The 72,089-nt window shown below is 38.6% G+C and overlaps 1 long non-coding RNA gene across 1 annotated transcript; it reads left to right on the forward strand.

The window, feature by feature from the left end:
* The first annotated feature begins 14,620 nt into the window (after positions 1-14,620).
* On the forward strand, positions 14,621-34,817 carry LOC122429529. Its single transcript, XR_006266053.1, has 3 exons — positions 14,621-14,702; positions 17,479-17,480; positions 34,807-34,817. It is a non-coding gene; the product is annotated as an uncharacterized LOC122429529 (long non-coding RNA).
* Positions 34,818-72,089: the final 37,272 nt, after the last annotated feature.

A 72,089-nucleotide genomic window follows, 5' to 3' on the forward strand; every position in this document is an offset into this window, starting at 1 on the left:
GCTGATAAATTTGAAAAACAGCCTATACTAGTGGTTAATAAGTGTTTTGAATTGATTAAAACTTGCTAATAATTTTAAAGTGTATGTTTAAGTAACACAATTTTCTTTTTCATAAAATAAATTAGCAATTAAAATGCTAATATTGAATGCTCTTGGATATCTTTGAAGGAACAATTTTTCATTATGAATCATGAAACAAAAATAGTATTCATACTTTTTAACTGGGCATTTTCCACTTCTCTAAATACTTCTTTTATGGAAATAGGGAGACATGATGTACACAATGTTACTTAAAAGATCAAATCACTTTACAATATTGTAATGGTTTTTGATATAATTGACATGAATCAGCCATGGATTTACATATTAGGTAAAGTAATTAGCCTCCAACTAATAAAAATAAATGGAAAAAAAAAGATCAAATCACTCAAAAACTTGAATTTCCAAAAATAGGGAGAAATTCAAAGAAATTAAAGTCCCTTTATAAGAGATGTTAATTTATGAAAGTTGAAAATAATATTAAACAAAGCTTTTAATATTACTGGGGAAACATTATTTAATTTTTAAAAAAGAAAGAAAAACTCACTCATGATTATGTGTGAATTCACCATTATAAACTTGGCTATAATATTTTACTTTAACAAAATAGGCAAAGGTCATTTTTAAATGTGGAAAGTAGCTCTCGAGGTAGAGAGGACTTTTTTTTTTTTTTTTTTTAACAGATAAGGAAGCCCTATAGGCTTGCCTGTTTAATGTATATCAATGGAAGAAAAAGAATCAAAATGGGAGGTATTAGTTGACATAACAAATTATGATAAATCAGAGGTTTAAAACAAGAGAGATTAATTTTCTCACTGTTCCGGAGGTCAGAAGTCCAAAATCAAGGTTTTGGCAGAACCGTGCTCCCTTTGAAGGGTCCAGAGGAAGGTCATCCCTGCTCTGGCACCATCTGTGGTTCTGGCTTTGTTGGCTTGGATCGGCCCCTTCCCACCATGCTCCGTCTTCATGTGGCCTTCTCCCCTGGTCTCTGTACCTTCATCTCTTCTTGAAAGGAAGCTGCTTTTTGGATGTAGGCTACGCTATGCTTGGTTACTCAGTCATGCCCAGCTCTTTGCAACCCCGTGGACTGTAGCCTGCCAGGCTTCTCTGTTCATGGGATTTTGCCAGGCAGGAACACCAGAGTGGGTAGCCATTCGCTTCTCCAGGGGATCTTCCCAACCCAGCAATAGAACCTGGTCTTGTGCATTGCAGGTGGATTCTTTACCATCTGAGCCACCAGGGAAGCCCCTTTGGATGTATGGCCCACTCAAAATCCAAGATAATTTTATCTCAGGGTCTTTAACTAATTACAACTATGAAGATTGTCTCTCCAAGCAAGGTCTCATTCTGAGGTTCTAGGTAGATGCAAATTTTGGTGGTACACTTTTCAATACATTACATAACAGAGAAGAAGAGAAAAGAAATCTTTTTTTAAAAAAGTGGCTGTGTTTGAGTTGAGACGATGCATGATACATTTTACTGAGCATCTTTTTATCAGCTCAAAGGTTGCAATATTTTTTGTACACTCAGAGAATAATTTTAGATAGGTAAGATCTTGAGTCTCATGTAATTACAATTCCATATGTTTTATGTAATTCATTTGAAAAGTTCTTTTTTTTTGAAGTATAGTTGATTCACAATGCTGTGTTAGTTTCCTGTGTATAGCAAAGTAATTTACTTATACATACATATCTAGCTTTTCCCCCAGATTCTTTACCTTTATAGGTATTAAAAATATTGAGAATAGTTCCCTGTGCTATAATACAGTAGACCCTTGTTGGTTATTTTATATATAATAGTGTGTATATGTTAATCCAAATCTCCTAGCTTATCCCTCTCCCCCCACCACTTTTCCCCTTTGGTAATCATAAATTTGTTTTCTATGTCTGTGGGTCAATTTCTGTTTTATATATAGATTCATTTGTATCAATTTTTAGATTCCATGTATAAATGATGTCATATATTTGTCTTTCTTTGTCTAACTTACTTTACTTAGTATATAATCTTTAAGTCCACAAATGGCATTATTCACTCTTTTCTATGACTGAGTAATATTCCATTGTGTGTGTGTGTGTATATATATATATATATATATATATATATATATCATATCTTCTTTCTCCATTCATCTGCTAGTGGACTCATTTGATGAAAAATCAGCAAGATGTTGAAACTGGTTCAAAGATACTTCCAAGCTTGAGGGCAAGCGACACTGCCTTCAGTACAGCTAAAGTGGGGAGAGCAGAGTCAAAAACACTGAAGCCAGCACCAGGATGCTCTGATGATTTAGTGTTTAAGCATCGGGGTCCAGAGCCACCCTGTGTCCTTCCCCTAAAGAAGGCACTCTGGGCTCCTGAATCTAAGAGGCCAAATTATCCCACCTACCTACCAACAGGGGAGAAAATTTGTGTGGGGTGAGGGCAGGTTGGTTGAATAGTTTCACATGGTTGCTAACAACTTTGCACTACAATGAAATACTGTATAGCCCGGTTGGCAAGCTACAGCCCAAGGGCCAAATTCAGCCCACTGCCTGCCTTCATAAATAAGGTTTTACTAGAACACACATGCACACACACATACACCTAGTTGGACGGGCATTTGAGAAGCTCAATATTAGTAAGTAATATAAAAATTAGATTGCTGATTTAAATAGAAAACTAGCTGAATTTCAAAGGACGATAAACTATAGCCTTTGGAATTCTCTATTTTACCAGACAGAATTGATGTGTACCTCCATAAATAACAATCTTGAGTCAAACAGATAACTTCACTGTCTCAAGACGTTAACCAGTGGTAAATGATAAATTAAATATAGTTCTGTCATGCAGGGGTGAAAGAAGAGGAACAGAGTAAGTTCCATAATGAAGAGAAATGCATTTTTTAAATGGAAAAAAATCACACACTGAAAATTTCAAAAGTTGAGCTTTCATTATATTCTCAGAATAAAATAGCTCATAAAATAGTGAAGAAATATGATTGGAAGTATTTATTATTCATTCATTTTAAATATAACTAATGGTCCCGTATGTAATTTTAATACTAATGGTCTTATGTGATTGTTATATTAGGCTACAACTCTTGGGGTAATTTTAAGTAACAAACATATGTTAGGATGAATCATTAATTTCATTTCAAAAGGACTAAATTAAGACTTATTTACACAGAAGGTTTTTTGGCTATAATTAAAATTGAAATGTTATCTGCATAATTTCTAAAGTAATTTACAGTTATAAAAATAAAATCATTAACTCTTATATGTACAATATTCATTTACTGTTTCAAAATATACATATTCTATATAATTTATATGTACATATGTAATCATGCATATATAACTATAATGTAGCTTTAAAAACTATATATGTAGCTTTAAAACTATAGTTTTATGAAAAATGGGACAGAAGTTTTAAATTATTAAAACATTTTCTATATGCAATAACACAAAAAGTAAAAAATGCATTAAAAAATGTATACGCAATAACACCAAAAGTAGAAAATACATTAAAATATATAGATATATACACAATAATGAGTTTCTCAGGTGGCATGAGAGGCAAAGAACCTGCCTGCCAGTGCAGTAGATGTAAGAGATGTGGGTTTGAACCCTGAGTCAGGAAGATCCCTAGAGGAGGGTGTGGCAACCCAGTTCAGAATCCCATAAAGAAGCTTGGCAGGCTACAGTCCATAGGGTCACAAAGAGTTGGACATGATTAAAATGAGTTAGCATGCATACACACATACACAGTAACATCAAAACTATAAAATATATTAAAAATTAAAGTAGCCAGGGAAAGCTTTCAAAATAAATAATCTTAGGTGTAGACACGTGTTTCACTAAAGGCTGTTAAGAACTTTCTTAGATGAAAATTGTTAGAATCTTTTGCTCTCAGGAGAATATGTGTGTTTTTTTTTTATAAATATGTTCTCTGGATTTTTACAATCATATCCACCAATTATGCCAACTTGGCAACATACGCACCAGGTTCTCCTTAAGCACTTAAATACCAAGGATGAGTCACAGGAAGGGATTCAGAAAGAAGACCAAAAAATTAACTTCAAAGAAACTCACCGGAATATATACCAGAAGAATTCTAAACCTTGTAAGCATTCACTACTTCATTTCAATACAACCAAATAATAATTGAGACTCTTCCCTGAGTCTGTACTTGCTAGATGCTTTAGGAGAAACAAAAGTCATACCTTTAGAGCTTTCACGTTTCCCTTGGAAAATTCCTTTAGCCTGAAAATGCTGATAATTACAATATCTTCTCTGTATCGCAGCTGGAAGTTTCTTTCTTTGTTGATCAGTAGTCTGAGAGCCCTGCTGATATGGCAGGACTCTTGCATCATCAAGGCTGAAATTAAAAAAAAGTATATAACCAGGGACTTCTCTGGTGGCCCAGTGGTTAAGACTTTGCCTTCTAAAGCAAGAGGTGTGGGTTCAATCCCTGGTCAGGGAGCTAAGATCTCAGATATCTCTTGCCCCAAAAGCCAAAACAGAAAACAGAAGCAACATTGTAACAAATTTAATGAAGACTTCAGTGCTAGCCTATTCTCAACACTGCTGTGAGAAAATCTGCTTAAAATTTAAACAGGTCATAAACCACCACCACACTCCCACCCCCACCCTCCTCCCATCCCCTTTAAAACCTGCCCACAACCTCTCATTTCATTCACAACAAAAGGCATCATCCCTACAATGGCCTGCAAAGCCCTACCTGATCTGGCCCCAGCTACTCTCTGAGTCATCTTTCTTGGTTCCCACTCCCTCTGCTGGGCAAGTCAGTCAGGACACTTCATTCTTTGAAGCAAAACAAGCCTGTTCTCACTCAACATTGGGTAGTTGTTTCGCCCTCTGCCATGAATTCTATTCAGTGAGGGTGCTTCTCTCTCTAACTTTCTCCCATGTCTACGTATAAACATCAGTCCTTCACTGAGTTCTGTTCATAAAATAATAAGAGACCTCTTCCTACCTCATCCTGATTGTTGTTCCTCGTAGAAGTCAATCACCATGGTTTGCAAGAGTATTGACTCTTATTTTTTCCTTCTTTGTAGTTTGCAAAAGGACAATGAGCATTCTGGACAGAAAAAAAAAAAAAAGAATTTTGAAGACTTTGGGTCAGCCAGAACTAGCTGTGTCCTGGGTCAGTGGAGCTGGGAGGGAGAGAGAGAGAGAAATTGGCTGGGGGGAGGGGTCTAAATGAAAAGATTAGCAGGAGGAGGCACGGTGAGAAGCTTGACTTTCTTTCTAGCTGTGATGAGTATTTTACTTTCAGATTTACAAGGTATAAATATATTATTGAAAGATCTGCTTACTGTGTAAAAAATGGATGGAGAGGAGCATATTGGATATTTTGTGTCTCTCCTTACCCACTTTCTTCCTTGTCTATCCTAGAAGGCTGATCTTTATAGAGAATATCAATCAGGCCCTCTGGCCTTCTGGATTCCTATTAGATTCAGCCGATGGGAGGATTAAGAAGAGATCAACTGGGGAAACTTTACTTCTGACGACATGCCTGCTGAGCTGAGGCTTGACAGCCCCAAGTTCTTCTACCCGAATCCTTGGCCGATGTCAGGAGGAAGCCTGCTACAGTCACTGCTCATGCTGGGCTGCAGTGACCACCGCCTTGCCTTGCCCACCAGGACACGGGACTGGCCTTGACACGTTTCATCATTCCTTGCTGGTTCCTTCGCCACAGTCACATCTTGTCACGTGCCATCTGTTTCCTGCCAGGGTCCTGACCGTGAGTAAATGGAGGATGAGTTAAACAAGTGCCAGGGCCTCCCTGGTGGTGCAGTGTTTAAGAATTTACCTTGTAACGTAGGGGGTGTGGGCTGGATCCCTAGTCAGGAATCTAAGAGCCCGCAGGCTGCCGTGTGCTGCAACTACTGAGCCCTTTGCTTTGAAACCCACACAACTAGAGACTCTGTGCATTGTAACAAAAGCATATACTTGTTGCAAATAAGAACAAATGCAGCCAAAAGAAAAAAAAAAAAAAAACAGTCTGGAAGTAATTGCAGTTTTGCATCTTTGAACTTTGCCACTTGATATTGGAATACTTTCTTAAATAAATGTGACTATGTTGTACATCATTTTAATGCTCATTTTGCTTTTTTTGTTAATAACTTATTACTTGCTATTTATTTTATATTTATTTTACACTATAGAAATGATGTTAGACAAAAAACAAATCTGAATGATTTTTCATTCGAGTTCAAAATGAGTCATAAAGCAGTGGAGACAACTCACAACATCAGCAACACATTTAACCCAGGAACTGCTAATGAATGTAGAGTGCAGTGGAGGTTCAAGAAGTTTTGCAAGTTGGAAAGATCAACAAACTTGGTATGTGAGTGCCTCACGAGCTGATTGAAAATCGAAAAAATCATTGTTTTGAAGTGTTGTCTTCTCCTTTTCTACTCAACAACAATGAACCATTTCTTGATCAGTTTATGACGTGGTGCAATGAAAAGTGAATTTTAAACAATGACCAGCAAAGACCAGTTCAGTGGTTGGACTGAGAAGAAGCTCCAGAAATGCTTCACAGAGTCAAACTTTCACTAAAAATCAAAGTCATGGTCACTGTTTGGTGATCTGCTATCAGTCTGATCCACTACAGCTTTCTGAATCCTAGCAAAACCATTATATCTGAGAAGTATACTCAGCAAATTGATGAGATGTACCAAGAACTGTGATGCCTACAGCTGACATTGGTCAACAGAATGGGCCCAATTCTTCTCCACGACAGTGCCCAACCGCATGTCGTACAACCAACGCTTCAAAAGTTGATGAAATTGGGCTAAAAAATTTTGTTTCATCCACCATATTCACCATATTCTCTTTCTTGCCAACTGGCTAACACTTCTTTAAGCATCTCAACAACTTTTTGCAGGGAAAGTGCTTCCACAACCAGCAGGAGGCAGAAAATACTTTCCAAGAGTAACTTGAATCCCCAAACACAAATTTTTATGCTACAGGAATAAACAAGCTTATTTCTCATTGGCAAAAATGTGTTGATTATAATGGTTTCTATTTTGATTAATAAAGATGTATTTGAGCCTAGTAATAATGATTTAAAATTTACTGTACTAAACTACATTTACTTTTGCCCCAACCTAATAGCATGGTGTCAGCAGAGATAAAGATGGGTCTGAGGTATATTTTGGAGGTAGAATTGGAGGGCTTTATAGTTGGGAATGGCAACCCACTCCAGTATTCTTGCCTGAAAAATCCCGTGGACAGAGAAACCTGGTGGTCTACAGTCCATGGGGTCCCAAATGAGTCAGACACAACTTAGCCACTAAACAACAACATCAGTCACTAGAGGACAAGAGAAAGAAAGAAGAACTCCGAGGTTTGTGCTTGAGCTTCTGGCTGGACTGTGGAGTCATAGAGAGAGAGAAACCAAGATGGTGGAAGCAGTAGGGAGGAGGAAAAGACGGATAGTCCCTTTTGACATGCAGAGCTGAAACTGCCTCTTCAGCAGAGAACTTGATTAAGGGTCTTGAGTGCCAGAGGGACTCTAGAGCTGGATAAAAGTGTGGATGTCATCAGCATAGGTGGGATGTTTAACATGAGACAACCAGAAAGGGGTAACTTTAGGAGAAAGCAAGGGTTTAAATGAAAAAGTATCCAGACACAGTCGCTTTCAAAAGTGGGAAACTCAAACCTTTCAAACCTTTAGAAATGGGGTAGAGAAGGAGAATTCAGCAAAGATAATTGAGAAATATCTCAATTCAAAATATTTCAAAAACAAAGATCAAGGCATCCAGTCCCATCACTTCATGGCAAATAGGTGGGAAAACGATGGAAACAGTGACAGACTTTATTTTTGGGGCTCCAAAATCACTGCAGATGGTGACTACAGCCATGAAATTAAAAGACAATTACTCCTTGGAAGGAAAGTTATGACCGACCTAGACAGCATATTAGAAAGCAGAGACACTACTTTGCCAACAAATGTCTGTCTAGTAAAAGCTATGGTTTTTCCAGTAGTCATGTATGGATGTGAGAGTTGAACTATAAAGAAAGCTGAGCACCAAAGAATTGATGCTTTTGAACTGTGGCGTTGGAGAAGACTCTTGAGAGTCCCTTGGACTGTAAGGAGATCCAACCAGTGCATCCTAAAGGAGATCAGTCCTGGGTGTTCATTGGAAGGACTGATGCTGAAGCTGAAACTCTAATACTTTGGCCACCTCATGTGAAGAGTTGACTCATTGGGAAAGACCCTGATGCTGGGAAAGATTGAAGGCAGGAGGAGAAGGGGATGACAGAGGATGAGATGGCTGGATGGCATCACCAACTCGATGGACATGAGTTTGAGCAGACTCCTGGAGTTGGTGATGGACAGGGAGGCCTGGCGAGCTGCAGTCCATGGAATCGCAAAGAGTCGGACACGACTGAGTGACTGAACTGACTGAACTGAGAAATATGATGTATTGGGGGGGGGGGTGGATTATGCAGGACAGAAGCAGAGTGTGCAGGTCCAAAGGCATGGAGGCATGAGGGTGAGTTTATTGAAAATAATTTTACGTTAGGTGTAGAGTGAAGGTTAAATGAAAAAACTTTCATTAGCATCCCATCTAGCTCATTAGAGACCTTTCCTGAGGAGAGAGGATAGAATACCATCTAGTAAAAAGAAAAAAATAATGCTCTTTTGTGTTCATTTATGCATTATTTTTCATAGTTAAGGGTATATTTTTCTTGACACCATCTAGGCAGTCTCACTGGTAGGATTCAGGAGGTCAATTCCTTGCCCCAAACACTACATATTTATTTATAAGTATCTATTACCACCACATCTTAATTGAATTATAGGGCAAATTATACTTTACGAAACAGAATGAAAATAGCCACAAAATAAATTACAGATGTTCAAGATGGCATAACAATGAATGTGCTGTCAAAAATCCCATTCCAAAAGTTTCAAGTCTATCCAGAGACCTTATTAATTTTTTTCCACTGCCTCACTTTAATAGTCACTATTCCAAATTGGCATTTATAATTTTTTTTAAAGTTTTAGCTATAAAAGTTATATGGTCTCTTTCACTGATGAGTTCTACAAAGTGTTTCTATTAAAAAAAAAATTTCCTTGCTATCAAGTGAATATACAGATCATTTTTTGGGGAAAAAAATGGCACATTGATTTTTCAAGAACTCTACTTCTTTCTCTTTGCAATTAAATTATTCCATTTTTTTTCAATATTAATGTTTACATCATCTTTTCTTTTGCAGATAATAACTAATCAATAACAGGATCCTGCCTCAGTATTAAGATAAAATTTAACTATATAGTCAAGAAAATCTTGGTAAAAACAAAATAAATTTGATTTGTAGAAGTCATTTTCAAGCTGCATTTTATTATAAACATCATACCAGACCTTACTAGTTACCCTATTTTTCAGGTGAGATTTTTTTTTAAGTGACATTTCTCAAAGTAGTATAAGTAACATAATTTATGTAAAATCATCCATGGGCTAGCTCTAATTTTCCCATTCTATGTCTTAAGTGTTTGTTTTTTTTTTTTTGATGTGTCAATTTCCTTAGTCCTTAAGAGAATCAAACAAAATTAAAATGCAAACTAACTGATTAAGATTTTTTTTATCTATATGAAAATGAATGCTTTGAGTCAAGACATGGACAGATGGCTATTGTAGTAATTAATTAAACCATGGATCTGTTTTTTACATTTAGATAAACAACATCCCAAAGTACTCCTTTTTTACTTAAAGACACAGCTCTCAAACATCCTTCCCAGCTTCAAAATTATATTTAAATAAACCAGAATGTAAACAGATTAAAAATGAATGATTCCAGCTGGGACAATGCAATGAAAAAAGACCAACTCTCACAATAAGAACAAAGAAGAGATTTGATTTAATATCAAGCTTTACCCATTCACTCTTAGAAAAGTCAAATTTTGCTTGCATTACTTTTTTTACAAGTAAGATAAATGAGAATCTGCTTCTTTCTATTTCAGGAAGAGTTTTTTGTTGTTGTTGTTGTTGTTGTTATTGTAAGGGAGACTTTTTTGTTTGTTTTGTTTTGTTTGTTTTGTTGTTTTGGTTCATATTTCTAAACTGAAGAAATATGAAGTACAGCTTAAATTAGTGAGATATGTGATGACAGGTATTTGACTGAATACATCCTGAAAATTTCCAGGCATGATAGACTGTACACTTTAATTTTAATAAGGTGTCAAATTTCTAGTTTGGATTTGGTTTTTCTCTAGGGGAAAAATAACTGATTATTCCCTGATATCAATAAAAACTCTGTGGATCACTGGTATAGGAGTAACTTATGTTTGAATAGTTCATCAGCTCGTACAGAAACTGGGAGAAAACACCCAATCTGATCACTCTCATGACAAAACTTGGAAATTACAGGTAACTTATATAAATATTTTATTTATTTATGCATTTTTGCAACCTAAGCCCAACTTTATTTTGCCTTCTACCACCTATTTAAAATTTATTCAGTGGAAAAAGTTTTCTCTGCTGGAAGAAAGAATTCTGGCAGGATCACTTTTATGGTAACTTGGAGGTAATAGAAAATCCTACAGTCACAGTAAATTATAACCAATCTTGGCTTAGATTGTATTGCCAAGACTGTTGTATTAAACAATATATCCACCTGTACTCAAAGAATAGACTGTTCCCACATCGCAGCTAGCGTATGCTTCCCTTCAGGGAAGAGTGTGCTTTCTCTTCTTTTCCTAACTTTTTTTTAGACATATATAAGATTTACAGAAAAGTTGCAAGAATAAAAAAAAAAAAATCCCTTATGCTCTTCATTCAGATTTCACAAAGGCTAAAATGAATATTTTACCATATATGATATTCTATTTTCTCTATCTGTATATAATTTCTTCCTGACTGTGTCAGTCACTCAGTCATGTCTGAGTCTTTGTGACCCCATGGACTGTAGCCCACCAGGCTCTTCTGTCCATGGGATTCTCCAGACAAGAATACTGAAGTGGGTTGCTATTTCTTTCTCCAGGGGATCTTCCTGACCAAGGGATCAAACACAGGTCTCCTGCATTGCAGGCAGATTCTTTACCTTCTGAGCTACAGAGAAGTCCCAATATTTTCCTGAACTGGATGAGAATAACTTGTAGCCACCATGCTTCTCTAGCCTTAGATATGTTAGCATATATTTTCTAAAAACATGAACTCTACTCAATACTTTGTAATGACCTATCTGAGAAAAGAATCTGAAAGAGTGGATGGATATGTGTATATGTATAACAGAGGCACTTTGCTGTAGAGCAGAAACTAACACATTGTAAATCAACTATCCACCAATAAAAATTAATTAAAACCAAACAAGGCTGTTTTCAGCTCACGGACCTAGACAGCAGACTTCTGTCTGCGAGGGGAAGGGGAATGGCGGTGGGATAGTTTGGGAGTTTGAAATTAGCAGATGAAAACGATTATATATAGAATGAATAAATAACAAAATCCTTCTGTACAGCACAGGGGACTATATTTAATATCTTGTGATAGTGGAAAATAATTTGAAAAGGAATGTGTATATATACATATACAAGACAATAAAATATGTATCATGCATGTGTAACATATATGTATATGTGAATATATATGTATCACTTTGTTGTACAGTGGAAATGAGCACAACATTGTAAGCCAACTATGCTTCAATAAAACAAATTTTTTTAACAAGGCTGTTCTCCTATAACTTTAGTATTATTCTCAAAATCGGGGTAATATTGATGCAACACTATGATCTGCTCTGCAAACCTTATTCAAATGTTGCTAACTGTCCCCATAACATCCTTTATAGTAAAAGAAAATCCCAGGTCTATTCAGTTGTCTTGTTTCTTTAGTCTTCTGAGGCTCTGCTCAATACTCCAACAATTTAGGACTAGGACTACTCTCCTCCTAGAGAAACGACTACTTTATATCCTAACAAAATTCTACAACCTTCAAAAGAACCAAGTGTATCTATTAATAAAGTAAATGGTTACACTTCTGACTACAAAGTGTCCAGGCCTCTCTTCTTCAAATTTAGAGAATGTCCCCCCTAGGAAGAAAAAACACAATTCCACTCAGTCCCTTCTCCAGTTCATTCTGAATGTTTGGATGAAGTGATTCCAGTCCCTGGGATTCAGACCTGGTGATATGTGAACTAAAAGCAAAGAAAAGTGTCATTTTCCCTGCTTTTCCACAGATACCAGTTCTCTATTTGTTCACAAGAACAAAATATTTCCAATGAGAGTTCCCGCCAGAATAGAAACAAATCAATCTAATCAACTGAAAGTGATTTATCTAAGGTTCTAATTAGAAATCTGTTCTGTGTCTCTTGGATTCACCTTCTGGAAGATTCTTTCTTGTCCATTTTCTTCCTTGACCACAACTGCAGTGATTGTTGAAGGTACATTATTTTGGGTCACTATATTTTGAGATTTCTAGAACTTTCACAGTCTGACTTGCTCATGCAAAAGTGGGTCCCTTGGAGCTCTTTTGATGCTAGAATAGTACAGTCTTTGTTGCTATTGTTTTGCTTAGATTTTTTATTTCTTTAGCAAACTAATCTCTAAAAAATGTAGTAGGCTTTTACTCTATTTGCTTCTAGGTGCCAGTAGGCACATTAAAAGTATTTTTCTCACACATGATTCCTGAATGTGATTTATTTGTTTGCTTTGCCCCATATCTTTTTCTCTCAACATAATTACGTCTGCCTTGGGCCTACTGCTATGAAACATGTCACTTTTCCCCTGTTGGATTCAAGCAAGTCAAAAACTCCACATTTTCTTTCTATATTTCCACTAACAAATTCTCTCTCTTTATATATCAACATTCTATGGGCCCACTTCCATCTTTTTTTATTTCATTAATGAAGTCCTTGGAGTATTAATTAAATGTCAACTCATAGAAGCATTTTTCCTAACAAACAACGTAAAACAGTTTTCCACTGAGTTTGCTCTATAACCCAATTTCTCTTTCTTAACATTTTCACACTCTGAAATTTTAGTTATTCATTTTTTTATAATTCATTTATTTTTTTATTGAAGGATGATTGCTTTGTGGAATTCTGTTGTTTTCTGTCAAACCTCAACATGAATCAGCCATAGGCATACATATTCATTTTCAACCTCACAAGTTTTCTGCCTCCCCAGGGGATACACAGAGTATGAGAGAAGTAGCAGGCACTGCGTCCAGCACACAGAGGCACTCAGCATTTACATCCTGGATGAGCCCGTGGATATATGAGCGAGAAAAATGTGCTTCAGGTAGAACCTGTGGCACTGTGTTCCAGAATTATAATTTTTAATGCCTCTTGAGCCATTACTTTTTAAATGGTTAACAAGAACAGTACATGCAAAAAAGAAAAATTGTCTTAGAAGACAATTCTAGCCAATCTCAAAGTTGTGCATTTATTTTCTGAGTCATGCTGGAACACTTGACATGGGGCAGAACACCCTCTCAGGAAGAGTAAGGCATTAAGGCGATGAGTACCTTGCCCATACAATCTGCCTGGGAAACTCATTTCAAATGGAACGCAAGAGTCTCGTTAACTTGTTCCTTCTAGTTTACCAGCATAGTGCCTTACTGTTAACACTATAAGAAAGCCAAAAGCGGCCTTCCTTTGTATGGAAATTTGGCAGAAACATATGAACTTCTTAACCTCACAGCTGTTTTTTCTTTTTTTTTTTAATTTTTATTTTCAGTACATTAAATTTACTCATAAAATCATTCTAAAAATGTACAATTTTTAAACAAAGTAGAGTCAGCACAAGAATAAAACGTGTGTGTGTGTGTATGTGTCTCATTCAGCCATGTCCGACTCTTCATGACCCCATGGACTTGTAGCCCACCACACTCCTCTGTCCATGGAATTCTCCAGCAAGAATATTGGAGTGGGTTGCCATTCCCTTCTCCAGGGGATCTTCCTGATCCAGGGATCAAACCCAGGTCTCCCATATCACAGGCAGATTCTTTACCAGCTGAGCCACCAGAGAAACCCAGAAGAAAACATAACTCCCCCCAAAACAGAATAATTGACATTTGCAGTTCAAAATCAAATTAGCAGAATATTAAATATTTACAAAACTATTTCTTTTAAAATATGTTACATTAATTCTGTAGAATTTACATAAAAGAATGGCTCAAAATGGGAAAATTTTACTTCATTCCTAAAAGAAAATACGTCCAATAGAACCTGCGAAGATTCTTGAGTACACAAGGTCTGTCAAAGCCTGTCTTGGTGCCTCTAAGAACTTTACATGTGTGGGGGGCTTCTTTCAACAATGGGCTAGAGTGGCTGATTGGTCCATGGGTTCAGAAGAGGCTCAGTTACTGAAGAGTCCCAAGGTTCTTGGAAATATCTTTAAACTCAAGGTTTTTAGGATATTGTCAGAATCAGTAATAAAGCAAACATCCTAACCATCCAAAGAAGATACCAAATTGAAAAATATTAGAGTACTTCTATGAGGATACAAATGCATACTGAAGTATACTACATTTTAGCAAATTATGTAGAGCAGAAAGGTTAGTGTAATATTAACATACTCTACTATTCTTTTCTTTTTTTCCCCAAAGAAGACATACACGGGGCTGATAGGTACATGAAAAGATGCTCCACATCACTATTCATCAGGGAAATATAAGTCACAATGACAATGAGATATCACCTCATACCTGTTAGGGTGATTATCATCGAAGACAAGAGGCAGCAAATGTCGGTGAGAATGTGGAGAACAGGGAACACTTGTGTACTGCCTAGGGTGGGAATGTAAATTGGTACAGTTCAGTTCAGTTCAGTCGCTCAGTCGTGTCCGATTCTTTGTGACCCCATGAATCGCAGCACTCCAGGCCTCCCTGTCCATCGCAAACTCCCGGAGTTTACTCAAACTCACGCCCATCGAGTCGGTGATGCCATCCAGCCATCTCATCCTCTGTTGTCCCCTTCTCCTCCTGCCCCCCAATCCCTCCCAGCATCAGGGTCTTTTCCAACAAGTCAACTCTTCGCATGAGGTGGCCAGAGTATTGGCGTTTCAGCTTCAGCATCAGTCCTTCCAATGAACACCCAGGACTGATTTCCTTTAGGATGGACTGGTTGGATCCCCTTGCAGTCCAAGGGACTCTCAAGAGTCATCTCCAACACCACAGTTCAAAAGCATCAATTTTTCGGCGCTCAGCTTTCTTCACAGTCCAACTCTCACACCCATACATGACCACCGGAAAAACCATAGCCTTGACCAGATGGACCTTTGTTGGCAAAGTAATGTCTCTGCTTTTTAATATGCTGTCTAAGTTGGTCATAACTTTCCTTCCAAGGAGTAAGCGTCTTTTAATTTCATGGCTGCAATCACCATCTGCAGTGATTTTGGAGCCCAAAAAAATAAAGTCTGACACTGTTTCCACTGTCTCCCCATCTATTTCCCACAAGGTGATGGGATCAGATGCCGTGATCTTAGTTTTCTCAATGTTAAGCTTAGATCAACATATTCACTCTTCTCTTTCACTTTCATCAAGAGTCTTTTTAGTTCCTCTTCACTTTCTGCCATAAGGGTCGTGTCATCTGCATATCTGAGGTTATTGATATTTCTCCTGGCAATCTTGATTCCAGCTTGTGCTTCTTCCAGCCCAGTGTTTCTCATGATGTACTCTGCATACAAATTAAATAAGCAGGGTGACAATATACAGCCTTGACGTACTCTTTTTCCGATTTGGAACCAGTCTGTTGTTCCATGTCCAGTTCTAACTGTTGCTTCCTGACCTGCATACAGGTTTCTCAAGAGGCAGATCAGGTGGTCTGGTATTCCGATCTCTTTCAGATTTTCCACAGTTTATTGTGATCCAGACAGTCAAAGGCTTTGGCATAGTCAGTAAAGCAGAAGTACATATTTTTCTGGAACTCTCTTGCTTTTTCGATGATCCAGCGGATGTTGGCAATTTGATTTCTGGTTCCTCTGGCTTTTCTAAAACCAGTTTGAACATCTGGAAGTTCACACTTCATATATTGTTGAAGTCTGGCTTGGAGAATTTTGAGCATTACTTTACTAGTGTGTGAGATGAGTGCAATTGTGTGGTAGTTTGAGCATTCTTTGGGATTGCCTTTCTTAGGGATTGGAATGAAAACGGATCTTTTCCAGTCCTGTGGCCACTGCTGACTTTTCCAAATTTGCTGGCATATTGAGTGTCACACTTTCACAGAATCATTTTTCAGGATTTGAAATAGCTCAACTGGAATTCCATCATATCCACTAGCTTTGTTCGTAGTGATGCTTCCTAAGGCCCATTTGACTTCACATTCCAGGATGTCTGGCTGTAGGTGAGTGATCACACCATTGTGATTATCTGGGTCATGAAGATCTTTTTTGTATAGTTCTTCTGTGTATTCTTGCCACCTCTTCATATCTTCTGCTTCTGTTAGGTTCATACCATTTCTGTCCTTTATTGAGCCCATCTTTGCATGAAGTGTTCCCTTGGTATCTCTAAATTTCTTGAAGAGATCTCTAGTCTTTCCCATTCCGTTGTTTTCCTCTATTTCTTTGCATTGATCACTGAGGAAGGCTTTCTTATCTCTCCTGGCTATTCTTTGGAACTTTGCATTCAAATGGGAATATCTTTCCTTTTCTCCTTTGCTTTTCGCTTTTCTTCTTTTCACAGCTATTTGTAAGGCCTCCTCAGAGAACCATTTTGCCTTTTTGCATTTCTTTTCCGTGGGGATGGTCTTGATCCCTGTCTCCTGTACCATGTCACGAACCTCCATCCATAGTTCATCAGGCTCTCTGTCTATCAGATCTAGTCCCTTAAATCTATTTCTCACTTCGACTGTATAGTCATAAAGGATTTGATTTAGGTCATACCTGAATGGTCTAGTGGTTATCCCTATTTTCTTCAGTTTAAGTCTGAATTTGGCAATAAGGGGTTCATGATCTGAGCCCACAGTCAGCTCCCGGTCTTGTTTTTGCTGACTGTATAGAGCTTCTCCATCTTTGGCTACAAAGAATATAATCAATCTGATTTCGGTGTTGACCATCTGGTGATGACCATGTGTAGAGTCTTCTCTTGTGTTGTTGGAAGAGGGTGTTTGCTATGACCAGTGCATTCTCTTGGTAAAACTCTATTAGCTTTGCCCTGCTTCATTCTGTACTCCAAGGCCAAATTCGCCTGTTACTCCAGGTGTTTCTTGACTTCCTACTTTTGCATTCCAGTCCCCTATAATGAAAATGACATCTTTTTTGGGTGTTAGGTCTAAAAGGTCTTATAGGTCTTCATAGAACCATTCAACTTCAGCTTCTTCAGCGTTACTAGTTGGGGCATAGGCTTGGATTACCATGATATTGAATGGTTTGCCTTGGAAATGAACAGAGATCATTCTGTCGTTTTTGAGATTGCATCCAAGTACTGCCTTTCAGACTCTTTTGTTGATTATGATGGCTCCATTTCTTCTAAGGATTCCTGCCCAAGTAGTAGATATAATGGTCATCTGAGTTAAATTCACCCATTCCAGTCCATTTTAGTTTGCTGATTCCTAGTAGGTCGACATTCACTCTTGTCATCTCCTGTTTGACCACTTCCAATTTGATTCATGGACCTAACATTCCAGGTTCCTATGCAATATTGCTCTTTACAGCATCGGACCTTGCTTCTATCACCAGTCCCATCCACAACTAGGTATTGTTTTTGCTTTGGCTCCATCCCTTCATTCTTTCTGGAGTTATTTCTCCACTGATCTCCAGTAGCATATTGGGTACCTACCGACCTGGGGAGTTCCTCTTTCAGTATCCTATCATTTTGCCTTCTCATACTGCTCATGGGGTTCTCAAGGCAAGAATACTGAAGTGGTTTGCCATTCCCTTCTCTAGTGGACCACATTCTGTCAGACCTCTCCACCATGACCCGACCGTCTTGGGTGGCCTCACACGGCATGGCTTAGTTTCATTGAGTTAGACAAGACTGTGGTCTGTGTGATCAGATTTGCCTGTTTTCTGTGATTATGGTTTTAGTGTGTCTGCCCTCTGATGCCCTCTTGCAACACCTACCGTCTTACTTGGTTTTCTCTTACCTTGGACGTGGGGTGTCTCTTCACGGCTGCTCCAGCAAAGTGCAGCCGCTGCTCCTTACCTTGGACAAGGGGTATCTTCTCACGGCCGCCCCTCCTGACCTTGAACGTGGAGTAGCTCCTCTTGGCCCTCCTGTGCCCCACGCAGCAGCCACTCCCATAAATTGGTACAGCCACTATGGAAAGCAGAATGAAGTTTTCTCAAAAAATGAAAAAGAAAACTACTATATGGTCCAGCAACCTCCCTTCTGCGTACATATCCAGAAAATGAAAATAGGGTTGTCTGCACCGTATGTTTACTATACGGGGTTATTCAAAGTAGCAAAGGTGCAGAAATAATCTAACTGATGTGGTATGTATATATGTTATCCACAATGGAATATTATCCAACCATGTGAAAGAAGAAAATTCTGACATTTGCAATAACGTGGATGGACTTTGAGGGCATTGTACTAATTGAAATAAGTCAGAGGAAGATACATACAGCATGGTGTTACTTATCTATGAAAAACAAAAAAGAAAATCCAGTGTATAGAAACAGTTGAACAGTGGTTACTAGGGGTAGGGTGGGTGAGGGAAACAGGGAAAGACTGGGAAAAAATATATATAGTTTCAGGTAAAAGATGAAGAAGAAAGACACAAGATCTGAGGCTATAATATATTACATGGTGACTCCAGTTGCTAACATGTATAATTAAATTTTAAATGTTCTCACCAAAACCAAAAGCAAATGCAAGCAAACAAAATACTTTATAACTTGCAAAAACTGTAAATACCATCCAGAGAGAAATCAATAAAATGTGATATATTCATACACTTGAAAACTACAGAATCACTGGAAGTTTAAGGAGGAATGAACTGCTGTAAATGTCTCACAGACATTAAGCAGAATGAAAGAATCTGGACATAGGAGTACTTATGTGACGTTCAAAGAGAGCAAAGCTAATCTATGGTGACAGGAGGTGGGGTATTTGGGGTTACCAAATGTGAAGTGTTCTGTAGTCATGTTCTAAAATATTAGGCTGAGTGTAAAATTTACTGAGCTGAACACTTAACATTTACGCACGTTACCATAGATATGACTGGAGAAGGAAGTGGCAACCCACTCCAGTGTTCTTGCCTGGAGAATCCCAGGGACGGGCGAGCCTGGTGGGCTGCCGTCTATAGGGTCGCACAGAGTTGGACAGGACTGAAGCGACTTAGCAGCAGCAGCATAGATATGACATAACTTAATGAAAAATATATTTAATCCATGGATGACGAGTATATATGTTAACCAAACATTTCTCATCAATGCTGTATTCAGATTAATTTTTACTGCCACAAACCATTTCCATCTGTTTCATACACACTTTCAGGGTCAGTTTCCCCTCTTTCTGCCCCAGTTAAGTGTAGGACATTTACTTGTTAACTGCCATTCTGCTGTTTTATGAACCAGCTCTGTTTTCTCCGGAAACTTCTTTCTAGTTCCAAGCAATAAGGAGCATGTGGAGTGTTGAAGAGTCTGAATTAATTTGCCTACACCAACGCATCACTTTCAAGGTCAAAATCCATTTGAATCATCAAACAATTCTGCACTAACCAAGGAGTATGATTTAAATTGCAGCAGAAACCTAGTTCCAGGGCAGGAATAGAGACACAGACGTAGAAAAATGACATGTGGACACAGTGGGGAAAGTGGAGGGTGGGATGAAATGGTATATTAGGCTTGACATGAATATACTACCATGTGCAAAATAGATAGCTAGTGGGAAGCTGCTAAATAAAACTGGGAGCTCAGCTTGGTGCTCTGTTATGACCTAGATGGGTGGGATGACCTAGATGGGACCTAGATGGGTGGGATGGAGCAGGGGAGGGTGAGAAGGAGGTCCAAGAGGGAGTGGATTCATGTATGCATATGCCGGAGACGCAGGAGACATGGGTTTGATCCTGGGTCAGGAGGAACCACCAGAGTAGAAAATGTCAACTCACTCCATTATTCTTAACTGAAAAATCCCATGAACAGCAGAGATTGGTGGGTTACAGTCCATGGGGGTCACAAAGAGTTGGACATGACTGAGCATGCATAGCTGATTCATTTCATCATTCAGCTGAAAATAACACAACACTATAAATCAGTTGCACTCTTTTTTTTTTAAGGAAAAATATTGCAGCAGAAATAGCAAGGAAATTCATAGTGAGGAGATATGCTAGAGAGAAAGCATATCTAATAATATCTTTCTTTCTCTTATTCCAGAAGTACCAGATTAAAATGATTACTAATGCCTTTGCTACTCAGATACTCACACTTCAAGGGACCAAAGAAACCACGGATATTAGCACAGGTTTTTCTTATGAATAAGAATACCGTGTGCTTTGCCTTTACTTACTTGAAGACAAATATATAGAGACTAGAAAGACTAATACCATTCAAGAAGATTACAGAAAATGCAATTTTGAAGCATAGATTAAATTTTGTAAATAAATTATATATTTTGGGGGCAAAATGGTTGTCTTGGATTGGGCTGCTGTAACAAGATACCGTAGATTGGATGGTTTAAAAAAATAGAAATTTTTTCCTCATAGGTCTGAAGACCAGAAGTCTGAGATCTGGATGCTGGCATGGTGCTTCTCTGCCTCGTGGCCTTGTGAAAAGTAAGAGAGACATCTTTTCCTCTTTTTATAAAGGCACCAGCCTGTCAGAGTAGGCTGCCACCAGTGCGACCTTGGGCTTCCCTTGTGGCTCAGCTGGTAAATAATCCACCTGCAGTGTGGGAGACCTGGGTTCCATCCCTGGGTTGGGAAGATCCCTTGGAGAAGGGAACAGCTACCCACTCCAGTTTTCTGGCCTGGAGAATTCCATGGACTGGAATGGGGTCACAATAAGTCAGACATGACTGAGTGACTTTCACTCTATGTGACCTTTCATGCCTGCTAAGTTGCTTCAGTTGTGTCCAACTCTGCACAACCCTATGGACTGTAGCCTGCCAGGTTCCTCTTTCAAAGAGATTCTCCAAGCAAGAATACTGGAGTGGGTTGCTGTGCCCTCCTCCAGGAGATCTCTCCAGACCAGGGATCAAACCCGAGTCTCTTCAATCTCCCGCATTGGTTCTTTACCACTAGCGCTACCTGGAAAGCCTCTGTGTGACATTATTTAGCCCTAATTAACTCTTAAGAATCCTACCTCTAAATAAAGCTCTTTGGGGGTTAGGATTTCAATATATGGATTTTGGGCTTCCCTGGTGGCTCAGAGGTTAAAGCGTCTGCCTGCAATGAGGGAGACCCGGGTTCAATCCCTGGGTCGGGAAGATCCCCTAAAGAAGGAAATGGCAACCGGCTCCAGTATTCTTGCCTGGAAAATCCCATGGAGGGAGGAGCCTGGTAGGCTACAGTCCAAGGGGGACATAAATCAGTCCATGGCAATAGTCTAGTAATTAAGGGTGGGCGCTCTGGAGTTATAATAACATATTATAATAATATATAACTATAATATATAATCGGAGAAGGCAAAGGCAACCCACTCCAGTACTCTTGCCAGGAAATTCCCATGGACGGAGGAGCCTGGTAGGCTGCAGTCCCGAAGAGTCGGACACGACTGAGCAACTTCACTTTCACTTTTCACTTTCATGGGTGGAGAAGGAAATGGCAACCCACTCCAGTGTTCTTGCCTGGAGAATCCCACGGACGGTGGAGCCTGGTGGGCTGCCGTCTGTGGGGTGGCACAGAGTCAGCCACAACTGAAGCGACTTAGCAGCAGCAGCAGCAGCATAATATATAATAAAAATAATAAAGTTCAAATCTGATATACCATCTCCTAACTGTAACCTTAAACTCTCTATGATATACTTTTCTCATCTGTAAATCAGATAATAGTAACAACCCTATAGCATTATTGTAATATTTAAATGAATACAGACATGCATAGCAGATAGCAATTTATTCAAGATACAGTTGATGCATAACATGGTATTTTTTAGCTGTGCAATATGATTTGCTATGACTGTCTATTGCAAACTGATTACCACAAGTTTTGTTAACATGTATCTTCCCACAGTTACACTTTCTCTTATGGTGAGAGCTTGTAAGATCTCGTAAGATCTACTCTCTTAGCAACTTTCAAATATATAATAAAATATTGTTAACTATAGTCACCATGCTGTGGATAGTATCATCAGGACTTACTTATCTTCTAACTGAAAGTTTTTATCTTTCAGTTATAGAGATAACTCCTTTATAACTCCTTTCAGCTATAAAGATGACTCCCTTTACCCGTTTTACCCACCTGCGACCTCCATGCCCTGCCATTGGCAACCGCCAATCTGTTTTATAATCTACGAATTTTTTAGATGCACATGTGAGTGAGATAATGCAATATTTGTCTTTCTCTGTCCGATATTTCATTCAACATAATTCCTTTAATGTGCATCTATGTTGTTGAAAACAGCAGGCTCCCCATCTTTTACGACTGAATAATATTCCATTTTGTATGCATGCAAGTGTAGTCCATGGGGTCACCAAGAATCAGACATGACTTGGCAACTGAACAACAGTGGATGTAGGCATGTATATATATATGCATGTGTAGGGGGTTTCCATGCTGCAATTGGCGGCTGTAAATAATGCTGCAATGAAGACAAGCTATAGCAATATCTTTCTAAGATAGATGATAATTTAAAAAACAAATATTAGTTATTATTACTATTAGGTGCCATTGCAAGAGTACTTCTCCTCCATGGGGGATAATCTTTTAAAAATAGATTGGATGAGTCAATGCGCTACTGAATATAATTTTTTTTTCCATAAAAAATAGCTTGTAGAAATGCAGCAAAACTAATGTAGTGGTAGTTCTCAACTTTATGTCAGACCAGAAGAATCTGGAAATTTGATATAAATGCAAATTCTCGAGCCTACACCAGATGAAATAAAGACAAGTTTTAGGGATGACATTCAGTAATCAGTGTTTTAGCATGTCCTCCAGGTAATTTTTTCACACACACATTAATGTTTGAGAATCACTGAAAAATAAGTAAGACAGCCCTGTGAAGGAGATAACCTTCACAGAGGGAAAGCCTTCATAAAGAGGCAATCTTTGATGAATCTTTGGCCTGGAACACTGAGCCTTCTGTTACTTTCACTGTTGAATCAATGAAATTAAAATCCATGTTTTACTGCAAATACAAAAACAGTAAACTATAAAATAATTGACATAATTTATGCCAGTAATGAATAGAAGAAATGTAGAAGGCTATAGGCAACAATCACACTACTAGTAAGGTGGTTTTACTTAGCATAAAGGCTTTTAAATTAAATCTACTTCAGAGACAGTTCTGTGAATTCTGCTATCTCTGCTGAAATCTCCAGGATTTGTCTTTTTCTAAAAAAAGGAAAGGTCACATGAGGAGCTCTACTGCTAGAATTTATGCAAGCTGTTTATGTTCTAGGCTAAGCCCTTAAGGTCAGCTTCATTTGATAACCCAATTGTGCAAATACCTGCTTGAGAATCAGAGACATTTTTGCATAATCTTACTTGATCTTTCCCTTTGGCTTTGCAAATGAGCATCACTGTATTTTAAAATGGCATTATGTCATTTTTCAGTTGGAGTTCATATTGACTGAAATTACTAAATGAAAGACACCAGGCTGAAGTCCAAGTTATCATCTGCAGTCATATTTTCAAGGCATTAAAAATGAATAAAATGGAGTCAAGGCCATAAGCCTATTTCACAGATGAGGAGACAGAATGGATCAAAAAATTCCTCTGACTTGTCACAGCTGAACATGAAAGTCAAGAAGTGGGTCAATGTACATGTGAGTCTTATCCAGAAAACTCTTCACCATTAATTCAACTTCAGCGTTTACTTCTCTATTCAATACTCATGCCTGGCCTATGGCCATGGTTATAAAAGAATCTTCTCCCAGTAATTAGGGGTGAGGAGCAGATGAGTGAGTAGGTCAGAGGGAGGAGGAAGAGTTAAGAGGGAAAAAAGCGAAGGTGAGTGAAAATCTTTAACATGAGACATCCTTAATATCCTAGAATTCATGAAATGCTTTATTTTGTATAGTTGTGATGGAATCTTCAGACCATAAACTAGTTGACAAGAAGTTTTTGCAGTTGCTACCCATCCAATGAGGCAGGGCAAAGAGAAGCCAAATATAAAGCTGTGCAGAGAGCGGATATTCAAGAAAGACTTGATTATTACTCTGACAAACAGAATATCATGGCGTACAATCATCAGATTGCCTCTCTCCACCAGCCTCTCAGGGGCATTTCATGGGGTTCTCACAATATTGCAAAAGCCCACCTTCATGCTTGAGTTAAATTCTTCCTGTTGTTAAAGCAAGTTCATGTGCCTGATGCACAGTGAGGCCAAACAAAGGGGAACTTAGGATTTTGGAGCAGAGAGAGGTTTATCGCAAGGCCAAGCAAGGGGATGAGGTGGCTCATGCCCTGAAAAGCCTCAAGCTCCCCAAGGATTTAGGCAGAGCATTTTTAAAGGACAGGGGGGAGAGCAGGAGTTGCAGGGTACATGGTCTGCTTGTGCAGTCCTCCAAATGGCAGATGATGAGGCAGCAGCTGGCATCACAGGGGTTAAGGGGGCCCTCTAGTAGTTATTCCATTTGGTGGGGGAGGTTTTTAGATCGGCAAAACAACTTGGGAAATTTGCATCAGATACTATTATCTTTACCATCTGAGCAAAGAGTCAGATATGACTGAGTGACTAACACTTTCACTTTCACTGTTATCTTGGTATTTCCGAGAAGAGCTAAAGCAGATATAGGGGAAGGCCCCATAGGGGTCTGCTGGGTTACAGCTGCTATTCATTCAGTAACTGGTTTACCGTGCCAACTTCATTTGTACAGGAAATGAGGTACTCCACGAGTGTTTAATTAGTATTTTATTGCAAGTGGAACTGAGGTTAATGGCTTATCAAAGCCTTTTTAAGTGAGAAGTTGGCTAAAAATAGAACATGGCATTAAACACACATGCATTAAACATTCAGACCAGAGTTTGAGGTATTTTGTCATGTTAGTGGGCTTATTATCCTGACTATCCTAGTGCTAAAGTCCTTGAAACATTCGAGTTTTCTTTAAGATTCACTAACCATCATTGTCACATATAAATCAGAATGGCATGCTTTAATTTAAAGCTTTACACAAAAATATTGTTCAGATATTAACTCACAAGAAAGCAATTTATAGTTAAAGCAAAACTGCTCACAGTCTATCAGTTTACAGTAGACCATTTAATTTTAATTAACTAAAGCTCTCAGTACCATGCCGAAGGGCTTAAAAATAGGTCTTTCAGTTTTTAAAGACAAAGGAATCTTAAATGTCAAGAAAAATCCCTTGTGAGACTCAAATGCCTTTTGAAAATTTTACTATTTAAAAATACTTCTTTGGTAGTTATCTCATTCTTAAAGAAGCCACTTTGCCCCTTAACACTGAATTGTGTGCTTGTGTGTTCAGTCACTCAGTCATGTCCGGCTCTTTGAGACCCCATAGACTGTAGCCCACCAGGCTCCTCTGTCCAGGGAATTCTTCAGGCAAGAGTACTGTAGTGGGTTGCCATTTCCTACTCCAGGGGATCTTCCCGACCCAGGGATGAAACCCATGTCTCCTGTCTCCTGCATTGGCAGGTGGATTTTTGATCACTGTGTCATCTGGAAAGCCCTAATGTTGCAGAAAATGAAAGTGAAAGTCACTCAGTTGTGTCCAACTCTTTTCGACCCCACGGACTCTACAGTCCATGGAATTCTCCAGGCAAGAACACTGGAGTAGGTAACCTTTCCCATCCCCAGGGGATCTTTCCAACCCAGGGATCAAATCCATGTCTCCCGAATTGCAGGTAGACTCTTTACCAGCTGAGCCCAAGGGTCTACCATAAATATTCCTATTTTTAAAGTTAGATTTCCATTTTATTAGGTACAATATAATTTTAAGCAGAAATTTTAACTTATTAGAATTGTCTAATGAGATTTTACATGTAGAAAGTAAAACAACTTTGAGGAAAAGAAGTTTTAATTATACAATTAGTGTCAACTAAAAAAAAATTATTCACAATGTAAATGTCAGGAATGTTTTAATGGTTCAAGTCTGGGAGGCAGAACCTCAAGTAAGCCTGAGAGAACTGCTCTGAGGATGTTTGGTGGGGAGCCAAGGTATATAGAAGTGTTGCAATAAAGGGCAGGTTATCTGAACATCAAAAGATTATTGTTAATTAAAGAAAATCAGATATCCCAAGTTAAGGAATTTAGTGCTTTTCTATGTATGGGAAGATGCAAGAGTCTGGGCTCCCTGCAATCATTTCTTTGATATGCACCTCAGCTCTCTGGGGCCAGCATCCTGTTTTCACATCCTGAGTCCCTTCAGGACTCATCAGCTCACCTTTAGCTGTGGCTGTAATAGCTGATGACCGTGACATTCTTTATTTACTATCATTAGCAATCAATAATTTACAGATATCCTATTTTAAATTTCAGTAGTCTGCAATCATTGAAAGTCTTAACTGCTCAAAACAATTTTTTCAGAAAATAAGTCCATTGCTGCTCAAAATAATTTTGTTTTATTGGAAAGCTTTACTATTTGATACACAGTTTTAACATGTGTTACACATTCAATGTCATGTATTTGCTATAGCTGCCTCTGTTGCCTATAAGTTTTAATCATTTTTTTTTTTTTTAAAGCAAAATGGTAACTCATGCAGCCCTGGATTCAGGCTGCCTGGAATTGATTCTTGGTTTTCCATTAAACTAGCTGCAAACGAGTTGCAGGTTATTTTTTGGTTTTCATGTCTGTAAAACAGGATGCATGTGCTATGGCGTGAGCTCAGTTGTGTCCAGCTCTTTGCGCCCCCATGGACTGTAACCCACCAGACTCCTTTGTCCAGGGGTTTCCCAGACAAGAATACTGGAGTGGGCTGCCATTTTCTACTCCAGGGAATCTTCCTGACCCAAGGATCGAACCTACGTCTCCTGTGTCTCCTGCATTGGTAGTCGGATTCTTTACCACTGAACCACCTGGGAAACCCAAAGTGGGAGGTATTAATGATCTACTGCTGTGAAACAAGTTGCCACAAACCCAGGGGTGTCAACCAGGCTCCATTCTCTTCAACAATTATTCAAGTGCTTGACAGAGTTCATTTCCTTGACGTTGAAAGACTGAAACCCTCAGATCTTAAGACTGCCTCTCCACAAACAGTACCTGAATGAGTGCTCCAAGGCCAGAAAAGAGAGTCCCTCCCACCTCCAGTCTCTTCTCTCAGGAAAAGGCTGAGCCCTCTTTTAAAGGGCTCACCTGATAAGGTCAGGCTCACCAAGGAGATGCTCCCTTTTCATCAACTCAACATCAGCTGATTAGGGACCTTTTAATTTCACCTGCAAAATGTCTTCACCTTTCCCTTATTCTGAGTTAGAAGCAAGCTGCAGGTCCCACCTGAACTCACTGAAAGGACTGAGGGGGCAGGAGAAAAGAATTTCACAGAACATCTGATAATTTTGCCTAACATACTGGAATAATAAAGGTACATACCGCTTTGGGTTGATTTTTTTAAACTTATTTGTATAAAGTATTTAGAATAATGAGTGATACACATACTATTATTTACTATATATATATTTTTTAGTTTGACAGTCATTTCTGCAGAAGCTTGAACAAGTAAAGTGGTGTCCTTACTGGGGAAGACTGCACGTTGACTTGGAGGTGGCAGGTCGGAAGGAGCCTCAAAAGCTCTCTGTACTCCGCTGAAACTTTGGCGGTAAGTGTATTCTGTTACTTTCCCATATAGCACTAATGGAACCAAGTGACAAATTTCCATGGGACCATCACATAGTTCCATAGAGCTCCGTGGTCTATTGTTTTTTTAAAGATGTTTTTGATGTAGACCATTTTTAAAGTCTGTGTTGAATTTGCTTCAACATGGCTTCTGTTTTATGTTTTGTTTTGTTTTGTTTTTCTTGGCCCCAAGTATATGAGATCTTAGCGCCAACCAGGGACTGAATCCATACCCCCTGCACTGGAAGACAAAGTCTTAACCATTGAACTATCAGGAAATCCAGGTCTATCATATTTCAAATGTTAAATATTTTTCCTACTGGATATTGGGAAACTTAAGTTAAAGTCGAGGAGAGGTAGGGAGGTTATTACACAGATTATTCTATAGGTCTCCACATTTATATTTTCCACATTGCTTTAATGTAGGATCAAGAATTTTTTTTCTAAGGGAATAATTTCTGCTCAAATGAATAGTAATGTACTATATTAACCAAAGAAAGTATCTTAAAAACCTATTTCTGATGATTTTGCCTTTTCCTCTACTCCCCACATTCCACAGAAAATCTGAATCATCCACAGAAATGCTCTGTTTAATTAGAATAGAGTAAGCCAGCTATGGTTGTGTTAACTTTTAACTTTGAAAAATGAGAAAGCTCTTTTTCTTCTTGAAGCCTCAGGCTATGGTGAGGTGGAGAGAGGTGGGGTAAGAAGGGGGGAAGAAAAATTGAAAGTAAAAGTCACTCAGTCCTGTCTGATTCTTTGCAACCCCATGGACTATACAGTCCGTGGAATTCTCTAGGTCAGAATACTGAAGTGGGTATCCTTCCCTTTCTCCAGGGGATCTCCCCAACCCAGGGATCAAACCCAGGTCTCCTGCATTTCAGGCAGATTCTTTACCAGCTGAGGCACCAGGGAAGAAGGGTGATATCCTGGTAAATAAAATTTTTATTTTCCCCAATAAGCTTGAAAACAAAGCCATCATCTATTTCCCTCCACAGTATTCAACTCTGCATTCAATCCCTAGAGAACTCAGAGGGAAATAGGGCTACACCAAAACACAGCCCTATTATTTTTTCAGTAACAGTCACGAGAAAAACTTCACAGCTTTTTCTCATTAATTCTCAGAAAATCCCAGTGGAAAAAGGAAAGTCTTAAAAACAAAATGTAAAGAGCTTAGTGATTCCAAAATGTAATTTAGATAGAAATACATCTTTCTTTGCTTTGATAAATCATCAACATTTTAGCTTAATTTACTAAATGTTTTAAGGGAACTTCAAGAGTATTCTCACTCAAATATGCAACATTAAAGCAACTCATTATGTTCTTCTTCTGACATCTGATTGTTGCCCCCTTCTACATTCCTCACAAAGTTTCCTTTACTAAGATTTCTTGAAAAATAATTGGTTTGCATATACTGCCAAAGCAGTTGATTAGTTTCATATTCTGGTCAAAATGTTATTAATAAGTTCACTATTTAAATTTCAAAGCAGGCACACATGTTGAAGTGACAAAGAGAAATTGTTTTGTCAGTTGTCATTTTCTTCTCTTCCACTGAGTTTTGAGGTATTTCTTAATCCTTATAGCAGTTTTTAAAATCATTTTAGGTTTTTCATTATTTGATATCTACTAACAGTTGGAGTTTATGTCTTGATTTCATAATTTTAGTGATTATTTTCTTGGTGATTTGTTTCTGTATATAGGGAAATATTTTAAAAGAAAGAACTGGTTTATGCAAACATGTATATCCTCAGATATCCATAGCATCATAATATTCTGTTTATGTTGGAAGAGGAGATTTATCTCCCCATGTGGCATGATTTCAGGTCTTTTTGAGACCACACTATCACATATTCATAATGTTCAATTTATTCTCTTATGTGTAAGATTGCATATTCAGAATCTTAGTTTTTTAGCTTAAAATGTTGATGCTATTGAAAGTCAGGTCCAGGTATAAAATCCAACTTGACCATTGTTTGACAGGCAGTTACTCTGTCTCCCTCAAATCCTTAGGAAGTTACACACACACAACTTGAAAGCAGATCCCTTCTTAAAGTGGGGCTGACCACCCACTATTTCCATTAGGTTCAAAGTCCATGGAACTAGACTGCAAGCCCAATTAGTAGCAGAGCCTGTGATATGTCAGTAACTCTATTGTTTCAAAATAGTTTGAAAAATCCTGTCTGCTCCCCTCTTTCTTGAGCTCTTGTTGGGTTGCCCTGCCCACTTCCTCCAGGGGATCTTCCCAACCCAGGGACTGGATCCAGGTCTCTGGTACTGCAGGCAGATTCTTTACTATCTGAGCCACCAGGCAAGTCCTTAAAGTGAAGTCGCTCAGTCATGCCCTACTCTTTGCGACCCCATGGACTGTAGCCCACCAGTCTCCTCCATCCATGGGATGTTCCATGCAATAGTACTGGAGTGGGTTGCCATTTCCTTCTCCAGGGTATCTTCCCGACCCTGGGATTGAACACCAGGTCTCCCCCACTGTAGACAGATGCTTTACCGTCTGAGCCAGGGAAGTCCTTAGATAAACAAAAGAAAAAGAAAGCTGCCAACATTTCAACTCACGGCTACATGTCTAAGGAGCCAGTGGACTCCTCCTCTTTTTATAACCTCATCAATCTCTTCTACACCACTGAGAGACTAAAACGCTTGAGAAAACAAAACAAAAAGCAAGAACAGAGCAAGGAGACTGAACTAGGCGGGGAGTCAGCTAGAGCCGGCAGGTTGCTTAATGGGAATCGCGGCTCCTGTATTACAAGGTAGACTTGGCAGAAAGAGAAAAAGTTCCTAAATGCAGGCATTCTGAGAATTACAGTTATTATATATGCACTTCTTGTACGCTAATTCACCCTAATGTTCAGAAAATGAGTCCAATGCTGATGCCAGAAAATAAAAACTTTTGGACATGGGGAATTGACTGAGCTGGCATTTCCCCAAGTACATATGCTCTTTTAAAAATGACTGTAAGATATCAGATATTGCATAAAAGTACAGAAAAAGTACAGGATTCTGTGCTCAAGTGAATGAAAAACAAACAGGTTAATTTTAAAAAGCAGTTTTCTTTTTAAAATTTTATTTTATTGAAGTATAGTTGATTCACAGTATTGTGCTTATTTCTGTTGGGCAGCAAAGTGACATAGGTATACAGTTATACACACTTTTTCACATTCTTTTCCATCATGGTTTATCACAAAACATGGAATGTAGTTCCCTGTGCTATACAGCCAGACCTTGTTGTTTATCCACCTACATATAAACACTTAATCTGTTAATACCAAACTCCCATTCCATCTCGCCCCCATGCCCCCCCACACACACCACAAGTCTCTTCTCTATGTCTGTGAGTCTGTTCCATAGACAGGTTCATTCATGCTATATTTTAGAGTCCATGTATAATTGACACCATACAGTACTTGTCTTTCTCTGAGTGACTTAATTCATTTAGTGTGATCATCTCTGGGTCCATACATGTTGTCAAAGCAGTTTTCTTGACTCAGGTTTTCTCAGACTTCATTATGTCAATGTTTATCGTAATGACGATCATGGGGGCAGCCAGCTGCCTGGTTTGCAGCATTTATACAAAAAAAAAAAAAGTATATCATAAACTACAACCTTACCCACCCCAGAACATCATAGGGGATGAGTATTCAAAAAGAAGATACAATTATTAAAATTACATATGTCAACCTACCCTTAATCTGTAAATCTAAGAACCTGTACAAGTCAGACCCTTAAAGATAAGGATTTGTAGCAAAGATGAGTAAAATGAGACAGGCAGGCCTTTGGTGAATGAGGCAGACTGGTAACAAACCATTTCTTTTCATGGCCCTGCATGATTACCAACTCTTCTCTCACTACTAATTGGCCAACCCTTTCCCAATAGCCTCGTCTGTCCCCTCTAGTTCTAGGTCTGAATTCAGGAGGAGCCAGTGTCTGTCTTTGATTAATCAACACACACCATTTTGGACTTTGCTCTCAGCACCTTGCCAGTTCTGTGTCCTTTGATGCCTGCGTGGGGTCCTCTTTGGCCAAAGGACCTGCCCAGTGTCCAGTTAGAGTCTACCCTGACCTGTCCTGTGTTCCTGACCTAAGGACTATTGGAAAAGAAAATTGAGCAAGGCTGAAACCCTGGTAGAGCATTCTATGTTTGCAAAGTAAAATTACAGAATTAAAGGGGGGAAATAAGCACCATCCTAAAAACACAGACGAGAAGCAAATCCCTGAAAGTGACCTTTCAAAAGAAGCACAAGTGTGTGAAAATATGGGGCGATCTCAAGATTCCAGGAGATCTCATTTGTCTTGGTAAAAACAGAAATCCCTAAGAAATGAAAAGTGGAGAAAGAAGCAGGATAAGAAGGAGAGACAGGATGTCAAAGAAAAAAGAAATGGCATAATTCAAATATACAGAACAAGGAATAGAAGCAGAATCAATGCTATAGAAATTTAAATATATGCTGTGAAAGTCAAAAGTACAAAGTGATGCAAACAGGAGAAAATAGTATTTACGTAAGAAGACATTAGCTCAAACGCAAGCCCTCTCAAATCTTCCTGGTATGCCCTCTGGGATTCATGGTCAGTTACCAGCATCTTCTCTACATTCATTCCTTACTGAAACTTTTCCTAAGGGTGAAACCTAACTTAGCAACTCTTTCAGGTCAAGGCTGTATTTCATTTCATGCGCCATGTATCCCAGTGCACAGAGATAAGCAAAGTGCTTCTTCATTCTCCATTGCTGTTTCCAAACCATTTTTAGTTCTTTTTCCTTTGCAAATCTCAACCTCTTTAAAAATCATGTTTTGGAACTCTGCAATTTGCTACCCTCTCTGATGTGTCATCCACTTTTTTTTTTTTTGTACAAGACAGTATCTCCCTCTCCACCAGTATTTCTGCAATTATACTTGATGCTTTCAACACTCATTTGGATAATTCCTTTTGGCCTTCAAGTTCTTTGACCTTCTAAGCCCCAGTTATATATATATATATACACACATATATAATGTATTATATATACATATATAATGTATATATACATATATAATATATAATGTGTGTATATATATATAATGTATATATATGTATATATATTGTATCCTACCTTGACTAAGCATGTGGTCATTGACTTGATTTGTTTATAACATCTGCTCTCCCCCTTCAAAATCACAATAAGTATTGTGGGCTTCCCTTGTGCCACTGGGCTTCCCTTGTGGCTCAGCTGGTAAAGAATCTTCCTGCAATATGGGAGACCAGGGTTTGATCCCTGGGTTGGGAAGATCCCCTGGAGAAGGGAAAGGCTACCCACTCCAGTATTCTGGCCTGGAGAATTCCATGGACTGCATGGCATCGCAAAGTCAGACATGACTGAGCGACTTTCATTCCCCCCCTTCAAAATCACAATAAGTATCCCTTTTTCTGATGACCACCTCTAATTATTCCAGCTCACCCAACCTGGGATCTCCATGCCACCAACCCCTCAAGAGTGCTGAGAGCTCCAATCTGTGAACCCATCTACATTTTCTCATATTTTTTTAAACATTTTTTGATGTGGACCATTTTTTAAAGTCTTTATTGAATTTGTTACTATACTACTTCTTCTTTTTTAATGTTTTGGTTTTTTGGCCCAGAAGCATGTGGAATCCTAGCTTCCCAATCAGGGATCAAATTTGCACCCCTGTATTGGAAGGCAAAGTCTCAACTACTGGACTACCAGGGAAGTTCCCAGTTATATTTTCAGCATTAGTAATGCTTCTTATGTCATCCAGCACTCTACTCCATGCTCCGCCTGGATTCCAGACCTCCTAACTCCCCATCCACCCAAGCTTTTCCCTTCTCTAGTCTCCTCTATCCATCCCTTTGTACAAACAAACAACCATGCAACAATATTTAAAGCTTCTTTTTCTCAAACCCCATCAGCAAGTCTCGCCAGCTGTTCCTCCAAACCATATCCTAAATCCATGCGCTATTCTCTGTTGCCTACCATCTCCCTAGTTCAAATGACCGTTACTTCTCACCTGAACTATGTCATGCGTTCTCACCCTAACCACACCTCCTACTTCTTTCCTATCGATAACCACTCATGATATACCAACAAGGCTAGACATTTAGAGAATGTAGACTGAATCAGAGGTTTCCACTTTGTAAAACCCTTCAATGGCTTTCCATCTCTCTGCAGGTCCCATTAGATCCTTTGTAAGCTGGACCCAGCCTATCTCTCAGACTTTAGCTCCTAGGAAATGATGTCATATTCACTGTGCCCAAGACGTTCTGGCTTTCTTTTGTTTATGCGAACAGTCACCACTACCATGATACCTGCACACAAATGTTGCGTTTCAGAGAGGCTGTTCTAATACCTCTGTTTAAAATTGAGTACCTCCTCCCTCTTTTCTCACCAGTGCTTTCTGTCAGCTTCCCTGTTTTTCTCCCCTGTGTCTATGGTCCATCTATTTCTCATAGAATAAATCTAAGGATCCACTACAACAAGGATCTTTCTATTGTATATACTGTGGCACCTTCAACAGTGCACAGTGACTGCTACTCAGTAAAAAAAAAAAAAAAAAAAAAGTTAAAAAAGAAACTATCAAAACTGTCAGAGTTGAAAACTGATCTGAGTGTTCAGATTTAAAGTATTCAAAGTGAGTGAGTGAAGTCGTTCAGTCCTTTCCTACTCTTTGCGACCCCATGGACTGTAGTGCACCAGGCTTCTCTGTCCATGGGATTCTCCAGGCAAGAATACTGGAGTGGGTTGCCATTTCCTCCTCCAGGGGATCTTCCCCACCCAGGGAATGAACCCAGGTCTCCCGCATTGCAGACAGATGCTTTAACCTATGAGCCACCAGGGAAGCCCAAAGTATTCAAATGTATTAAGAAAAATCATCAACCTAGTAAGGACAAATTTATGAAAAGTTGCAAAATTTAAAGACAGGTTTTCCACAGACTTTTCAGCTGCAACAATAGGAGCCCAAGGACAGTGGAATTACGAAAAGGGATGGCTATTACTTTGACATTTAGAGCCAACTTAATTTCCTTCCATATGGGATGCTTCTAAAAGACTCTCAGATGGGTTATAGCTGAGGAAGGTTGCCATCAACTCTTTTAGGGTTAAAATAAATAATAAACTAGAATAAAGTTGTATTTTATTTCTATTACTATTATTTTTTAATGTTTATTTGTGTATTTGTCTGCACTGGGTTGTAGGTGTGGTATGCAGGTTCTTTGTTTCAGCATATGAGATTTATAGTTGGGACATGTGACCTCTTAGCTGCAGCATGTGAGACCTAGTTCTCTGACCAGGGATTGAACCCAGGCCCCCTGTACTGGGAGTGTGGAGTCAGCCACTGGACCATCAGGGAAGTCCCTAGAATAAAATATTTTAAAAGAATGAATACAAACTCAGAGATCAAAATAAGATTTTATTTTTTAACTTCAAGAGCAGATCAGGAAACTACTTAGGTACATTTTATAGACTTACAAACCATGCCTCAGAGCGCTTCTATTAGCAGTTTAATTTTTCCTACAACTTCCTTCACATACCAGGAATTATAGTTCTCATTCCACATGCTTAAGATTTCAGATGAACTATCTTGCCAACCATGATAACCAATGAAAACAATAATTGGTTCTTTTCCATTCCAAGCTTGAAATATTTTTTCTATTGTGACACTGTGCAGGGGGAGGTGTAAGTAAAATTACTCTCTCTAACCCTCATTCCATGGAGGAAGAGATTCATCAAGTTCCGTCATGACAGTTTTCATTACCTAAAAGCATAAGTAATAATTTTAATTATCTTTGAATGACTTCAAACACTTTTTTTGCTGTTGTTTGTTTGTTTTAATCTCAGGAAAGATGATGAATCACCCAGATGCTGTCATGAACAAGACTCCCTTTATGTCTCTTGCTTTGTTGTTGATTATATAAATGTTTCTTCCTTGACAGTACTGAATGGAAAATGATCTCATCTATGTTACATATATGCAAAGACAAAAAGGCTGAAAGGAAATTAGCCAAAATTATGCATCATTTCCCTCTTTACATATTCCTGAATTTTTAAAATAATTCGTGGCTATCATTGTGTTTATGACTTAGTTTTGTTTTCCAGTTTGTGCTTTAGTTAGTTTTGTTCTTAACTGGTAGATATAATTATTGATTTCCTCTGTTCACCGGGTCAATCTACTTTATTTTTGTTGGGCTGTTTTGGCTTTGCTCATGGGTTTATATGTATATGAGCATAGTCCATTATTTTAATTACTATTTGCCTGATTTTGTAACTGCCATTTGTCTGGGGTTCATTTTTTGGTTTCTCATTTTTGGATATTTGTTTTAATCTCACTTAATGCCATAACAAACCACTTGTGGAACCTTCATTCCTAACCAGAAATCAAGCCCTGAGCCTTTGCAGTGGGAGCACTGATTTGAAGACCCTAGAATACCAGAGAACTAACCCTAGTATCAGTATCAAATAGGGAGAATCAAATAGTGAGAACTCACACAAAGGAAACCACTCAAATACGAGACCCGGCATCACCCCACCAACAGTAACACCCTGTGCTACACCTCTAAACAACCAACAAAACAAAAATACAAACCGAATCATCAGCAGACAGGATTATCACCTCACTCAGCCTTGCCCATCAGAGGAAAAACAAACAAACAAAAGCTCAGCAGAAATCTCAACTTATACAAAGCTTACGCAACCACTGGACCAAACTTAGGAGGACAGAAACCAAAAGGAAGAAAGAATTCAACCTTCTTAAAGAAAGAATTCAACCTTCCTTCAAGCCTGGGAAAAGGAGACCTCAAACACAATAAGTTAAAAATAAATAATGAGAAGTCAGAGAAATACTACACAAATGAAGGAACAAACTAGAAATACAGAAGTCCAAATAAATGAAGAGAAAATAGGCAAACTACCTGAAAAGGAATTCAGAAAAATGATAGTAAAGATGATCAAAAACCTTAAAAACAAAATGGAAAAAATGCAAGAATCAATTATCAAAGACATAGAAGAATAAAAAATAAACATACAGAGACAAACAACACAATTACTGAAATCAAAAGTACTCTAGAAGGAATCAAAAGCAGAATATCTGAAGCAGAAGAACAAATCAGTGACCTGGAAGATAATATGGTGTAGATAACTTCTAAAGAGCAAAATAGAGTTAAAAGAATGAAAAGAACAGAAGACAGTCTCAGAGACCTCTGGGACAATATCAAATGCACCAAGATTCAAATTATAGGGGTCGCAGGAGAAGAAGAGTAAAAGAAAGGGTATGAGAAAATTTTTGAAAAGATTATAGTTGAAAATTTCCCCACACTGGAAAAGGAAACAGTCAATGAAATCCAAGAGGCACAAAGAGACCCATACAGGATAAACCCAAGGAGAAACACGCCAAGACACATACTAATCAAACTAACAAAGACTAAACACAAAGAAAGAATATTAAAAGCAGCAAGGGAGAAGTGACAAGTAAAATAAGAAGGAAACCCTGTACGCTTAAGAGCTGATCTTTCAGCAGAAACTCTGCAGGCCAGAGGGGAACAGCAGGACATATTTAAAGTATTGAAAGGGAAAAATCTACAACCAAGATTACTGTACCTGGCAAGGATCTCATTCAAAATTGATGGGGAACTCAAAAGCTTTTCAAATGCGCAAAAGTTAAGAGAATTCAGTACCACCAAACCAGCTTTACAACAAATGTTAAAGGGACTGATATAGTCAAGAAATATAAGAGAAGAAAAAAGATCTACAAAATCAACCCCAAACAATTAAGAAAATGACAATAGGAACATATATATCAATAATTACTTTATTATTTTCATTTATTTTTATTAGTTGGAGGCTAATAACTTTACAATATTGTAGTGGTTTTTGCCATACATTGACATGAATCAGCCATAGATTTACCTGTGTTCCCCATCCTGAACCCCCCTCCCACCTCCCTCCCCATCCCATCCCTCTGGGTCATCCCAGTGTACCAGCTCAGAGCATTTGTTTCATGCATCCAATCTGGACTGGCGATCTGTTTCACATTTGATAATATATATGTTTCAATGCTATTCTCTCAGATCATCCCACCCTCGCCTTCTCCCATAGAGTCCAAAAGTCTGTTCTATACATCTAATGCATTAAATGCTCCAACCATAAGACTGGCTGAATGGATACAAAAACAAGACCCATATATATGCTGTTTGAATGAATACAAAAACAATACCCATATATATGCTGGCTACAAGAAACCAACTTCAGACCTAAAGACACATATAGATTGAAAGTGAGAGGATGGAAAAATATATTCCATGAAAATGGGAGGCAAAAGAAAGCTGGAGTAGTAATCCTCATATCAGACAAAATAGACCTTAAAATAAAGAATATTACAAGAGATAAGGAAGGATACTACATATTAATCAATTCAAAAGGAAGACATAACAATTGTAAATATCTATGCACCCAACACCAGAGTAGGCAATGGCACCCCACTCCAGTACTCTTGCCTGGAAAATCCCATGAACGGAGGAGCCTGGTAGGCTGCAGTCCATGGGGTCGCTAAGAGTCGGACACGACTGAGTGACTTCACTTTCATTGTTCACTTTCATGCACTGGAGAAGGAAATGGCCACCCACTCCAGTATTCTTGCCTAGAGAATCCCAGGGATGGGGGAGCCTGGTGGGCTGCCATCTATGGGGTTGCACAGAGTCGGACACGACTGAAGTGACTTAGTAGTAGCAGCAGCATACACCCAACACAGGAGCACCTCAGTACATAAGACAGACACTAACAGACATAAAAGGAGAAATTGACAGTAACACAATAATGGTAGGAGACTTTAACACCCCACTCACACGAATGGACAGATCATCAAAACAGAAAATTAACAAGGAAACACAAGTCTTAAATCATACTTTAGATGAGATGAATCTCATTGACATCTTCAGGACATTCCATCCAAATGAAGAATACACCTTCTTCTCAAGTGAACATGGAACATTCTCCAGGATAGACCACATCTTGGGTTACAAGTCAAACCTCAGTAAATTTAAGACCACACGTTATGAGACCAGATATCAAATACAAGAAAAAAACTGTAAGAAACACAAACACATTGAGATTAAACAACACGTTTCTAAATAACCAACAGGTTACTGAAGAAATTAAAAGGGAAATAAAAAACTTTCTAAAAACAAATGACAAAACATGACAACTCAAAACCTATGGGATGCAGCAAAAGCAGTTCTAAGAGGGAAGTTTATAGCAATACAATCCTACCTCAAGAAACAAGAAAAATATCCAATAGACAACCTAATTTTACACCTAAAATGAATGGAAAATGAAGAACAAATAAATCTCAAAATTAGTAGAAGGAAAGAAATCATAAAAATCTGAGCAGAAATAAATGAAAAAGAAATGAAAGAAACAATATTAAAGATTAATAAAAACAAAAGCCAATTCTTTGAGAAGATAAACAAAATCGCGAACCTTTGGCAAACTCATCAAGAAAAAAGGAGAGAAGAATCAAATCAACAAAACTAGAAATGAAAAAGGAGAGGTTACAGCAGACAATGCAGAAATACAAAAGATTATAAAAGACTATTATGACCAAATATATGACAATAGGATGGATAACCTGCAAGAAATGGACAGATTCTTAGAAAAGTTCGATCTTCCAGGCGTGAACCAGGAAGAAATAGAAATTATGAATAACCCAAATATAAGCACTGTAATTTAAGTTGTGATCAAAAATCTCCCAAAAAGCAAAAGTCCAGGACCAGATGCCTTCACAGGAGAATTCTATCAAACATTTAGAGAAGAGCTAATGCCTATCCTTCTGAAACTCTTTCAAAAATTCACAAAGGAAGGAACACTTCCAAACTCATTCTACAAGGCCACCATCACCCTGATACCAAAACCAGACAAAGACAACACAAAAAAAGAAAACTACAGGCCAACATCATGGATGAACATGAGCAAAAATCCTCAACAAGATTTTAGCAAACAGAATGCAGCAACACATCAAAAAGCTCATACAGCATGATCAAGTTGGGTTTATTCCAGGGATGCCAATCAATCAATGTGATACACCATATTAACAAATTGAAAGATGAAAACCATATGATCATCTCAATAGATGCAGAAAAAGTCTTTGACATAATTCAGCACCCATTTATGATTAAAACTCTTCAGAAAATGGGCATAGAAGGAATCTACCTCAAGACAGTAAAGGCCATATATGAGAAGCCTACATCAAACATTATTCTCAGTGGTGAAAAACTGAAAGTATTCACCCTAAGATCAGGAACAAGTCAAGGGTGTCCACTTTTGCCACTATTATTCAACATACTTCTGGAAGTCCTAGCTACAGCAGTCAGAGAAGAAAAAGAAATAAAATGAATCCAAATCATAAAAGAAAAAGTAAATCTCTCACTCTTTGCAGAAGGCATGATACTGTATATAGAAAACCCTAAAAATAGTATCAGAAAGTTACTAGAGCTAATCAGTGAATTTAGCAAAGTTGTAGGATACAAAATCAATACACAAGAAATCACTTGCATTTCTATATACTAACAATGAAAAATCAATTAAAGAAATTAAGGAATCACTTCCATTCACCATTGCAACAAAAGAATTAAATATCTAGGAATAAACTCACCTAAGGAGACAAAAGAACTCTACACAGAAAATTATAAGACACTAATGAAAGAAATCAAAGATTACATGAACAAATGGAAAGCTATTCCATATTCCTAGGTAGGAAGAATCAATATTGTTAAAATAACTATGCTACCAAATGCAATCTACAGATTCAATGTGATCCCTATCAAATTACCAATGGCATCTTTCACAGAACTAGAGCAAAATACCTCACAATTCATATGGAAACACAAAAGACCCGAATAGACAAAGCAGTCTTGAGAAAGAAGAATGGAGCTGGAGGAACCAACTTTCCTGACTTCAGACTATACTACAAAGCTACAGTCATCAAGACAGTATGGTACTGGCACAAAAACAGAAATATAGACTAATGGAACAAGATAGAAAGCCCAGAAATAAACCCATGTGCCTATGGGTAGCTTACTTTTGACAAAGGAGGGAACAACATACAATGGGGCAAAGACAGCCTCTTCAATAAATGGTGCTGGGAAACCTGGACAGCTACACATAAAAGAATGAAATGAGAACACTTCCTAACACCATACACAAAGATAAACCCAAAATGGATTAAAGAACTAAATATAAGACCAGCAACTATAAAACTCTTAGAGGAAAACATAGGCACAACACTCAATGGCATAAATCCAATCAAGATCCTCTATGCCCCACCTCCTAGAGTAATTGAAATAAAAACAAAAGTAAGCAAGTGGGACCTGATTAAACTTAAAAGCTTTTGCACAGCAAAGGAAACTATAAGCAAGGTGAAAAGACAACCCTCAGAGTGGGAGAATATAATAGCAAATGAAACAACAGGCAAAGGATTAATTTCCAAAATATACAATCAGCTCATACAACTCACTATCAGAAAAACAAACAACCCAATCAAAAAGTGGGGAAAAGACCTAAACAGACATTTCTCCAAAGAAGACATACAGATGGCTAACAAACACATGAAAAGACGCTCAACATTGCTCATTATTGGAGAAATGCAAATCAAAACCACAATGAGATACCACCTCACACCGGTTAGGATGGCCATCATCCAATAGTCTACAAACAATAAATGCTGGAGAGGGTGTGGAGAAAAGGGAACGCTGTTGCACTGTTGGTGACAATATAAATTGAATCAGCCACTACAGAAGATGGTATGGCGATTCCTTAAAAAACTAGGAATAAAGCCACCATATGACCCAGCAATCCCACTCCTAGGCATATACCCCGAGGAAACCAAAATTGAAAGAGACACAGGTAATCTGCTGTTCATTGCAGCACTATCTATAATAGCTAGAACATGGAAGTAACCTATATGTCCATCAATAGATGAATGTACAAAGAAATAGTGGTACATATACACAATGGAATATTACTCAGCCATACAAAGTAATGCATTTGAGTCAGTTCTGATGAGATGGTTGAACCTAGAACCTATTATACAGAGTGAAGTAAGCCAGAAAGAGAAAGATAAATATTATATTCTTATCCTTATATATGGAATCTAGAAAAATGATACTGAAGAATTTATTTACAGGGCAGCAATGGAGAAACTGACATAGAGTTAGACTTATGTACATGGGGAGAGGGGAGAAGAGGGTGAGATGTATGGAAAGAGTAACACAGAAGCTTACATTATCATATGTGAAAGAGATAGCAAACAGGAATTTTCTGTATGACTTAGGAAACTCAAACAGGGGCTCTGTGTCAACCTAGAGGGGTGGGATGGGGAGGGACATGGGAGGGAGTTCCAAAGGGGAGTGAATGTATGTATACCTGTGGTTGATTCATGTTGAGGTTTAACAGAAAACAGCAAAATTCTTTAAAGCAATTAGGCTTCAATAAAAAATAAATTAATTTTAAAAATTGGGTCATTTGTAGAGACATGGATGGTCCTAAAGACTGTCATACACAGTGACGTAAGTCAGAAAGAGAAAAACAAATATTGCATGTTAACATTCCATATATATGTGGAATCTAGGAAAATGGTATAGATGAACCTGTTTGCAGGGCAGTAATAGAGATGCAGGGGTAGAGAGTGGACGTGCAGACACAGCGGGGGACTGGGAGGGTGGGGTGAACTGACGCATATGCACCGCCACGCATGCCACAGATCCCTGGTGGTAGCTGACATTGTAGCTCGAGGAGCTCACTTGTGCTCTGCGTGACCTGGAGGGTGGGATGGAGTGGGGGGGGGGCTCTATGTATACATATATATACATGTATTCACTTTGTCTTACAAGAGAAGCTAATACAACATTGTAAACCAGCTATACCCCGACTAAAAAACTTAGAAAGAAAACCATGTTTTCCCTGGAAAAGGTAACATATCCAGCTGCAATCAGCTGCTTTACATCTCAGTGTGAATTAAGAAATAAAGCATGGAACTGATGGGGTGGCGATGGGATGATAGGGAAGGAGAAGACTAAAGAGAGAGCAAGGGCTTTAAGGTGTAGGAAAATTCTATGCAGTAGGTAGAGGGTAGAGAAGGAACCGTAATAGATATGCAAGTTTTCCATAATCACATTCCCCAGAGATGCTCTTCTTACCTACTTCCAAACAAAGTTGAGCTATTTACTTACTTTTCAGTTTTGCTTAAGGCAGACTGGACTTTGCTTAAGTGAAACCATGAGCTGCAACATTGTCAGAATGATATTCTTGACATTGCATTTATAATTACAATGCATTACAACAATCCATTCATTCATCTCCCAGGTATTTATCTGACGTCTACTTCTAGGTCTTGGAGTACATACTAAACTAGTATGCATTAAAAACTAGTGCAAGTGTATGAGAGGAGGATGATAAGAAAAGGTAAACACATAATCATGATAATTTTAAACATTAATTAATACTGTAAAGACAAAAAATAATTAATAGAATAGGGGCAATTAGAAAAACGGGAAAATCTGGACTTTGGTATGAATCTAAGGGTTCTCTACATGATGCCTGAGTGAAATGTTTAGCAAATGTCAATTTACTGAGAATTTATGTTCAACACAGTGTGTTCAGGGAGATGAAGAATGATAAGAAAATGTTATTTTTGAGGGAACTCACAAACTAGTTGATTTATAGAGCACCTATTTTTTAAAAAATTATTTATTTGAATATGCCAGGTCTTCATTGCTGCATGCAGGATTTTTGCTTGTGGCGAGCAGGACCTAGTTCCCAGACCAGAGATGGAACCCAGCTCCTCTGCTTTGCGAGCATGGAGTCTTAGCCGCTAGAACACCAAGGAAGTCCCTAAAGCACCAATTTTTTAATGCAGTGGTTATCAAGGTGTGTGCTAAAATCAGCAGCATCAGACTCTCCAGGTACTTGTGAGAAAAGTAACTCCTTGGATTTGACCCTACACATACTGAATTAGAAATGGGGGAGGGGCAGTGTGGGTGTTTTAACAGCCCTCTAGGTAGTTGCGATGCATGCTAAAGTTTGGGAACCACCGCCTTCTTTCCTGCTCAGCTGAATCTGCTAATTAAGATCCAATTTTCTCAGCAAACTGGAAAATACTGGTTATTTAAATAAGTTCCCTGTTAAAGAAATGCACGATGTGCAAGTTGCAAGTTAAGTTTTATCGGGACAAAATGAGGACTGCAACCTGGGAGACAGCATTTCCGATAGCTCTGAGAGACCATACACGGAGTCAAGGGCAGGAACCAGGATATTCGGAGTTTTTGAAACAAAAGGCAGGTAGTCCAGAACATTACCATTAAAGAAACCAGATATGTCAAGTTAAGGAATTTAGCACTTCTCTGTGTATTCCAGAGTCTGTGCTCACTGAAATCATTTCTTTGATATGCACCTCAGCTATTGAGGGTCAGTATCCTGTTTTTTCACATCCCGATTTTCCTCAGGGCTCACTGGTTCATGCTGGAGCCCTGTGATTGCTGACGACTGTGACATTCTTGTTTACTGGAAAGATTCCATTTCTTATCCCTTTCTCCCTCCTTATGTAGGACTTCTCAGAAATTCAAAGACACTGTCCAGTGACTCAAATAGTCTAAAAAATCCCAGTCCCTTCTCAGAATCCCTAGGGAAGAGCACGGGCTTTTTTTCACAGATAACTCTGCAAAGTGACTCATTACCAGGCTGCAAGAGAGACCAACTAGGAGAGGCAGGCAGTCCCACTTGTCTCAGAACACCCCGGCTGCTAGAAGGAAAAGGGGGGAATTGTTTATTTTAAAGCACTGAACCCAGAGGAGAGCTATATGCTTACTGTTTCTAAGAAAAAGCATGGATCTTTATACAATGTAGATAAATTGATCTCATGAAAAACAACTCATTCTTGCAGTTTGTTTGCTGTTAGGGAATAACTGTGCAAAGAAAAAAAGGTAAGATAGAATGTAATCTTTATGACCACAAGTAACTCCACTGGAAAATTCGCTAGAATGTTGACACAGCAAACTCTAATAATCAATATTTATCATCTCTGACATATATTGCACTTTCTCTAAAGAGACTTCCAAATATTTTTTACTGTTATGACAAGAACAGGTATGCGGATGCCAGTTCCTATCTCTTTACAACATTTAACTTGTCAGTACTGCAGTCCATGGGGTCACAAAGAGTCAGACATGACAGAGCGACTGAACTGAACTGAACGGAATGCTACAATCAATTTTCCAAATTATAAATGAAGTTGGCATGGTGTTGAGTTGTAATTATAAATGAAGTTTATTTGTTGGTGGGTTGTGGGTTGTACCCCCACAGACCTGGAAGCCTTGAAGTTACCCAGCCTCCAGATTGAAGAAATAGCCCAGAGACAGTGACAAAGATATTGGTACTGAGTCCAAGCTCAATCTGCTCACAACACAACAGGTCAATAATTGGGAGATGAGATGTTGAGGCAAAGGATAGTGAGTTTATTTAGAAAACTATGCATCTGAGGAGAAGGTGGGCTAGTGCCCTATAGTACCATCTTATCGGGGTCCAGATGTTAGTTTCTTTTATAGAGCAGAGGAGGGGAGGAGGGGAGGAAGTAAAGTAAAAAGGCTATTAGTCTTGCAAGACAGCTCCTGCTCGGCCCACATCAGGGAAAGGATGTGTTAATTTCTTTTTTTCTGCAAGCATTCACAGGTGGGCAGGGTCAGACTGTCTCCCCATTAGTTGACCAAAGACACTTTAACATTCAGGCAGAGGGGCTGGGTTCCCTGAATCAGGCCATTATGTACACGAACAGCTATAGACAGCATCCTTTTAGTGTTTACAATAACAAGAACAATGAAAAGCAAAGTTTAAATTAAAGCAAACAGATTCAACACGGAGTCAGAATTTGCTCTTCCCTGTTACAGTATAGGTGGTTTGTTAGATGATGGACGTCACAAAGGCTCCTGGAGTGATACCCCACCGTGTGCAGCAGATGATGGGCATGGCATGGCACCAGTCTTGGCTCCTCGAGGGAAAAGGAGGCTACCATGTATAGGGAAGACTGATGTCAGATGGGCTCGTCAGTTGCCAGGGACGATTCAGCCCTGTGGCTGAGAGGACTGGACAGTCATGTGAGGGAAGCAGGGATGCTGGCTGAGCAGCGGATGTATAGAGAGCGAGAGAACAGCCATGCTGAACACCCCGACCACAGCGGTGTATCACGTTCGCCTCAGCCTCATTTTAACAGAAGAAAGAGGCAAGAGTGAGAAAGGAGAGAAACTGAGGTCAAACTCTCAGCTCCAGGGTCGAGTGAAACGTAAAGCAAAATAAAGTTCAAATTAAAAATCCTTCTCCATGAAGAAAATAAAACCAATCTCAGGATTTTCCTGTTCTACATTTTTAGAGCCCAAACACATTTAAACTAAAAGGGATGGAAACAACATAATGCTAGGAAATTCTAATCACCGGATACGGCCACTGTTGCTGAATGTGTAAACCAAACAACCGTTTTAAAGAATAATGCTTTTAAATGTATGTATAAATTAGACTCAGCACCATGCTAGCTGCTTATTCTATTATTTTCAGCATCCATGTAATTCTGAGAGGCAGTGTTTCATTCCAGTTTTGAATATTTACCTGCTGTGTGTCCAAATGGTCCAGAAGAAGGTAGTTAGCCAGAATTACCATCCTCCGTCCTGCTGAAGGGCTGTCACAGACGTTTTATCACTCTTGGTGGGTTCTGTTCGTTCTGTGTCCAAAACGTGTTTATGATGAAGCCAAACTAATTACACAATTTCAATCCCAAATTGTTCCAAGTTTCTGGTAAATTAGAGTGTACAGAGTGTACAAGTTTAATTCATTCACTCGTGGATGTCGAAAGCACTGTTAATACTACACAAAATCCAGTTTAACAAGATTCATAATTATTCAACAACAAAAAAATACAGATAATGAAACTCCTTTGATCTATATAATATATATAGTATATAAAATATTTCAATTCCTTGGAGTAACATTTTTATAAAAGTATGCATTAACATACATAGCAATTTGTGAAATTAATAATTATTTATAATTTCATATTTTGCATCTCATTGAAATACCTTGATTTTTTGATACATTTATCTAAAAAAGAAACATAGTACAGAAAACACAAAACTCTAAAAGATGGAATTTCTGTAGTAAATACAATAATATGTGAAAAATAATAATTCTCAACGAAGTCTACAAGGATTACAAAAAGAAGGAAATAAAATCAAATATTGAATGAGGAGATAATGATTTAATAGGTATCTTGTAAAGAAAGCAAATGGACTTCCCAGGGGGCTCAGTGGTAAAGTAATTCACCTGCCAATGCAGGAGATACAGGAGATACCAGTTTGATCCCTGAATCAGGAAGATTCCCTGAAGGATGAAATGGCAACCCACTCCATTATTCTTACCTGGAGAATCCCATGGACAGGGGAGCCTGGTGGACTACAATCCATAGGGTCACAAAGAATCAGACACAGTTGAGTGACTGAGCATGCACAAAGAAAGCAAATAGGGACTTCCCTGGTGATCCAAGTGGTTAAGACTCTGGGCTTCCATTGTAGGGACCTGATCCCTGGTTGGGGAACTCAGATTCTACTTGCCATGCAGAATGGGCAAAAGATTAAGAAAAAAAAAAGAACAAATAGAAAACCATTGTCTTACAACAAAGAAGGATATGAGAAGGCCACCATAAAGTCAGAAACACTGTGAATTTATTATTTTGAAAAGAAATCTCTTTTGCAGCTCTCTCAGTAAAGTATCCTAGTCCAAAGTCACATTGCTACCAATAGTATGAGGAAGACAATTTTATGTGTACCCTTAACAGTGATCAAGACCATCCCCAAGAAAAAGAAATGCAAAAAGGCAAAATGGTTGTCTGATGAGACTTACAAATAGCTGAGAAAAGAAGAGAAGTGAAAGGCAAAGGAGAAAAGGAAACATATACCCATGTGAATGCAGAGTTCCAAAGAATAGCAAGCAGAGATAAGAAAACCTTCCTCAGAAATCAGTGCAAAGAAATAGAGGAAAAAATTAGAAAGGCAAAGACTAGAGATCTCTTCAAGAAAATTAGAGATACTGAGGGAAAATTTCTTGCAAAGATGGGCACAATTAATGACAGAAATGGTATGAACTTAACAGAAGCAGAAGATACTAAGAAGAGGTGGCATGAGTAAACAGAAGAACTATACAAAAAAGATCTTCAAGATCCAGATAACTACAATGGTGTGATCATTCACCTAGAGCCAGACATCCTGGAATGTAAAGTCAAGTGGGCCTTAGGAAGCATCACTACGAACAAAGCTAGTGGAGGTGATGGAATTCCAGTTGAGCTATTTCAAATCCTAAAAGATGATGCTGTGAAAGTGCTGCACTCAATATGCCAGTAAATTTGGAAAACTCAACAGTGGCCACAGGACTGGAAAAGGTCAGTTTTCATTCCAATCCCAAAGAAAGGCAATGCCAAAGAATGCTCAAACTACTGCACAATTGCACTTATCTCACATGCTAGTAAAGTAATGCTCAAAATTCTCCAAGCCAGGCTTCAGCAACATGTAAATCGTGAACTTCCAGATGTTTAAGTTGAATTTTGAAAAGGGAGAGGAACCAGAGATCAAATTGCCAGCATCCACTGGATCATCAAAAAAGCAAGAAAGTTCCAGGGAAAAAATCTACTTTTGATTTATTGACTATGCCAAAGCCTTTGACTGTGTGGATCACCATAAGCTGTGGAAAATTCTTAAAGAGATGGGAATACAAGACCACCTGACCTGCCTCCTGAGAAATCTGCATGCAGGTCAAGAATCAAGAGTTAGAACTAGACATGGAACAACAGACTGGTTCCAAATAGGAAAAGAGTACATCAAGGCTCCATATTGTCACCCTCCTTATTTAACTTATATGCAGAGTACATCATGTGAAATGCAGGGCTGGATGAAGCACAAGCTGGAATCAAGATTGCTGGGAGAAATATCAATAACCTCAGATATGCAGATGACACCACCCTTATGGCAGAAAGCAAAGAAGAACTAAAGAGTCTCTTAATGAAAGTGAAAGAGGTGAATGAAAAAGTTGGCTTAAATCTCAACATTCAGAAAACTAAGATTGTGGCATCTGGTCCCATCACTTCATGGCAAATAGAGGGGGAAACAATGAAAACAGTGAGAGACTTTATTTTTTGGGACTCCAAAATCACTGTAGATGGTGACTGTAGCCAAGAAATTAAAAGACACTTGCTCCTTGCAAGAAAAGCTATGATCAACCTAGACAGCATATTAAAAAGCAGAGACATTACTTTGCCAACAGAGGTCCATCTAGTCAAGGCTATGGTTTTTCTAGCAGTCATGTATGGATGTGAGAGTTGGACTATAAAGAAAGCTGAGTGCTGAAGAAATGATGCTTTTGAACTGTGGTGCTGGAGAAGACTCTTGAGAGTCCCTTGGACTTCAAGGAGATCCAACCAGTCAATCTTAACAGTAATCAGTCCTGAATATTCATTGGAAGAACGGATGCTGAAGCTGAAACTCCAATACTTTGGCCACCTGATGCGAAGAACCAACTCTTTGGAAAAGACCCTGATGCTGGGAAAGATTGAAGACAGGAAGAGAAGGGGATGACAGAGGATGGCATCACCGACATGATGAACATGAGTTTGAGTAAACCCCGGGAGTTAGTGATGGACAGGGAAGCCTGGCGTGCTGCAGTCCATGGGGTTGCAAAGAGTCGGACAGGACTGAATGAGTGAACTGAACTGAACTAAACTGAACATCACTGAAATAGAGAGACTGGGAGAGAAACTGAGTTCTTTTCTCACTGTAGGGAAAACTCAGTTTAGATTAGGACTGTCTTGAGAAAAAGCAAGGGATCTTTTCACAGGTTTCAAAGGTATTGCTGAAATGGAAAAGGAGCCTTATCAAACTTTCAGATGTTTAATCTCAATAAAAGAAAAAAGCCTACAATTAAATGTAGCAAGTTGAAACTTTGAAAAGCTATAAACCCCAATGGACACACAAAATGGAAAAATAGATGCAATAAAAATAAATTCATTCTGTTTAAATAAATTGCATATATAATTATATTGATTTTTAATGAGCTTGGGAGTATTTGAGCCTGTTTCTAACTTCAAGCCTATTTTCACTCAAAGTATGAACACTTCTCTGTCAATCAATTGAAAGAATGAAAGCAAGGATTACTCAAAATGGAAAAATAGAGGCAATAACATAAATGCAAAGTGTTTAAGCAATTATTTATCATGCAATTATTTATCAGTTTATATATAATTATAATCATCTTTTAATAAGTTTGGGAGTATTTGAGTCTGTTTCTAATTTCAAGCCTATTTTCAAAGTATGAACACTTCTCTGTCAATCAGAGCAATGAGAATAAAGAATGTAAACTCCTGGAAATGAACAGAGAGAACCAATCAGCAGAGTAAACTTATGTGTACTAACCCATGGCCAGTCTGTACTAGAGCTGACATATTGACAAGTAAAAAGAGCTAGCAATGTGTCCCCAAATGATGTCTTAGACATGTGTTCTTAAGCGGAGAGGTCATTTTGCCCTCAATCCTTCATCTCCTGGAAATAAAGTCCTTAAATTGTTGGTAATTAAGTATTCACTAGTCAAGCATAAGTTTTCACTTGTACTAATGGGCCAGGTCAATAGGAATGAGAACTAATACTGGCATATATGTAACACTGGAAAGTCAAATTCCTCAACACAGTCACGGGAAAGGGAACAGGATCTCAAGGCTAAAGCTCAGTGGAAATGTCTGGGCTCAGAGTCTAACCAATGTAGCAGTGAATTTGAGTTATAAGAAAGTGCCCAGTTTCCTTGAGACAAGAATATTTTTATTTTTTATTTTTTTCTGGCTTGGAATATGGTTGTATTCTAAGGAAAGCTTCCATGAGACAAGAATCTTTTTATTTTATTTTTTTCTGGCTTGGGATATGGTTGTATTCTAAGGAAAATACAGAAATGTATCTGATGAAATTCTTGCAACCCAAGCAGGCATAAGAAGCAGCCTAAGGATGAGCATGTTCCCTGAGAATGAGAGTTAGAATAAAAAAGATAATTAGAAATAGATCTAGAAATTAGAAATAGATCATCTTTTTACATTGATAAGTTTATACCAGATTAAGTAAAAGTTCATACCTCTGTCCAATTTTAAAATTTGAAAATGTGATTTGCTTCTTTAAGTGACTAAAGCAATTATATCTCTTATAGTGTACTTCACAATTTTAATTACATGTTTGAGAAATCTGATTTAGTAAAAGTGTAACAGGGAAGAACAACGTCTGATCACATGTTGTGTCTGCTTCTTTTACTTTTTTTGCTTCCCACTGCTTCTGTTCACTGAAAGGATACTGTCTATAAATACATGGCCTGTCTCGAGGAACCTTGTCCCTCTGCCTAAATGTTAAACCAAAGTGCCTTTGTTCAGGGAAACATCTCGGCACTGTCCACCTATGAATGGCTGTAAGAAGGGAAAAATTAACACATCTCCTCCATGAGGCTGGTCATTCCAGGGGATAGAAGATATTTGCAGGATTCATGGCCTTTTTACTTTACTTCCTCACCCTTACTCATCTCTGTTCTATAAAAGAGACTGACATCCAGACCCCAATAAGATGGTTATTTTGAGACATTAGTCTGCCATCTTCTTGGTCCGCTGGCTTTCTGAAGTCATTATTCCTTCCCTCAGTATGTCAGGTCCAATTTATTGGCCTGTTGTGCCGTAAGCAGAGGGAGCTTGGACTTGGTAACAAAAGTAATCAATACTCAAATAACTAGGAAATTTTGCTTTTTCAACTTATAATACATTAGTTTTTTCAATAAGAATTCAGAACAATATTATTTAATTGATATACAATCTTGAAACATTGAGCATTAAGTAGATTACAAATGTATCTCTGATATTGGGCATTAAAGTTAAAAAGAAGACAACCTACTGAGTATTTAGACGTGCTAGGTACTGTTTCCCATACCTTATAATGTTTTACCTTGCAGTGTATCCTGATCTCTGCATTGTCAGTTTTATTACTGTTGTATTGTACAGATGAGGATGCTCAGGCACAAAGAGATGAAATACAGTAAGTCCCCTATATAGAAACCTTCAAGGTGCAAACTTTCAAAGATGTAAACGTGTATCCTATCAAATGCCAGGTGTGAGTGAATTGCAGCTTGCCTCCGCCTCCTATTGCTGCTGGCCTTTCAGCTCCACCACCTCCCTTCTCCAGCCAGGAACTCTTCTTGCCTGCTCACTCTATGCCAGTTCCGGAATGCCAGCTACTGTACTGTACCACTGTACTTTTCAAGGTACTGTACAGCAGGATTAAAGATGTTTTCTTCATTTTCGTGCTTTTTAAAATTTATTATTCATGGGAGAAGCACAATAAACCTTTCACAGCACAGTGCCGTCTCGCCAGTTGTGTTAGCTGTGTACCGCACTAACTTTGTTGGACTTCTAAACAAACCGGACTCACTGACACACTCTTAGAATGGAACTCATTCATATGTAGGAGACTTACTATAATTTGTTCTGGGTTACACATTATGCAATCCCAGCAAATGTGATTTCACTTATTCCCAATCTTAACTACTGTGATGGGGCCCCAGTCACACCCCCATATCATGAACAGCACTGAGTCACTGGTACATGAATTGAGCGTGAACGCCTCTCAGTAGGGCTGAACTGATACACTTGAACCCTGGCCAGTCTACATCCAGGCAGAGCATTTGCACAAGTGCAAATGGCCCTCATAGATGCTCTGTCTTAGTATCTTCCACCTCTGCTCTGCTGACAGTAATGAAGCAAGACTTCATTTAAAATTCAAATCTTTGGAAGAAAGTCTCTGAAGAAAATGCTTGCCCAGGCCCATAATTCATATTTTGAATGACAGTAATCATGTATGAAATAAACATTTTTGAGTTCAAAATAATTTCAACCCATTAAAAAAATGTTCTTCCTTTCATTCAAAATACCAAGAAATACAGAGACATAGGTATTTCTTATGTTTAATGTTCTTTCCAGAGTTCAACTCTCTTCATTTAATTGTACCTTTTACTTTCACACAAGGTTAAAAGGGATATGCAATGAGTCAAGACTCCAGTTCTGGAAAGGACCGATTTTGCCCTGCCTCTTGACACCAGCCAACAGCAGAAGTTTCCATATTATAGTTACAGTCCCTTAATGTTTAATGATCATGGTGCCTTCCCAGGCTAGAAGAGTCTTCCTTCTTCCTGCTGGTCTCTGTCATCCTAGGGCACGAGAGCGTGGTCTGGTCTCCTCACTATGTTAATTGAGGTTTCTCTTCATTAAGTTTTATAATTATCAACTTAAGTCCAACTTAAGTTCTCTCATTTCTTTCAACTTTCCTTTTACTAAAATTCTTTTTTCCTATATCAGTCAACAGTCTTGATTTCATTCTGCTTGTGACATACAGCTCTTAAAATTGAATCGTAAAATCTTGCCATGCACAAGCTTTGTAGAAGCTTGAGACAATCAGCTCTTCTTGGATAAATTATTTGCCACTCCTGTCTTCGAAACTTCCCATGGTTTATAAGTTTATATGAGAGAACATTCAGGTTTCTGGATCTGCAACTCAAGGCAGGCTGTTGACAGTGCCGAGGCAGTGCAGGGTTAGGACGTGGGCTCTGAACACAGCCCACCTTATCACAGATCTCAGCTATGCCATGAACTTGAGAACATGGCTTCCCTCCTCCATGACAACACTTCACAGTGACTGTTTATCCCTTCAAATAATCATACTCTAATCATGCTTCAAAATTTCCTCCTCTTGGAGCCTTGTCTATATTACAGGGGATGAATCCTTCCTCTTCTGAAATCATTTAAAAGGTAAATATCTTTCCCATGTCACTCAGTTGTCTCTTAACAGATTATCCACTTTGTTTGTAATGGTTCAGAAAAGGTAGTCTGTCTTTCTAAGCAGAGTCAAAGATTCTCAAGGATAGCAAGTAGTCTTTTCTGCACTTTGTACAAAACTGTTGGTTAGTTCCTTGCAGTTCATCAACAGGCTATAAACACAGACAGGATGTTTACTTATAAATAAGGGATCTATTTCTGACATTAGCTTTTTGACTTTATATCTTTTATTATATTATAAAACATTTATATTATAATTTGACTTTATATCTTTTGCCAGATTTCTTAAATTTATTAAGATATGCAGGAGCAAATATCAGCTACCTTCCCTTGTGAGATTATGTTCCTAAAACCTTTTTCCCCTATAAAATTAAACACAGGCACAAGCATAACTATGACTTTTGACTCCATACCGTCCAGAAAGATGCCCACTAAGTCACTTCTTGATTTAAAGCCAACGTTAGTGTCAATACCAGTTTATGGCTGATCCTGTTCGTGACGCCAGTTGTCTTGCTGTTCACCGTGTTCTCACTGTTCGCTGAGTCCATGGTAGACAAGGCGTGAGCTAGAAGGAGGAGCTAAGGAGCTAAGAGGCTGGAAGGAGACCCCACACATTCATTTTCTCCTGGCTGGCACGGCAGCCATAACATAGCCTCTCTCACTGCTGGCTCAGCAATATTCTCTCCTGGCTGATGCGGCAGCCGTTCCACAATCCTGTCCTCTGGTGGCTGACCCAATGGACACAGCCATGACACAGGAGTAATTCCCTTGCTTTTCTAGGTCGAGTTCACACATGCGTGAGCACAAAGTAGTCTATGACCAGCGAGTGCCTCGTGATGTGCATGCACAGTGATATAAGTGATCTCAGCTGTTGCACAGACTTTATTTACATCATTTATAAAACATGGGGCGAGAGAGCCTGAACATGCCATCTTGACTAATTTGCTCTCTCCCCACAGCAGTAAAAACCATGTGTGCTCACACACACACACACATACACACACACACACACACACACACACACACACACACACACACCCAGAGCTAGCTCGTAAACAGCAAATAGTTTTGAACCCTCTATTTTCTTCCTAGGGTATTCCTTTCCTTGTGGCATCTCCTGCATCTGATCACTAATTGGCTTCAACTGAAAGAGCACATTTTAAATGAAGGGGAATATATAACTGCTGACCATATTATCATTTTTCCTTCTCATAGTTTTATGCTCTCAAATAGGAATTGGATATTTATCATGCACTTCTTTTTGCACACGGCAAGTTTATCTTGTGCTGTGCTGGACTTAGTCGCTCGGATGTGTCTGACCCTTTGAGACCCCATAGACTGTAGCCTGCCAGGCTCCTCTGTCCACTGGGCTTCTCTAGGAAAGAATACTGGAGTGGGTTGCCATGCCCTCCCCTCAGGGGATCTTCCTAACCCAGGTATCGAACCCAGTTCTCCCACATTGCAGGACAGTTCTTTACCATCTGAGCCACCAGGGAAGCCCCAGGTTTATCTTATGAGGTTATAAAAATGAAAAAAAAATCTGAAGCAGTGAGGAATATACTGACAGTTGGATACACTTGAATGTCAAATATTAATATTCTGAATAATTATCTTAAGTTATTTTGGTATCTTTTGCTGGGTTGAACTTCTTTGAAGATATTTTTGTGGGAATTAGTTTAATTTTAAAGTTACATGGGCAACTAGATCTATAGAGTCCTTAAATTTAGTGAATAACAAAAGATGAGTCATTTTGCATGGAATTTAACCTTTGTTAATCAACTGTTAATTCCTTAGAGTCTCTAAAAAGTGCTGCAAAATAATTTGAGTGTTAATAATAGCAGTCAACACTTAGGTAGTTTCTGCTGTGCAGTAGGCATTGTTCTAAATCTATGTATTAGTTTAGTTAGCAATCAATATTACGTTTCCTGAGTTACAAATAAAGAAACTATAGCATGACCAGGATCATAGTATTATTTGTATTGTCCCAATTGTACTATATTCTATATTTAGTGAATATTTAGGAACACAGACCATATATAAGCAACTTTACATACTTTCATGTATTTTTCCCTTTGAACTGATTCTCTTGATTATTTTTTTATCCATTTCTATTTTGTATACTTTGGAAGCTGTAAAAAATTTGGACTATAACACATGTATATATTTATACACATATGTATAAACACATGCCTATGCATTCATGAAACAAAACTCCCAAGGCTGATTTTGAAGTGTGGATAATTTTTATGCCTTATGCCCTACTTCTTCTCATGAGGCCAAAACATTCTAGACTTTATCATCTCTTCAGCATCGTCATCATCACACACTGCAGTGTCCTTCATTCTCTGTTTACTTGAATCTTCTCCTGAAAGTCCCATCTTCTCCATGAAGTCAGCTCAGATATCCCAATCCCTGTATTCTCTCTCCTCTGAAATCCTGCACTTACCATTATAACACAGTCACTGCAGAGCCATGATACACACTTCTAATTCCCATGAGACACTTAATACTCTGGTGAATACCAACTAGACAGCTGATTGATCAAGAAGCACAGTTATTCTTTTCTCATATTTCCATTTCATATAAGTTATTACTAAGAACATATAAATTATTGGGACTTCCCTGGTGGCCCAGTAGTTAAGACTTAATGCTTCCATTGCAAGCGTGGGTTTGATCTCTAGTCAGGGAACTAAGATCCCACACGATTCATGGTGAGGCCAAAAACAAAAAAAAACTAAAGTCTTCTGTGGAGTAAGATAAGATTCTCCTAGAGCCTTAAAAATTATCTCCCTGATGTTACTTGTATAAACAATGTCCTGAATTTAATTTTTTAAAAAAACTAGAAAAAAGAACCTATAAATTATTAAAGAGTAATCAGAGAGAAAAGACCATGTCCCAGGCTTATGGTCAATAAGATTAGCATGCCATTATTTTTTCTTCTAAGGACACCAAATTAACATGATTATTTATTAAAAGATAGTCAGAATATGTACTGAGTTGGTAAAATATCTCATATTGTTATATCAATTATTTATTCTACATATACAGACACAACAGCTTTTATAAATGTGGATTTTATAAAAGAATGTTTTCCCGAATCAAACCTTTACAGAGGATTTGCTTTTCTCCTAGGTGAGTCATCGTTTTAGAATGATTCATAATCTTTGTTTACAGAGTCCCTTAAAATCAGAATCTCTTTTAAAAGAACAATTTTGAGAAGTAGAAACACTTTAGTGCATTGCTCATCAATTTAGGTAAATTCAAAGTGGCCGTTCAGATATGTGTGTTTGACCTCATCCTTAGAGACGGAAAGGTTAAAAGGAAAACAAAAGAAACATTTGTGCTAATGGTCCTGCCAAGTACTTAGTGTAGCAACACCACAGGGTCTTTTTTTTTTTTTTTTTCATTTTTTTTATTAGTTGGAGGCTAATTACTTTACAATATTGTAGTGGTTTTTGCCATACATTGACATGAATCAGCCATGGATTTACATGTGTTCCCCATCCCGATCCCCCCCTCCCACCTCCCTCCCACACCATCCCTCTGGGTCTTCCCAGTGCACCAGCCCTGAGCACTTGCTCATGCATCCACCTGAGCTGGTGATCTGTTTCACCCTTGATAGTATACTTGTTTCATGCTATTCTCTCAGATCATCCCACCCTCGCCTTCTCCCACAGAGTCTAAAAGTCTGTTCTGTACATCTGTGTCTCTTTTTCTATTTTGCATATAGGGTTATCGTTACCATCTTTTTAAATTCCATATATATGCGTTAGTATACTGTATTGGTCTTTATCTTTCTGGCTTACTTCACTCTGTATAATGGGCTCCAGTTTCATCCATCTCATTAGAACTGATTCAAATGAATTCTTTTTAATGGCTGAGTAATATTCCATTGTGTACCATAGCTTCCTTATCCATTCGTCTGCTGATGGGCATCTAGGTTGCTTCCATGTCCTGGCAATTATAAAATACAAATCAAAACCACAATGATGTACCATTACACGCCAGTCAGGATGGCTGCTATCCAAAAGTCTACAAGCAATAAATGCTGGAGAGGATGTGGAGAAAAGGGAACCCTCTTACATTGTTGGTGGGAATGCAAACTAGTACAGCCACTATGGAGAACAGTGTGGAGATTCCTTAAAAAACTGGAAATAGAACTTCCATATGACCCAGCAATCCCACTCCTGGGCATACACACCAAGGAAACCAGAACTGAAAGAGATAGTGCACCCCAGTGTTCATCGCAGCACTGTTTATAATCACCATAGGGTCTTAATGTAAATGGGTTCTGAAGATGTCCTTTTATAGAAAAATACTCTAGAACCCACTATAAAGGGAAGAGTTCAGGTTCTTAACCTGAAGTGTCCAACATTAACCAAACACTTCCCTATGTAAAATAGTGTCCAGAACATCTGTCCCTTTGTTTGCAGTGACAGAACTATATCATTTATGTTTCTGTTCCAATCTTTAGCTGGGTGGTAAGAAGAAGGGGTTGGAAAACAGGTTCATGGGCCACAATCTTTCCTCCCCCACCTGTTTTTGGAAACACAGTTTTATTTTCTTAGAACACAGGCACATCTACGCATTTTCATGTTGTCTATGCCTTCTCTCAGGACACAACAATGGAGCTGAGCAGTTGCAACAAGCACCATATAGGGACTTCCCTGGTGGCCCAGTGGATAAGACTCTGTGCTTCAAATGCAGGGAGTGTGGGTTTGATCCACACTCAGGGTCAGGGAATTAGGGTGAGCAAATTAGGATTGCACATGCCATGCAGCCAAAAAACTGAAACAAACAAACAGAAAAAGCAAACAGCAGATGGATCACAATATTTAAAAATTTTTCTACCGGGTCCTTTATAGAAAAGGTTTACACAGCTTTAGTGTAAAGTATATTATGTAAAATTCTTATTCTTGGGTTGACATGATGAATACACGCCATCTCTCTCCTTATAAATAGATCTGAAGTGTCAGGATGATTACTGAAACTTCACACTTGTGATATGTTAACCAGTAAGTCTTATCAAGTACATGTTGTTGCTATTATAATTTACACTATTATTGTTACTGGTGAATGTTATTGAACACTTATGGTGTGACAAGCACTTTGTATGTAGTATCTTATTTAAACCAAAAAAAAAAAAAACTTGGGAAGTAGGTACTATTAAAATTTCAGTTTTTGAAATGGTGAAATTGAAGTGAATTTGCCCAAAGTTACACACAGGATTAGGTAGGGCAAGAGTTGGAAACAGATCTATTCAACTCTGCCACTCATATTTCAAACCACTGCGTTCACTGTGCACCACCAGGAAATAGGAAAATAGTAGACTCAGTGCTACTGCAGCAAGCTTCTAACCATGTTACAGGCAAGACAGACACACCGGGAGCACCTAGGCAGTGTTTGTGGTGGGGCTGTCCTCAGACCTTTACACACATTATCCCATTCAATCTTCAAAGCAGTCTTTTGGCTTGAGCTCTGCTGTCCACCACCATCTACAGATCAGGCAGAAAGACTAGGTCACTACTTAAGCCCATGAAGTTAGAAAGTAACTTCAGGGTGTTTGCTTCATCACGCTATTGAAGTTCCAGCAGTCAAGCAAAATGCATACAATTGAAGCTTAATTAAGTTCTTTATTCTTAAATCTGATCAGATATCCAGGAAATGCCAGACATTTAAAGAAATATTTTAACACAAAAACAAGAAAATATAAAGGAAGTAGTCAAAGAGATTGAAGAAAAATACCTACAAATTCTATATTTGGAAAATTAAAAAAAGATGTTTTACTTATGAAACACAATCAGGATGCTAATTTTTTGAAGGAGGGACATTAAAAAGCACAGATATAGGTTTTAAAAAATAAAAATATGAGACCCAACACATATAATAGAAGGAGAAAAACAAACAGCAATAACAAAATGAAGTCATGAAGATGTTAGAAAATGGTAATAGTAGGAGATAATTTTAACGTGAATTAGACATCTCAGAAATCATCATATTTAAGATAATAATAAATAATTTAATGTAATTTTTTATAACTTAAGGATATGAATTTCCAAAGCAAACAGGGCCTGCTGTTGGCTAACACATTGAATACAAAAATGCAAAAATCATCATTACTATGAACAAAATCAGGCATATGGAGAACTCAAACACTTTCAGAGAGAGGAAAAAAAAAAGAGTTTACACATAAGTTACCTTATACCAGGACAACTTATGACTTGAGATGCTTAAAGAAAATGGAGCAAGGTGTTCTTTATTTTATGCAGGAATTGTAAATTCTGTGGATGTGATAAAGCTTTCAGCTAGGCTTTTCATATTGTCAGTTTCTCTTTGTGTATCTACCAGTTCTGCCTTTGGCTATTTTGATCCTATTTACTTTCCTATATAACATTTTATCTCTACTTTCTTCAAGGTTAAACCGTCTACCTGCAATGCGGGAGACCTGGGTTCAATCACTGAGTCGGGAAGATCTCCTGGAGAAGGAAATGGCAACCCACTCCAGTATTCTTGCCTGGAGAATCCCATGGACAGAGGAGCCTGGTGGGCTACAGTCCACGGGGTCGGACACAACTGAGCAACTTCACTTTCACTTTTTTTTCAATATGTACTTTTGTCCTTTGTAATCTTATATGTTGAATTCTTCTTTAATATTAGTAAAGTCACCTCTATTCTGCATTTTTGTACATTGATTTACCTTTTAGAGCTTTTGCCACCTCATGATATTCAACAGACTGGTTCTTTCATTTTAGAAATATGCTTTATAAATACTTAAGTTACTTAAATGTACTTGACCATATATTTTTCTATCAATATCAGTAATTAAAGTCTCCATGATCTTTCACATACTCCCCCCTTCTTGCCATGAAAATGATGGGAACTTTAATTTTACATTTCAAAATAAAATGTTTCCATTACCTTGTATTTTTTAATTAATTAATTTTTTAAAATTTGTTTATTTTTTTAATTGAAGCATAACTGTTTACCAGAATTTTGTTGTTTTCTGTCAAACATCAACATGTATCAGTCATAGGTTCTATTAAAGAAAATGAGCACACTTGAAAATTTCTTAGCATGTGAGAAAGAAATCCCATTATTTCTTTAGAATAATAATTCTGGAATTAATGAGGCTACATTGTACTTTTGGGAATTGTGTGTTGGGGGCAATTCTTGCTAAGGAGCTATTATAATTGTTTAAGGGAGAGATGATAATTGCCTGGTCTAAGGCAGTTAAAGATTGAGAGATGACTAATTGGATTTAAGAGGTACAAAGAAGTAGAGAGAAGAGATTGCCCAAGATCTTGGGCTCTCAATTTTGAGTAATAGGGGGATGACAATAGCATTACTTATCACAGGAAGTGAAAGAGAAAGAGAAGGTTTGTCTCTATTCAAGTTGAAGTGTCTCAGGAACCAGAACTCTACCTTAGAGCTGCAAATAGGGGCGAGTTCAGTAATGAGTCTGATGTTGAAGCTGAAACGCCAATACTTTGGCCACCTGATGTGAAGAGCTGACTCACTGGAAAAGATCCTGATGCTGGGAGGGATTGAGGGCAAGAGGAGAAGGGGACGACAGAGGATGAGATAGTTGGATGGCATCGCTGACTCAATGGACATGGGTTTGAATGGACTCCGGGAGTTGGCAATGGACAGGGAGGCCTGGCGTGCTGCGATTCATGGGGTCGCAAAGAGTCAGACATGACTGAGCAACTGAACTGAACTGAACTGAAGTAATGAGTCAGTCTTAAAGACTTAAAATAAAAGAGACCCTGGTTCTCCTACATTGCAGGTGGATTCTTTACCAGCTGAGCTACCAGAGAAGTCCTTAAATTAAAACTTGCCCATAATTCTGCCTTGACCTAGAACTTGAGCTCTAATTAGACTTTAACCTGACTGATCCTATGACTAAGTCTTCATCTGTGAACCAATCCCTCTTATATTTTTCTCACTTGCAAGGACAAAAAAAAATTGTATCATGTTTACAAATAATATTAAACAAAAGATTATTTTTCCATAATAGTTAGTAGGCAGATGTCTGAATTTCAATAGCTTTTTGGTAAACTTTTCTGGAAAAACAGATCGTTTTGTAAAAATGATATTTGCCAGTATCTTGTATTGGAAAGTGATTTTTCACCTGACCTGTTCACATTCTATTCGTGAAAATTACAGCTGCTTTGAAACACAAAACAGCAAACAAACAAAAAACATTCGGAGCTGCATGTTGAGAATGTTGGCAACCTACTGTGTCATATAGAAACATTCAGGTTGGACTTCAAATGAGCAAGAAATCAAGTTGTATTGTGTTTAGCCCTGTAAGATTTGGAATTGTCTTGTTGCCACTGATAGCTTATTATTAGAACACAGAAATTAAAAATAAAATAAGAACCTTAAAAAGAAGTCCTGGAGTGCAAACCCAGGCACCAACTCTGGCTAAATTATTCAGTGAAGTAACAATAATAGGTATTACAAAGACTCAATAGAAAAGCCAGAGAACCAAGTTTAGAAAAGAGTTGAATCCCAAAGAAGCCTGGACAGGGAGAACCACATCCCAAGGCCAATGAAAGATTTAGTTAAGACTCAACTTCTGGGTCATCCACCAGGATGCTGCAGAAGATGCTACTACTGCTGCTGAGGATAACATCTCAACAGATCTGCGCGGGTCCTTCAAGGGCCTAACTCCCTGACAAAAGCGTTTTCTTGGATGTACCAGAGTCACCTGCTCATGTCCTTGATGTCAGGTATGAAACAGAGGTTATCACCTTTCTTTGGCTTCCCTAGTGAGGGGCAGGCATTGTATCCCACCAAATTATTCAACAAATATTTATTGAGTGTGTACTGAGTGCCAGTTCTAGGCATTGGGAGAGAGTAATGAACAAGCAAAACTAAAGTAAAGCAAGCAAAATTTCTCACCCCCACAGATCTGTAGAGTAAAGATAAAAGTATCTGTAGAGTAAAAAGAGAGTTTCTGGCGTGCCTTTTCTCCCAGTCTATTGTAAATCAGTTTCACAAAGATCCAAACTCTAGACAATGATTGACTGATAGTCCAGATCTATGTTTGCTTAAGAATTTAGTTCAGCAGCAGGGTTGAAGATGCTATCTGATAACAGATACGTCTTCAAAGTTTGGAAAGTCTAAAAGGCAGCTGTGCAATCTTCCAGCTCTGCACTTTCCACACAGCCCCCTATCCAAAGTCTCTCTTCAGCTGATGCTTTTCGCATCTATGATATGATTCAAATTTGTACCAGCCAAGGTTATTCATCAGGTATCTTTGACAATTTTCTGGTTCTAATTTCACATGCACAAGCAAATCCTAAAATATTATACAAATGACTAGTCCTTATCCTGTTCAGTTGCTGAGTTATGTCTGACTATTTGTGACCCCATGGACTGCAGCACTCCAGGCTTCTCTGTCCTTCGCCATCTCCCAGAGCTTGCTGAAACTCATGTCCATCGAGTCAGTGATGCCATCCAACCATCTCATCCTCTGTCACCCCCTTCTCCTCTAGTCCTCAATCTTTCCCATCATCAGACTCTTTTCCAATGAGTTGGCTTTCTGCATCAGGTGATTAAAGTATTGGAGCTTCAGCTTCAGCATCAGTCCTTTCAATGAACATTCAGGTTTGATTTCCTTTAGGATTAACTTTTTGATCTCCTTGCAGTCCAAGGAACTCCTAAGAGTCTTCTCTAACAACACAGTTCGCATCACACCTGATGCAAAGAACTGACTCCTTGGAAAAAACCCTGATGCGAGAAAGATTGAAGGCAGGAGGCGAAGGGGATGACAGAGGATGAGGTGGTTCGATGGCATCACCTATTCAATGGACATAAGTTTGAGTAAGCTCTGGGAGTTGGTGATGGACAGGGAAGCCTGATGTGCTGCAGTCCATGGGGTCACAAAGAGTCATACATGACTGAGCAACTGAACTGAATGGATATCCTTCAAAGCTGCTAAGAGATAGATCTGAAATGTTCTCATCACACACACAAAATAGGAAATTATATGATAAAATGGAGGTGTCAGTTAATGCTACAGTGGTAGCCATATTTCAATACATAAATGTATCAAATCAATACATTGTACACCTTAAAGTAATATAATATGTCAATAATATGCCAATTACATGAGCAACTGACCATGCACACACAGATCTCAATTTAAAAAGATGTAAGAATATGACCATAGAACAATGCTACTATTTATATATTAGTAAGTTTTCATTGTTCCTGATCTTTTATTTTATTAACCTTCTTTTTTATACATTTTTGAGGGACTCTAAAGCTTTTATGGTATTCTATTGATACCAACAATATGTTTTTTTCTGAACTGACACTGAAGTAATTATTTTCTACTCTCCCAAAATTCTTATGTACAAATTTTAGCTCTGATTCTCTTTTAACAAAGCATAACTGAAAAAATCCAAAACTTTCTGTTGTGTGAAAATGGTCTCTCTAAATATTATATATCTCAAAAATCTTGATGGCACAGGGAGCATTTTCCTTGCATCCAACTAAAAAGGAGCATCAGAAATATTGGTAACTTGTGGTCTGAGATGAAGAGAAAAAAGAATCCATAGGTAAATCAGATATATTTTCTAAGCCCTTCAACCATCACCTGATCAATGTCCTTGGGAGTGCACCTCTGTGTTTGGTGTGTGATCCTGTTTTCAACAATTGGCTCCTCAGGAGTCTGCCTGGGACTCTTCCTGTCAGCTTCTAGGATGAACTCTTGGGTTGGACTTGTCCTTGGCTTTCTGCTGCCACAGTGGCCATGGCGACTGGCTCAGACGTGGGCACCTGACCTCCCCTCCTTGAGGCCCAAGCAGACCTCAGGCTTATGACAAGCTAAAGGAAAGGATGTTCTCTTTCCACCAGACCTGGAAGTGTGAGTTCATGACTAAACTTACTGCAATGAGCCTATTTGAGAGAGCCCCTTTGAGAAAAGAAAAATGGTCTAGATAAGCCTATTTATAGAGCAGAGATAGAGACATGTATGAAGAGAACAGACAGGTGGACACAGGAGTGGAGAGAGGGGTGAACTGGGAGGTTTGGGCTAATGGATGTGTGCTGCCCCGCATCCAGCAGAGAGTGGGGACCTGCTGAATAGCATGGGAAGCTCAGCTCAGCGCTCTATGATAACCTGGAGGGATGGAGGAGGCAGGCAAGGAAAGCACTAGATGGAGGGAACATGTGTATGCCTATAGCTGAGTCACTCTGCTATACAGTAGAAACTATTAATAACACAACATTGTAACGCACCTGTACCTCAATTTAAAAAGAAAAAAAAAAAAAAATAGAAACAATCCAGCAGGAAAGAAACTGAAACTCAAAGATAGAAATGAGATCTTGAGGCCATTACTTGAAACTTTGCCTTATGTTCACCCTAAGGCTGGTCTTCCTCAATGTCTCACTTTATATGAGCCATAAAACTCATTTTCTTTAGGCTACATTGAGTTGGGTTTTCTGTCACTTGAAACTAAAAATATGGTAATGATTATATATTGATTTCACATAATCTTGAAATGTATTTGAAAAGTATCTGATGTATTTCAAAAATGTATGACACAAGATATTAGCATGTTGTTCTCCTAAATCATAGGTACTATGTTTTCTAAAGAGCCTCTTGATGTAAGGTGAAAGAGGAGAATGAAAAAGCTGGCTTAAAACTCAACATTCAAGATGCACTAAGACCATGGCATCCAGTCCCATCACTTCATGGCAAATAGACAAGGGATAAAAATGGAAACAATGAAAAACTTTATTTTCTTGAGCTCCAAAATCACTGCAGATGGTGACTACAGACGTGAAATTAAAAGACACTTGTTCCTTGGAAGAAAAGCTATGTCAAACCTAGGTAGCGTACTAAAAAGCAGTGACATCACTTTGTTGACAAAGGTCCCTCCAGTCGAAGCTATCATTTTTCCAGTAGTCATGTATGGATGTGAGAGTTGGACCATAAGGAAAGCTAAGTGCCAAAAAATTGATACTTTTGAACTGTGGTATTGGAGAAGACTCTTGAAAGTCCTTTGGACTGCAAGGAGATCCAAGCAGTCCATCCTAAAGGAAATCAGTGCTGAATGTTCATTGAAAGGACTGATGCTGAAACTGAAGCTCCAACACTTTGGCCACCTGATGCGAAGAGTTGACTCATTTGAAAAGACCCTGATGCTGGGAAAGATTGAAGGCTGGAGGAGAAGGGGACGACAGAGGATGAGATTGGTGGATGGCATCACTGACTCGATGGACATGAGTTTGAGCAAACTCTGGGAAATGATGAAGGACAGGGAAGCCTGACATGCTTCAGTCCATCAGGTCACAAAGAGTTGGACACGACTGAGCAACTAAACAACAACACTGTCTTCTTATCAAGTGAATGGAAAGCTATATATTAATAAATATAAAATAAAATTAGTAAGCTCTAAGAAGTGAGAGCTCAGCAACCTGGATTAGGGCGGAGAACAGGCACCCAGTCAGGACACGGGGGAAAGGGTCGATGTAGGCTCAGAGCACAGAGCCAAGAGGAGACCTGGACCGAGTAGATAGCCCGATGGAAGCATCAGCCACGGAGGCCAGTCCTAAGTCAGAACACAAGCAAGAGGCCACAGACCACGGGGTCTCCTAGACCACTGAAGAAGGTTTAACACTGGGGTTTTAAAGGCAGACTTGAAAGGGTGCTTGATGACTTGGAGATGAGCTGCATGCTTTAATAGGTCACCTCTGGAATCAGCACAGGGAGAGAGAATTATAAAAACATTGAGGAGCAGGAATACGCTTGACAAAATAAAATATTCAGTTATGTATCCAGGCCAAGTGAAATACTCAGAATTCAGTAGACCTTCAAATCCCCAAGGCAACATGACTTTGAAAGGGGGAATATCTTCATGTAGAAAAACATTCCCTATTGATGAAATGGTAATTCTCTATGACCTGCCTCTGAATCACTGAAAGCAATCCAAGAACAAGGGGAACATTACATTTCTCTGCTTCTCTCCTGCACACCACCTCTCACCTAACATCTGGCATTGACCACTTCACAATAAAAAGTAAAAATGACCTCAACTTCCTATAAACGTATGTGAGATTAATGGACAAAGTGAATATGTTAAAAGGATTGCTAATGATTAAAGAAACAAAAATCAAAAGGACAATAAGTTATCCACTCACTCGGGTCAGAATGACCATCATCAAAAAGTCAAGAAATAACAAATGCTAGAGAGAATGTGGAGAAAAGAGAACCCTTCTATGTCGCCGGTGGGAAAGTAAATTGGTGCAGCCAATATGGAGAAGAGAACAATACGGAGATTCCTTAAAAAACTAAAAATAGAGCTACCATGTGATCCAGCAATCGCACTCCTGGGCATATATCAGGAAACGGCAAAAACTCTAATTCAAAAAGATATATGGACCACAGTGTTCATAACAGCACTATCTACAATAGCCAAGATATGGACCCATCTGTTCATTGACAGATGAAGGAATAAAGAAGAGCTGCTACATAATATTCCAATATACAATGGCATATTACTCAGCCATAAAACAGAATGAAATTATACCATTTACAGCAACATGGATGGGCCTAGAGATTGTCATACTGAGTGAAATAAGTCAGACAGAGAAACACAAATACAATATGGTATCACTTCTATGTGGAGTCTAAGAAAATGATACAAATGAACTTCTTCACAAAGCAGAAGCAGTCACAGAAACATAGAAAACAAGTTTATGGTTACCAAAGGGGAAATAAGGGGGATGTATAAATTAGACGTTAGGATTAACAGATATATACTACTATGTATAATAATAGGTAAATAACAAGGTCCTATTCTATAGCAGATGGAACTGTATTCAATAGCCTGTGATAAGTCATAATGGAAAAGAATATATATGTATATATATATAATATATGTGAATTATATGTATTTCTGGATCACTTTGCTGTATACCTGAAATTAACTCAACATTGTAAATCAAATACACTTCAAAAAACCTAGACAAATAATCTTTTTAAAATGTCGCTTATGTAGAGGGAACTTGGAGGGTCCACTTGCCTCACAGCTGCAGGTCAAAGCTACGCTCAGAAAGAATTATGAGATGAAATCTCACACCGGGTAATCCTAAAAGGGCTTCCTGGACCAGCAATATCAGCATTGCCTGAAAGCTTGTTAAGCGGAACTACTGAAACCAAAACCCCAGGGATGGGGCTCAGCACACTGAGGTTTAGCTAGCCCCCCGGGGGATTCAGTCTTACAAGCAAGCTTATGACCTGCTGCCTTAGCTCACCACCTCTCACCTGAAGTCACTGAGCCTTTCCTCAGACAAGTCAATTGCAGCCATTTTCTGAGCACATATCTCATTTAAAAAAGAGAGACAGAGGAAAGCTTCTTGCTATGATGGCAAATTCCTCAAGCACTTACTAATGAAAAGAAGAAGAAATATTAACATTTGTTTAAAAGGAAGAGAAGGATGGAGATCTTACTAAGTAAAGGAAAAAAAGTAAAGTTTTTTGCCCCTTGAGGGATAGTTTTTGTTCATGAAAAACAATTGTTTCTGAAGCCAGTCACAAAAACTTTGGCAATGTGATTGCTCTACTACAAAAATGCCTACATTGCATAAAGATTCAAACATGCATTTGTTAACATTTTTCTTTTGTTTCTAATTTTTGTTGTTGCTCAGTTGTGTCTGACTTTTTGTGACCCCATGTACTGCAGCATGCCAGGCTTCCCTGTCCTGCACTATCTCCGAGAGTGTGGTCAAACTCATATCTGTTGAGTCAATCATCTCAACCTCTGTCAACCCCTTCTCCTCTGGTCCGAAACCTTTCCCAGCATCAAAGTCTTTCCCAATGAGTTAGCTCTTTGCATCAGGTGGCCAAAGTATGCGAGTATCCAAAGCTTCGGCTTCAGCATCAGTCCTTCCAATGAATATCCTTTAGGATGGACTGGTCCTTGCAGTCCAAGCGACTCTCAAGAGTCTTCTCTAACACCACAGTTCAAAAGCATCAATTCTTCGGTGCTCAGCCTTCTTTACAACTCCCACATCCATGCATGACTACTGAAAAAACCATAGCTTCGAATAGGCAGATCTTTGTTGGCAAATAATGTCTCTGCCTCTTAATATGCTGTCTAGATTGATCATAGCTTTCCTTCCAAGGAGCGAGTGTCTTTTAATTTCATGGCTGCAGTCACCATCTACAGTGATTTTGGAGCACAAAAAAATAAAGTCTGCCACTGTTTCCACTGTTTCCCCATCTATTTCCCATAAAGTGATTGGACTGAATGCCCTGGTCTTAGTTTTCTGAATGTTGAGCTTTAAGCCAATTTTTTCACTCTCTTCTTTCATTTTCATCAAGAGGCTGTTTAGCTCTTCTTCACTTTCTGCCTTAAGGGTGGTGTCATCTGCATATCTGAGGTTATTGATATTCCTCCTGGCAATCTTGACTCCAGCTTGTCCTTCATCCAACCCGGTGTTTCACGTGGTATACTCTGCATAGAAGTTAAATAAGCAGGGTGACAATATACAGCCTTGACGTACTTCTTTCCTGATTTGGAACCAGTCTGTTGTTCCATGTCCAATTCTAACTGTTGCTTCTTGACCTGCATACAGATTTCTCAGGAGGCAGAGAAATCTGGTCTGGTATTCACATCTCTTAGAATTTCCCACAGTTTCTTGTGATCCACACAGTCAAACGCTTTGGTGTAGTCAATAAAGCAGAAGTAGATGTTTTTCTGGAACTCTCTTGCATTTTCGATGGTCCAACGGATGTTGGCAATTTGATCTCTGGTTCTTCTGCCTTTTCTAAATCATTCTTTTTTTGGGGGGGGGGGGGTTGTGAAAAGAATGTACTTGAATGCCAGCAAATCTGAAGCTTTAAGGACCTCCAGGAGGAGAAATTATTTTAACGCAGCAGCCTCCTCTGGCATAGATGCTATTTTGTGGAGCAACAATGGAACATGAGAGTGTGAATAAGAAGAGCTTTTATTTCGGTACTCATTGTGGAGCTTCGCTCTGGTGCTGGCAGGAGCTGGGACCAGCAGGAATACCCATGCTGCAATGGAGGAGCATCACCTCACAGATTCTGCCATTCACCAGCTTCCATGCTGTTTGAGAGAAAGGAACTGATGGCAACAACGAGCCAATTATTTTTCTGTTCCCTTAGTGTCTGAAAATAGCACTAACTTCCTTTCGAGCAAATTAAACTCCTTGATTTTCTGTGCATTGGCAGTAGGTGGGCAGATGTCTCAAGAGAGACAGAATGGATTTACAGTTACTAAATAAGCAAAGGACTGAATGACTAATTAAAATAATTTAAGTGGTTATATATTTATAAAAGGGAGTGAATTGGTGAGGTTGATCGTGGAGGTTATTTTTACAACAGCAATGCCTGCCATGTAAGTTTCTGTGCTATTAAGTCATGGATATGTTATATCTAACCTTCCCAGCAGTTCTGCATGCTGAACCACACTTCTGCTTATTTAACAACTGTACAATGTCACTCAGCTGTCTATCAGAAACTGATTACACACCACTGTTGGTATAGCTTAACAGTTCAAGGCTTCCTCTTATTAAACCAATAGTTTTCCATCGCATGTACTGCAGCCATACTAAACAGAAGCCACCCAAAAGAAATCAGGAATTTTTTCAATGAGGTGTCTTCATTGTGGAAACTATTAATATTATAGCAGCACAGTATTATCTTATGGAGTTCACATATTCAGAGATTTGACTTTTTTTAATTTTTTTAAGTAATCCATTTGTTTTCATCAGAAGCTAATTACTTTACAATATTGTGGTGGTTTCTGCCATACATCAACATGAATGTACACCCATTGCTGATTCATATTCAGAGATTTGAAATTGTTTATTTGATGAGCAGATTTAGCCCTTTCCTCTCAAAAATAATCTTTTCTCTTTCTGTGTCTTAGTTGGGAACCCACAGGAAGTTGAACTGACCAGGTGGCCCATCATTTGTATAATGATGATGACCTTCTTTTTGCACTAAGAATCCACCTGTCTTGGAAGAGACACAGGAAATGCTGGTTCAACCCCTGGGTCGGGAAGATACCCTGGAGGAGGGCAAGGCAGCCCACTCCAGCATTCTTGCCTGGAGAATCTCGTGGCCAGAGGAGCCTGGTGGGTTACAGTCCATGGGGTCACAAAGAGTTAGACACGACTGAGCTTACATGCACTGCTTCGATCACACCATTTTTATTACACACATTTCTTCTCATCAATGTTTACTGCTCTCTGGAGAAGGAATCTAGTTTTTCACTAGTATTTTGATGCTTGGCTCTTGGACTTTCAGAGGGCACGTGCAATCATGAAGGGAAAGCTTGGAACGTTAGAAAATGAAAGTTAGTCACAGAGCTGTGTCTGACTGTTTGCGATCCCAGGGACTGTAGCCTGCCCGCTCCTCTGTCCATGGGCTTCTCCAGGCAATAATATTGGAGTGTGTAGCCATTCCCTTCTCCAGGGGATTTTCCCAGCCCAGGGATCGAACCCAGGTCTTCTGCATTGCAGGCAGATTATTTACCAACTGAGCCAGACCTTCAAAATTCCTTGGTAGCCTGTGGTCCTGAAAAATCAAAACGGTAGGGCTCCCAAATAATAGCATTAGAAGTTTCCCTTTGGAGTTTTGGTTCCAGTAAGTCTGCTCATGTCTTGAAATATGATTATTTATAGTAATGGTAAATAACACAGAAAGGGAATCATGTATAAAATTATGTGTGAAAGATCATTTCCTTGAATTAGTACTGAAACACAGTAAAATCTCTTCTTAGTGATTAGTTGAACATTATTAGGCTAATCAGGTCCAAAACTCTAGAATTTAGATGCATCTCTGCATTTTTTTCCCATTCCAAAATTCTAAATGGCCATGACTATAGAGAAGATCCTGGTATAAGTTAAAAAACAAAAACAAACAAACAAAAAAAAAACCCTCCAACTTTTGTGCTAGACTATTTTTGAACATGTGTACCTCTTAATCTTGCTTCAGTCTGTTTTTCAATTTCACAAGACATTTCTGAACTGCCTGTGTGCTTTTTTTGCCCACGTGTCCTCTTGTTTCAGCCCACCCTCACTCCCACCAGATAATCAACAAACCTATTAAATGTACGATGCTCGTTCAAAACAACATTTTAGATAAAACCTTCAAGTAGCTTCATCTTTTCTTTGCAAAATAAACTTATGGGCTTGGACTGTATGACAGCTGCTTATTTAGCTTTTTCATCTACTTCTGAGAACACACAATGACAGTGGCTGAGAATTTTCTAAATTCTGATCATCATTGAGATGACAAGTTATTCCTATCAAGTCTATTCCAGTGAAAACACTGCAAACATAAGACTGATGAACTAGAC

The sequence above is a fragment of the Cervus canadensis genome, chromosome 28 (genome assembly GCF_019320065.1).
Source record: "Cervus canadensis isolate Bull #8, Minnesota chromosome 28, ASM1932006v1, whole genome shotgun sequence".
Taxonomy (NCBI): Eukaryota; Metazoa; Chordata; class Mammalia; order Artiodactyla; family Cervidae; genus Cervus; species Cervus canadensis.